The 72,089-nt window shown below is 36.1% G+C and overlaps 4 protein-coding genes and 1 non-coding gene across 5 annotated transcripts; 1 reads left to right on the top strand and 4 right to left on the bottom strand.

The window, feature by feature from the left end:
- The first annotated feature begins 3,722 nt into the window (after window positions 1-3,722).
- Window positions 3,723-3,818, top strand: LOC121251280. The gene has a single exon (XR_005937949.1). It is a non-coding gene; the product is annotated as a small nucleolar RNA snoR97 (small nucleolar RNA).
- Window positions 3,819-6,585: 2,767 nt separating this feature from the next.
- On the bottom strand, window positions 6,586-13,372 carry LOC121248244 (receptor-like protein kinase FERONIA). The gene is given in 4 exon segments (XM_041146646.1): window positions 6,586-6,955; window positions 10,580-11,569; window positions 11,572-11,852; window positions 11,854-13,372. Coding segments are annotated over 4 exon segments (2,883 nt in total). The 5' UTR covers window positions 13,371-13,372; the 3' UTR covers window positions 6,586-6,860.
- A 2,789-nt stretch (window positions 13,373-16,161) lies between these two features.
- LOC121248263 (receptor-like protein kinase FERONIA) lies at window positions 16,162-18,566 on the bottom strand. Its single transcript, XM_041146669.1, has one exon. The coding sequence runs from the start codon at window positions 18,531-18,533 to the stop codon at window positions 16,374-16,376; it is 2,160 nt and encodes a 719-aa protein (XP_041002603.1). The 5' UTR covers window positions 18,534-18,566; the 3' UTR covers window positions 16,162-16,373.
- An 8,303-nt stretch (window positions 18,567-26,869) lies between these two features.
- On the bottom strand, window positions 26,870-30,976 carry LOC121248291 (receptor-like protein kinase FERONIA). Its single transcript, XM_041146710.1, has 2 exons — window positions 29,272-30,976; window positions 26,870-27,194 (listed from the first exon to the last, which is right to left on the bottom strand). Exons 1-2 carry the CDS (start codon window positions 30,913-30,915, stop codon window positions 27,174-27,176), a joined length of 1,665 nt encoding a protein of 554 aa, XP_041002644.1. The 5' UTR covers window positions 30,916-30,976; the 3' UTR covers window positions 26,870-27,173.
- Window positions 30,977-42,746: 11,770 nt separating this feature from the next.
- LOC121248248 (receptor-like protein kinase FERONIA) lies at window positions 42,747-45,907 on the bottom strand. The gene has a single exon (XM_041146651.1). The coding sequence runs from the start codon at window positions 45,789-45,791 to the stop codon at window positions 43,107-43,109; it is 2,685 nt and encodes an 894-aa protein (XP_041002585.1). The 5' UTR covers window positions 45,792-45,907; the 3' UTR covers window positions 42,747-43,106.
- Window positions 45,908-72,089: the final 26,182 nt, after the last annotated feature.

Here is a 72,089-nt window from a genome sequence, read left to right on the forward strand (position 1 = left end):
AAGATAAAAGGAAAACAAACAAAAAAAACCATAAAAGAAGATCAGAAACATGTAAACGGAAACGTTGAAAAGTAGCTAGCGGTAAATCTCGGAATTAAACAACCGGAGAGTTTGGATGTTTGTCGTGTACGTGTCTCTTGAGTTTTTAAATACGGTTAGATTTACGTGATTGCTATTTGAAAATTTCTGCATCACATATTCTTTATGTATAATTTTTTTTTTTATAAAATTCAGATTTTAGAATTTATATTAAAAATTTAATTATGTCATGTGTGATATAAAACACTATAACAAATTTGTCCATTTTTCACAAGTTCTTTTTGCAAGACATGAGCTGGTGGAAAATACGTACCTGATGTTACAAACCGTGTCCGTGGAAAAAGAATCAACTTTTCGTCACAAATCACATTCGAAGACTCAAAAGTTGTCAGTAAAACTAACCTTTGCGGCGACTTCGTGTCGCCGCATATAAGTATGCCGTATAAGTCACTTAAATCACAGCGTCAGTGACAATATACTAGATTTTTGCGGTGACTTCTTGTCGCCACAAATAAGTCACGAGAATGAACTGTTTCTTTTATTTATGACTTTGTTTAGCTTTTGGTTTAATTTTCTTTCCATGATTTATTCCCATCTTAGATTAAAAATCAGAACGATTAATTTCCCAAACCCTAGTTCCCTACCTCTAGGGGTGTTAGCCGGTCGGTCCGGACCAGAGAAACCAACCAGGACCAGTTCGGTCCTGATTCAAGAAATAGAGGACCAAAGTTGGTCCGGTCCGGTCCCGGTTTAGGGGTTTTCCACCCCGGACCGGACCGAATTAAAAAAAATTATTTTATATATATTATTTATATAATAATAATTGTATAATTTATTATGTAATTTTCATCTAACCTATCATCATTAAAAATATAAAATTTTAAATATGTTATTAACAAATTAACATTCTATCAATTAACTAATGTATAATATCAATTAACTAATTATGTAGTAATATAAGTTAATAATGTAATTTTCATCTAATTTATTATCATTGATCATATAAAATATTTTTTTATTAAGTTAGTTACATAATCTATTAATAATTCACTTAATTTTAATTTAGTATTTTAAATAACTTTTACTATTATTTATTTTTAAGAATAAAAGAATAAAAAAAATAATTTGGCTGGATCGACCAGATTGGACCGATAGCTACTGGTCCGGTCCCTAGGCATATTCGGTCTGGTCTAGTCCGGGAAAAATGATAGATCGAAAATTTTGGTCCATCACCCCCCGCATCGGACCGGACTGAATTGCACCCCTAGGTAGCCGTCTCCCACCTGTGACTCTCCAGCGTACTCCTAGCCAGCCCGCCCACCGCCTTTAACAACACCACCTCCACCAGCACGTCGTCTTTGGCTAGCCACCCCTTCCTATCCCTCGGCTTCACCCTCACCCACAAAGCTCTCTCGGTATCTCCCTCTCCTCCACCCGATTTCTCCCCCTTCCTCTCTTCTCTCACGTCGACCACCTCTCTCTGTCACTCCGTCGTCGATGCACAACCTAAGACCTCCACTGCCACGTCTCTCTCTTCCCTCCTCTCGATCCCTCTCTTTCCCCATATCTCACTCCCTCGATTTCTCTCATTCTCTCTATTTGTAGTCACCAACGACACCGTGTGCTGCCTCTAGCCGCCAGCGTAGCAACCCATGACACCACAACCGCCATACACAACCCACAAACATTGAAGCAGTGAGTCATCAGCCACAACAACCCAAATCAAAACCCACCATCATAACTCAGCCCCACCTCCGGTAGCACCTCCCTCACGCCCAGTCCACCACGAGCCACTGTGGTTTTTGTGAGCCAACAAAACCTTCCTTTCGACCCCCCTCACCGTGCCTCAACCAAGACAACAGCACCTCAAGCCACCATGAGCGTCCATGCTCAACCACCCAATTTAATATGTTTTAGCACAGCCTCAAGCAGCAAGCAACAACTCTAGCCCATTAATTTTGGGTATAATCTCTATTCCCTTTATCTTTCCTAGATTACTATGTTTATGTGATTGGATGCGTAGATTGTGTGTGGAAGCTTGAAGGACCATTATATGGTTGTATAGTGGCTGGACAGATTTTGTACATTGAATGTATTGTGTGAATGAAGCTTATAAAGTTAGTGATTGTGTTTGAGTTGTTTTATAATTGATATGGACAGAATCATATATATTGAATATGTTGATTATGATGAATTAAGAAGAAGTTATGTGTTGGGTTGGTATTGAATGAGAGTTGTAGGTGAAGTATAAAGATTTTGGAGTATGGGATTTGTATATATGTTCTATGTGGAGTTTATGTGGACTAGGGATTTAGTAGTTGTGAAGTGATGAGGATTGATGGGTAGTTTGTGATGTGATTTTATTAGTTGAGTTGAGTGATAGTAATATATGGGTTGAGGATGAGTAGGTGGAATATTCTCTATTGTGAAACCAATATGGGAATGCCTATGTAAAAGGTTAGTTAGCGGCACCTTCAAGGTAATTTTTCATGTGTTTACTCCAAATTGATACATGAGTTCCTTTTAGAAGTGAGTTATAGCACAACTTAGATCTACATTGTGACTCATGCTTAGGATGCTTTCTTTTGGTGAATTTTGAATTTTTGAGGGATTTTGTGTGAAGTAACACCCCTTGATAGACTGGATTAAAATCCATTGGTACTTTTGCCGGACAGTGTGGTATGTGTTGTGGTTGCTCTATGTGGTCATGATTGGCAAGGGATTCTATGTTATATAAGCTTGGATTTTGGATATATATATATATATATATATAGTGAATATCATATATATACTATGTTAAAGATCTTGGATCTAGAATGACAATTTATTGGGGTGATTATCTTCTCCTTAGTTTAAACTATTATTTTGTAGTATTTTCTAAACTGAATACAAATTCTGGAGATTAAACATATTATGTTTTTTATTTTATGCAGGTTCCAGGACAACATTCTTCATCTACTGAAAAGGCCAATAGTTCCAGCAAACGGATAGGGGCTACAACTGGAAGGAACTCATAGGTAAGAAGCAGTAAATTTCATGCGTGATGTAAACTTGGTAACTCTCTGTTTGAATTTATGAGGTTAATATTTCTTAGTAACTTTGTCCACGATGCATGATAAGTTGCATGCCTCCTTAGCAATAATATTCCTTCATATATATATATATATATATATATATATATATATATATATATGACTCTGTGGACTGGACACAAATGGGAACATATTGTAATATTGTAGCTATTAGAATGAAAGGAATGATATTCGATCTTTTAATTTTTAGTCATCCAATTAATTCGTATTGTTACCCTTTATTTTTCTTAGTTTGGATATGGTATGGGATAGATGGGGGCACTGGTCGGTCACCATTGAAACTGATTTTTGTGGGTATTAGAGTTGGAGCATCGAATTTTTAATTTGGTAGGGTGCCCATAAAGCTGCCTCTTGTAATATACGTATACATCTATAGATATATATCGGCTTAATAGCCAATATTCTTCATATGCAGCTGATTTAAGGGAAGAATTACTTCCAAGTGAAGCACTGGTACTCTAGTACCATCCCCACGTGATGTCCTTATATTTTAATTAGAATGATCACTCTTGGTCTCCTCACACGAAAATCATGTTTTCAGACCACTTAAATTTTTAGTCGTGTTTTAATTAACAATGATAATTAAGCTTTTAATCATGTTATGTTTTAAACTCAGAAATTCTGGGTGGTCATCAGCTTCTTCTCTTGCACTTTACGAGACTGGAGTTAAATAACGACATGCACTATATTCCTGACTTGTAGTACTAATTACCTAAAAAAAAAAGATGATAGGATTACTACCATTCTACTACTTATTTACTGCTCTTTTTATATTTAATTTCTTTTATTTTTATTTTACTTAATGGTTAAGGAAGTGACAATTAGTAAAATTATATATTTTTTTTAAATTTTCTTCTTAATGATTAAGGATGTTAAAAAAATACTTAAAATGAAAATGATAAAAAAAATAAAAAATAAAAAATTTCAAATATAGTATAGATAGTAAAGGAGTAGTAAACCGGTTGCAAATGTATCGTTACCCATTTTGATCGATTAAATCAAGAAGCACATGATATAAAAAATGACCATTCTATATTAATGAATGAAGTGTGTGTGTCCTATAAGAGATAATCCCACCAATCATGCATCAAATCAAATCCCAGAAGAGTAGCCAAGATTCAAGGAAGTGACTGTCGGACTAATCACAAGAATCAAGCTTAACAGTTACAACTTTTACATCCACCATTTTAGCTAGCCTTCCTATAATACATTTTGTATTCTTTGTATATATAGTACTCAATTCAATTGTACACATACCGAAGATTGTAATCAAATTCTGTGAATATACAGTCATCATTCAAATCTCATCATGTCCTAGTACTGCTGTGAATTTGTGTGTGTGTCCTAGAAGCTGGTTCTTACAAGCTAATTAATGTATGACTTTTGTTTTCCCAGATACCCCTCAACCCCTAATATGTATGGATGAAGAAGCTATATGGTGTCAGACTTTGGGGAGATGAATTGGAACTTGTCTCAGCAGCATGAAATTCTTTAAAACTATGTGTCTAGTATTGCTATGAATTTGTATAAAAGTGGTTACAGGAAATATATGCTGTAGTGGGTTGCAATGTAATTTTCATAACATATATTAATATATGTTATGAAAAATACATGAGTATACATCTAAGCTTCCCTATTGTACTTCCCACTTCGGAACATGTTGTATTTCCTTGTATATGCAGGTTGACTTGGGACATATATGTTGCCACGAATTATTTATAAAATTCATCACAGTAGTTATTGGACGTATTTCCCATGGTCCATTATGTTATATGCATACATATGATTTGCATGATTTGAAGTTATTTAGTACTATACAATGGTTTCATTGGTGCATGGAGGAAAAAATAAGATGGCTCAAATAGTTATGGTAATAGTTCGTGGGGAAAGTTTCAAATCAAAATTTTTTCTTATAAAAAAATTCAATGAAAAAGACTTTTACGACCATGAGATGAACTTATGGAAATATGTTTTTCTATAGAAAAGAACATTAATTTTCCATACAGGCCGCATTCATGGGAAGTCATCAATACCGGCGAGTACCAGTCGTGGCAAAAAGTATAAGCCCAATTGTATTCCTTTCCACCAACAATCTTAATGGATTTCCCTTTTTCGCACAAACAGAGCTCGTGGTAAATAGTATTTTATTCCATAAGATTCATCAAAATTGTCAGACTATTTGCCGCGAGTATTTAAGCTTTACTCTCGAATGTTCTCATGGGGAAAACAAGTTTTTTTCCACGAGTTGAAGCTATTGTGGAAAAAGATAGATTTTCAGACCAATTTTATTCAGCAAACTTTCCACGACACGAGTTGGTGGGAAAAAGATATTTCTCATGAAGACAATGCCTTTTGCCACCAAAACCATTCTCGGGTAAAACTAGTACATGTTTTAGTGAAAGTTTTTATTTAGAATTATTCTTACTTGATTTTATAATGGCGAAGTTAACAGGCATTTTTGTTTCTCTGTTTTCTAATTTGAACCGAAAGTTGGTGACAAGCTACTTGCTAGTAAAAAATCTTGCATGTTACACACTCGAATGACTGAAAAAATTATAATATACAACATTCTTTCACCAAGAAAGGACCAAAAAAATTGTATCGTATTTTCCATCCATTTTAACTGTAAGAATATTTGAACCAATAATTTATTATCAGTTTTCATTAACTTGATGGGAGGCAAATGTAGAGTGCTTAATCTTAGGGAACATATGTAACATAGTTCACGAAATTTGTGTACGTGGTGGTATACATAAGTTTTAAAAATTAAATAACTAAAAATAAAATAATAACAGCAACAATTTAAAAAGAACCCAAGACATACATATGGCCATGACCCAATTTAAATCTTATAAATTAAATATTATTATTTAAGTAATGTCAATTATGTGTTATATACACCGAATTTTTTATTTTTTTTAAAATAGCTTTATACACCAAATTGGGAATACAGTACGTCTACTAAAATCCAACACACCGTACACCCACTGTGTCCATCGGGCCAATGCTCCAGCTGTATTAACTACTCTCTGCCAGCTATCCTGCTCCATTCATCAATTTTACTTATCATTTACTAGGCTACACATTAATTTGTATTGACTTATCTTTTTTTAAAAGAAATATGTGATTTATCATTTTTTTTATTTTAATTTTTATTTAATATATATATTAATGTGTAAATATATATATTTAAATAAAAAGATAAAAATAATAAATCACATATTAATATATATATGGAATGATAAGTAATATTTTTCTTTTTATTTTCCTATAACCACAAAAGAAAAAGAGTAAAAATTGTTTTTTTTTTTTTTTTTTTTCAAAGAAGAGGACAATACCAATTTTATTGAAAAATGGCTCCTTCCGATTGTGCTTAACAGTAATAAAATTATCATGCTCAATGAAGATACCAAATACAGATCGAGAACCCCATAAAACCGATTGAATGCAGGACTGTAGATGTTACTCCGAACTGTAGATTATCTTTCGCATATCCATTTTTTGTTATTTGAAAGAAACCAAAACCTCTGGAATATATGATTAGATACAGAACTTGAGCATCAATACTTTATTCACGCAAACTAAAATCCCGATAATTTAACCCCTTCCAACTAATTTTATCACATACTCGCATTACTACTGTCATCCCGCCTCTAAATAATACATGATTCTAAATATATAAAAAAAAAGCAGTAATAGTATACTGATCAATATAGCAAGTATCTTCTTTTACCGTCCTTGAGGATTCATAATCTCAAAAAACACAGCTCCAGAGGACACCAATCTATCTGAATCCTTATTGGTACTGCTAAAACTTTGCTGATCTCTAAAGAAAACAGCAATACACCAAATGTTTGTAAAAAGGCCATACACAGAATACTTGAAATTAATTCACTGTTTGCTTATCTTTACATATACACGATAGGCCTCTATTTATAGAAGCAGTGAGTAACAACCCAGAATACTCTTTCCATTTAATACATGACATCTGTCCATTCTGTTACACAGTAGAATTCTAGAATATTACACAGCAGAGGGTTGTTACACAGCAGTATTCATTCCACTTAGAGCTCTATTGTTGTGGAATTTGTTATTTGCGTTGGTGATGCCTTAATACCCTCCCGCGAGTCAAGCGGCACTATTTTAATAGTGAGGCTTGATCGAAGAAGATGGAACCGTGCAGCTGAAAGTGGCTTGGTAAGAATGTCCGCAATTTGATCTTTGCTGAAAATGAAGGATACTTGAAGTGTCTTTGCTGCTACTCTATCATGAACAAAGTGATAATCCAAGTCAACGTGTTTGGTGCGAGAATGAAGGACTGGATTTGCTGACAAGTATATGGCACCTAAGTTATCACACCAGAGTGTGGTGGGTTGTTTGAAAACAATACCCAGCTCACGCAGTAAGGATTGAAGCCAAAGAATTTCACACGTAGTATTTGTTACTGACTTGTATTCGGCCTCTGTGGAAGATCGGGCTATAGTTGGCTTTTTTTTTGAACCCCAGGAAATGAGGTGAGTCCCAAAGTACACACAAAAATCACTTGTGGATCTTCGATCATCTGGGCAACCGGCCCAGTCAGCATCAGAGAAAGCGGACAGTGTAGGAGAGGAGGATGGAGAGAAGCACAGACCAAGGTTTTGAGTATTATTTAGGTAACGTAAAATTCTTGTAACAGCTTGCCAATGGGGCAGTCGTGGACAGTGCATGTATTGACACAGGATTAACAGCAAACGAGATGTCTGGACGAGTGAATGCTAAGTACTGAAGACTTGCAACCACACTTCTGTACAATTGAGCATCTTCAAATGTACAGCCATCTAAAGCAGTCAGTTTAGTAGATGTTGACATCGGGGTGGATACTGGTTTATAGGCATGCATTTTGACACTGGTAAGAAGATCACAAATGTATTTGGACTGAGATAAAAAAAGACCAGAGGAGTTACGGGTTACTTCAACTCCTAGGAAATAATGTAAACACCCTAAGTCCTTAACTGGAAAATGTGAACTGAGAGAGGAAATAAAATCAGAGATAAGAGCATTACTGGAACCCGTGACTATTATATCATCTACATAGATGAGAAGGTAAAGACAACCAATAGAAGTGTTTAAGATAAACAGTGAAGAATCGGACCTATAACTATGAAACCTGAGTGAAATTAAAACATCAGATAGTTTAGCAAACCAGGCCCTAGGGGCCTGTTTCAAACCATAGATGGATTTAAGCAACTTACATACATGAGTAGGATGTTCTGGATAGACGGACTCGGGTGGCTGACGCATGAACACTGCCTCTTCAAGATCACGGTGCAAGAAGGCGTTTTGTATGTCCAGTTGATGGAGTGGCCAGTTGGAGGTAACATCAAGGGAAAGAAGGAGACGGATGGTGACTGGTTTCACGACAGGGCTGAAGGTTTCTGAGTAATTCAAGCCAGGTTATTGATGAAATCCCTTGGCCACAAGTCTAGCCTTGCAGCGTTCCAGGGAGCCATCAGCTCTGCATTTGGATTTGAGAATCCATTTGGAGGCCAAGACATTATAGTGAGGAGATGGAGGAACAAGCACCCAAGTTTGGTTGTTCATTAAAGCTTGAAACTCAAGATGCATAGTTGTCCTCTATTCTGGGTATTTGGAGGCTCCAGTAAACAAATCGGGTTCTTCGGGTATGAAGACAAACGAGGAAGGGCTGGAAGACACCGAAGAGGTAAGGGAAAAATGGGTTTGGGTGGTGGCCATGGTACCGTGCCATCGGAACGAACCAGAGGGCGATGGATGTTGGACTTGGCTCTTGTGACTATCATATGTGAAATAGGAGGAGGAGAGGAGTTATCGGAGGGAAGTGATGAAGTAGAGGAGGATGAATGTTGAGAGGCAGGGGAGAAGGGTGCTATCAGGGATGTAAGAGAGTCTGTTTGTGAGGGAGAAGAAGTCGAAGCCCTAGATGAGGAAGAAGGAGAATTGGGTCTGGGCTGAGATGAGCTACATTCAATATGTGGACTAGGAGAAGAAATATAAGATATGGGTGAAGTATCAGGAACCGAAGAGTAAGTAATGAAAGGGGCAGGAGAAGGAATAAGGGGCCCATGGTCAGTTGAAGGCTGAGTTGCAAACGGAAAGATAGTCTCATGGAAGGTTACATCACACGAAACATAGATGCGACCCAAGGCAACATGTAGACACAAGTAACCTTTGTGATCCGGGCTGTAGCCCATGAACACACATGGCTTGGACCTGTAGTCCATTTTATGTTTATTGAATGGTCTCGGGTTGGGCCAGCACAAGGAACCAAAAACTCTTAAAAAAGAATAGTCTGGTGCATGGCCCATTAAGACCTCATATGGAAAGTTGTTATGAAGAATGGGAGTGGGCATTCTATTTATGAGAAATGTGGCAGTTTGAAAAGCCTCAACCCAATATTTATGGGGCATAGAAGAATGAGCCAAAAGAGAAAGGCCTGTTTCAACGATATGTCGATGTCGACGTTCTACACTTCCATTTTGTTGGTGAGAGTAAGGGCACGTGACCCGATGAGAAATTCCAATTTTTTGAAAAATATTGTGAAGAGGTCGAAACTCACCTCCCTAATCGGATTGAACAGAAATAATTTTGGAGTAGAAATAATTAGTAACATAGTTGGAAAATGCAAGAAATAAAGTGGAAACACTGGATTTTGATTGCATAGGAAAAAGCCAAATATACTTAGAATAGTCATCAACTATTGAAAGGTAAAACCGACATCCTTTTGAAGACAAAATTGGAGCTAGGCCCCATACATCAATAAAAAGAAGCCCAAAGGGCTTAGACACACGAGTGGGAGACAAGGGATGAGGCAAGGCATGGGCCTTAGCCTGTGCACACATAGAGCAGAGAAGATGACCATGGTTGGAGGTGGGAAGATGAAACCGATTCAGAGTAAGGGCCGTAATCCTGGAGGAAGGGTGACCGAGCCAAAGATGTCAAAGTTGATTTGTAGTTTTTGTGCTGAGTAGTGCTTGAGGTGGGGAAGAGGAAGCAATAGCAACGGTGGATGATGGTGAGTTTGAGATTAACAAGGTGTGTGGCTGCAGTAATAATAGACGAACTTACAGAGGAGGAAGTGGATTTAGCGGAAGTCGCCATTGTAGAAGGGACGTTAGTCCTTTATGGCTCTGATACCATAAAGAAAACAGCAATACACCAAATGTTTGTAAAAAGGCCATACACAGAGTACTTGAAATTAATTCACTGTTTGCTTATCTTTACATATATACGATAGGCCACTATTTATAGAAGCAGTGAGTAACAACCTAGAATATTCTTTCCATTTAATACATGACATCTGTCCATTCTGTTACACAGCAGAATTCTAGAATATTACACAGCAGAGGGTTGTTAGGTAGTAGTATTCATTCCACTTAGTACTCTGTTGTTGTGGAATTTGTTATTTGCGTTGGTGATGCCTTAATAAACTCCACTACTTGTCATCGTCACCTCGCTATTGCTGTATATACTTGACACTTGCCCACCGCTACTACTGATCATGTTATTACTATCATCACTCTTGGATTGAGGCAACACAGCCTTCTCAGCATCATTGATCTCCAATTCAACCACATGATCAGGCTTGCCTACTTTTTCAATACTCTCTTGCAATTGCAATGCGAACTCAAGGCCCCACACCACATCATTCATCGATGGACGTTCGACTCCACTGTCATGCAAACAACTCACAGCAACCTCACCAAATTTATTCAAACACTCGGTCGCAATTTGACCCTTCAAAGTTGGATCAACAATCTGATCGAACTTTCCATTGCGAGAGCTTTGTCGGGCCCACTCTGCAAGGCTCACTTGCTTCTTCTCAGCAGTTTTCAATATTGGTGGCCTTGCAGACAACACTTCACACAGGACAACTCCGAATGAATACACGTCGGATTTCTCCGTCAATTGTTGTCGCCTGTAATACTCGGGATCTAGATACCCAAAGCTACCCTTGACGACAGTGCTAACATGGGCCTTAGACACGCCGGTGGGTCCCGTTCTGGACAACCCGAAATCAGACACCTTGGCTACCCATTCCTCATCCAGTAAGATATTTGTGGTTTTCACGTCACGATGAATGATCGTTTGTTTCGCACCTGTATGTAGGTAGCTCAAACCTCGTGCTGCACCGATACAAATCTGAAGACGCTGCTTCCATGAGAGAGGAGGATTATTGGACTTGTAGAGATGATCACGTAGGGTTCCGCGGGCCATATAATCGTAGACGAGAATCATCTCCATACCATCGTTACAATATCCAATCAAAGAAACAAGATGCAGATGGCGGAGTTGTGAGAGCAGCTCGATCTCGGTCTCGAACTCGTGTACTCCCTGTTGAGAACCTGGCACCAATCGCTTGACTGCCACTGGGCGGTCCCCACCGTCTATAAAGCCTTTGTAAACGTTACCAAACCCCCAACACCAATAATGAAAGTGTCGTCGAAGTTGTTGGTGGCTGCTTTAATCTCCGCCAATGAAAAGTATCGACTCAGAGCGGATGGTAGAGACGACTTGCGGGTCTTTGTTGACTTGGTCGTAGTGAACGAAAATGGACCCCACCAGGAGGTCCCATCACTGGAGCCCGAGTCCTTGACTCTCTTTCCCCTCCGGAGAATCAAGAAGCCGAGAATTGAGAGAAGAATAAATCCGGCGACTCCACCAGCGGCGGCAGCAAATATTGTTGTTTTATTCCCTTTCGAGCTTTTTGCCTGTACTGGTGGCAATTGTTGGAGGGTTCGGTGGAAGTGGATCGGGGTTGGGTCCTGCAAGATTGCCGTTATAGTCGCTTACTTTAAAGATTTCGACGCCGTTCAAGATTGCATCCTGGTATGAAGTCTTCCACCTTTGCGGTTCGGCTCCTATTGCGACATAGAGATTCACTTTCTTCTCGGTTCCTGCACGCATCGAAACGGCGTAGTCTTTATACACGGGCACACCATTTCCACCACTCCACAAAATCACGTCCGCTGCTTCATCGGTGGTTTGATTTGCTATGAAAATAAGGAATTTTCTGTCTGAGGGTTCATTAATTTCGGGTTGAAACTCGCAGAAATGCAGCCTAATGAGGTAATCAAACCCAGAATCTACGGGGAATTGCCAGGTGAGATTGTAGACCAGGTTGAGAATTGAGAAGTTCCCCAGGGTTCGGGCAGTCCGATAGACATCTTCTGGCGCAGTGTACCGGGCTATGGCGGTAAACTTCAGTTTGATAGTGTCGTTGAAAGGTAAGAATAATATTCTATGTTTTTTTAAGTAACTGAAGTCGTCTTGCCATGCCCGGAACATTCCGGTGTCATCAGCGGATGAGATGGTTTTCCCTCCAACGTTTAATCTGTATACCATCTCGAGAGAAGTGCTGTTCTGGATGCGGATGTACTGGTTCTGCTGGCCGATAAGATGAGGCCCTTGATCGTCAGCAGGATCAGTGTAATAGAGATTAGGAGGCATCGACAAGATTTCGATTCCGTTGATAAAAGCATAGGAATTAGAAACGTTCGGAGATGGAGTGAAGGTTATGTTCAACCTCTGATCTTCTTCGATATTGACACAGTATTCTCTGGATATGGTAGGTCCAGAACCGCCGGCATCTGCGTTAAGTGAAGCGTTGAAGTTGCTAAGAAGGGTAAAACCACCAACTTTGACAGAGAAGAGGGCATTAGAGCGGTCGAAGTTGGAGTAGGAAGCGGGGTAAAAGTATAGTCGAACGAATTTTTGGCCCGCAGTGACGGGGAATACGTAGGTGAACGGGGCTCGAGATAGCCTTGCATCGGTAAAAGGCACTTGGGGGACGTTCGGCGCTTCTTTAACTGTGCTGGTAAGAGATGACTGGCTTTCGTGAGTGAGAAATTTTGAATTCATGTCTCCAATCCAGATCCGAGCATCTGCTGTTGCAGTTGAATTTCCAGAGAAACCACAGTTTAGGAGAATTTGGTAGACCGGTGTGTAAGGATACGGAGAGTTACCGGCGACGGTGATGGTCATGTGGTGCAGCAAGATGATGAAAAGGCAGAGAGGGGCAAAACATGGTAGGAGTGGGGTCCTCATTGTAGCAGTAAGAAGACACAGAGGAGGTATTTTGGTAAAGTTTAGAGTCTGCTCTATACAACACAAATCGAGCGAGGAAGACGGTGAGGTGTTTCCCGGTGGCTGTGGGTCATTGAACAGTGGAAAAGTCTTCCGTAGTTGTGGTTTTTTAATAAAATACAAACAATGAGTCATGATCAGATAGCTAGGCAAAAGAAGACTAGCTACAGAAGTTTCTTTTGACTCCCCGAGTCTCCTTTCATTAAAAATAAAAAAATATAGAAATGAAGAGACTCAATGCTGATGTTAATATGATTCTTTCATTTAATATAACATTTCATACTGTTTTGCTTTACTTTAGAATTCTTCAGTAATTAATAAATCTTTTACAACGAAATCTGCTTATACAATAACAATATTTAATTACTGTTAATCCATAGTTGCAACAGTAATTACTGTAAGCAAATTGCAGGGCTCGACTGCAGCAGTAAAAAACTTCAGCATCCCGATAAAATTAAGTCCGAAAATATTTTTAATTTAAATTCACAATCCATCTCAACTCATTTCATTAATATTCACAATTTATCTCAACTCATCTTTAAATTCAAACGACACTCTCTTTTGATATTTTATTCATTGACTTGAAACTTATCTCTTTATCTTCATATATATGACACTGCATGCAGGCTGTTTTTAATATTTAGCGTTGTCTGGCTACAATCTACAAATTAGTTGAGTCCAGTCGTAAACGTTCCGTTCCGTTCCGTTCACGCCATACTATATAATGAATAAATGTATAATCTAATATGGAGATTTGATGTGAATAACTAAAACTAAATTCATTTTATATTATTTTATTGTTATATAATGAAAAAATAACTATTCTAATATAGAGATTTATATGAATTAAATTGTAAAAAATTAAATTTCTCTTACATTCATAAAAAATGTCATTTAACTTTGATTAATCCAATAAGAGTGCTCTAAAAGAATCAAATCAGTTAGCACATAGAGTTGTGTTATGTGCATGGGTAGGCATGGCAGTATGTAATGATATTGCCACCTCAACACAACCAATAATATATGATCTTTGACCATGCTGAGCTGGCATGCCACATTAGCATGATTTATTTTGTGTTTAATTTGTGCCACATTAGTATTTCATTTTGTACTTAGGTTAAGATAACCTAAGTACAAAATGAAAGTTCTTGGCGACTTCATGGAGTATACATAGTGTTTTGTGCAACTTCTTGGTGACTTTATAGAGTGCACATGCGTCGATTTTTCTACCCAATTTTGTAAGCCTTGTGCCAACGCCAAACCCCAATTATTATGAAATCCAAGAAAATCAAAACCCATATATATACATATAACTCCCAAAAATGTTGTCTTTTCCAAGTGTTTTGTGAATTGTTGTGATGTATATGTTCTCAAAGGTGTAAGCAAGTTGGACACTTAACTTTTCAAAACTATTCCATACACGATATTAGCCCCTTTTACACTACTCTTCAATCACACGTTACCATCTCATGGTAGATTCTACCATTTTTACAAAAACAAAACCACAGAGTTAAATTATTTTAAAAGGAAAAATTCAAAACTCTAAACTCGTAAAAATTCTAATATTAATTATTTTTTTAAAGAGTCTTTTAGTCAAAATTCGAAGTTTGTTTAATTTGGAATCCAATTAACAATCACCATGTTAGTTTGCATTTTTTTTTTTTTTAAGAAAAGAATTATAAATGTTGATTGTGTGTGGGTGAGTATATTATAATTATGATGAAAAACTGATATGACCATTAGTTTCATCATCGATCCTGATCAACGACCAACTTTAATTTTTAACAAAATGAAAAAAAAAGAGATGCTAGATAAATGGATTTCAGGACCCTATGCTATAAATAAAAAAAAAAAAAAATTATGACAGATTATTTACGACGAGAATAAACTCATTTTGACAGAAAATAATCATTTTTACAAGAAATAGTTAGTCCCAATTAAATTTTTTTTTTTTTGTAATGCTAAAATGAAATGAAAATAAAAATACGATAGTTATTGCAAATTCAAGTACTTTTAGATATTATGACTATGATAACAGATTTGGGGTAATGTACGTAAAATGAATAAAATACCCTATAATTTATACTAAATAGATCATTTGATATTTAGTATCCATTTCAAATTAGATGGACTTGTTTATTATTCATGGGTCACACACCTCCAAATGGCTCCAACTTGCTTTTTAACGTTTTGTTTGCGAGGGTAATTTGCTCAAGCATTTTTTTTCTTAATTATTTTTTTTTTCTAATTTTTAAGTTGTAGTGACATGTAAAATTGGACCACACCTTTCCGTCATTGACTAGGGTGGGCGGACCACCCGTCCACTTTCATGGAATGATCGACTAACTGAGGGACAAGCTAGGGATCAATCTGCATGTGTATGTACTGTAGTGGCCTGGAACATCCACCAAGTATAAATGGTGTGGTCCTTACGGTTGAGTGGGCTTAGAAAATGTAGCTTTAATTTATACTGTCTATTAAACTGGTTTTTCTTTTGTTCTTTTTTAAATTACGTGGGCCACTCTGATTCTAACCATCCGATGCACGTAATTAACCTGATCGTGATAAAAGCGTGCTGCTAGTCTTCACCAAGCAAATGCAAGCAAGATAAACACTGTTACATTACGAGATATGTCATATCAATAGCGGAGATTAGAGCGAATATTTATCATGCCCTGGTTTGCATTCAACTGGGCATTAAAATAACGATAATATGATTATTAAGTATACTTAATAAATGTGTTTATTTATTTATTTTTATTTTTTAATGATTAAAAAAGTGATTAGTAATAATTTTTTTTAATAATAAAAAATGTTTAAAAAAAAATTATTTATATTATGATTCATATTTTGGTGGGCACCTCTAATAATCACTTGTAATGATGTGATGTTTCGAAACTCCTTTCTCTCTCTGGGCCCAAGCCCCTGGCACCTTTTCTGCTGGGGATACCTTCCAACCAAATAACACCACACCTTTAATAACAACCCCATCCATCTTTTCTATGACGTTAGGACATCAACATTTCCATTTCCTTTATGAGTCTTCGTCAACCAATTAACATAATTGCTCAAAATATTATAAACTAAACCCACTTGTCTTTTCTCTCTCTCTCTCATTTCTGGGTTGGGAATGAACAATTATTGTCCTTCAATGTTGGTGATCTCAATTAAAATCTTCTCCGGTGTCGTATGTGGCCCGCTGCAACTCAAATCAGGTAATTTCACTTGGACACGTGGCAAGGCAGCATACTCTGGACTCACCAGACGACATCCCTTGACACAACGTGGGTTTGGCCGTCTCACCCATTTAAGCCCCGCCTTGTCACTCAAAAATCTAAGCAGCTCCTTTCGAGATGCACTTTTCTTCCAAAACGTTGGACACGAATGCACCAGATCTCCATTGTTCCCTGTTTCAGCTACCACCAGATTTCCTCCCCCGCACAGTGGAACTTCCTCGTCTATCACGATCCTCTGAGCCACACCCCCACCATCGGTAATCTCCTGCAATTCCCTCGCAACCTCAAGGGCCCTCAACACCTCTGCCATCGTGGGCCGTTGATTTCTTTTTTCACACAAACATCTATACGCTATGTTTGTATACACCTTCAAGCACTCTGGGGCAATCATACCCATCAGACGGCTATCAATGATCTGATCAACCGTACCCTCTTTGAAACAACGCCTGGCCCATTGGGCCAAACTGTGTTGCTCCTCGTCTAGCCCAGTATCCACTGCTGGCCTGGCACACAACACCTCGAATAACACCACCCCAAACCCGTAAACATCGGACTTCACCGTTAGATGACAGGTCAAGTAATAGTTCGGGTCCAAATACCCGAACGTGCCCCTCACCTTCGTGGTGACATGGCTTTTGGACAAGCTTGTTGGGCCCAGCCTGGAAAGCCCAAAGTCCGAAACCTTGGCCACCCAGTCCTTGTCCAAAAGAATATTGCTGGTCTTGACGTCGCGGTGGATTATCGTGGGTTCCACACCTTCGTGGAGGTACGTTAGCCCTCTAGCAGTACCGATGCAAATCTCCAGCCTCTGCTTCCAAGACAATGGAGGATCATCCGTGTTGTAAAGATGATGGCGGAGCGTTTTATGAGCCATGAAGTCGTACACAATGATCATGGACCGTTCGTCGTCGCAGTAACCGATCAAAGAGACCAGGTGGGGGTGACGGAGCTTTGATAGCATTTCGATCTCGGTTCTAAACTCATGGTACCCTTGCGTCGAAGCTGGCCCGAAGATCTTGATGGCAACTGGGGTGCGTCCCCCATCGATGTAGCCTTTGAACACCTGACCACAACCTCCTCTTCCAATGATACGATTCCTTGCAAAGTTGTTTGTGGCAGCACGAATCTCCTCCACTGTGAAGCGACGGCACAATCCTTCAAGAGGTGGTGATGTTTTGATATTGTTGGTCTTTACTTTCTTCCTCTGCAAGAATATTTTTAAGCCCAAGAGAAAGAAAATGGTTGCGACACCCAGGGCAACACCAACAATGGTAAGGAGCAATAATGTCTTTTTGTGCTTGGTGTAGATTGTGGGGTTTGGGGCAGGAGGCCGGTGTAATGAATCTTTGGGCTGGGGTCCGGTACTCTCAAGACCGGTATTCTTTTTGACAAGGAAAACAGATCTACGGCCGGCACCTTTATTTCCAAAACGAGGGTAATCAAGGCCAGTGGGCATCGAGACGATCTCAATCCCATTTATAAACGCATACGCATCATGTGAGGCATCTTTAGACGGAGTAAAAGTTATTTTCAGGCTCCTATGCTTTTCCAAGTTTACGCTGAACTCTTTGACCAAAAACTTTGAGCCTAGAAAATCTGCAGTAAGGGAAGCGCTGAAATTCCTAAGGAGGGTGAAAGGACCAGCAGTAACAGTGAAGTAGTCCTTAGACCTTCCCAAACTTTGGTATTTAGCTGGACGGAAGTGGAGGCGTATGAATTTTGGGCCCGGACTGATACGAAACGTGTAAGTGAATTGAGAAACAAAGATCCGAGTAGTAATGTAAGGGATACGATTGAAAGATGGCTCTTGAGAGATGAAATTTGAGACTACTGAGCTATCCTTAGATTGTTGCGGGGAAAAGAATTGTGAGCCAATATCTCCTATCCACTCCCTGCCATCTGGATCAGTTGATATGGCAGAGGAACCGCAATTAAGCGCCAAATTAGGAATGGGGAAGTAATCTGGAGAGAAGGGATTGCTGGTTATGATTGTTAGATAATTGAGGAAGACGAAAACCGAGAAGCTGAGGTGGACGTAGGAATATTTGCATGAGTGTTGCATGGTGTTGGATGACAAACTGACACAATCTAGCTAGTTGGTGAAGGGAGCAGGCAAAGGTGCGCAAGCTATAAAAACATGGGCAACCGAGTAGTGAACGTGTACGCGTGACCATGGTGGGGGCATGCATGGGGGATCAGTAGACTGAGGAAGGCAAAAGTGACCAAATTAAAAAGATTTGTGTGGAAGGACATGGGGAAACATACGGCCGCCAGGTAGAGAGAGAGAGAGAGAATGAGAGATCAGTCAGGTCTGGTCAGATACCCAGTGAGAGGATAACCTCAGCAAAGAGTCAAAAAGACTACTCTGGAGTCTAGTTTGGCCCCACTCCCCCAAGATGGAAAACTTACCACGTGATAGAAAATAATGACAGGACAATTGTTAATACGAGGATATATAAGAAAATTATATATATAAGTACTGACAATTGTTAATTGGTTGGTGCTGGTTTGCTTTTGATAAAGCAACAATTTTCTTTTTGTAGAAAGCCTGAATTAGGGCAAATGATCATAGGATATTCCTAAAAAAAAAAAAAAAAGAGATTATATCATGTGTTAATCCCCTACTTCTTTTCAGGTCTCTCGGCCGCGTGGTGACATTAATTATCAAATCTAAAGTATTATTTTAATAAAAAGATTATATCATGTGTCGCCTACTCCTTTTCAGGTCTCACTTGTTAATATATTATATTTTAAGTGATCATATTATAATATGCCTAGCTATCATTAAAATAGAGGATAATTTCAAATATTACGCGGTATCAGGATATATAATTGACATGGGAAAATCTAAAATGAATGAACTACATTATTTTTCTTATATATATAGATATTGTATGAAATAATATACCTTATAACTGAAGGCTTATAGTTGTAGAGGTTAAGTAATAAACTTTAAGTAGATATGAGATGTTTAACCAGAACCCAACTATATAGTTTTTTTACGAGTATATTAGATTACTAAATTAAAAAAATGATGATAGGTAATTGGGATCTCAATAAATTAATATTTACAAAAATAGGACATTATTCCATAGACAATAAAAATAAATCCAGAATTTAAAATTAAAGTACATTTTTTTCCAGAATTCTATTAGAATTCGCACGTTTTTGCTTTCCAAGTAAAAAAGAGAGAAAATAAAGGGAAACAGATACCCCTCATGCTTTAATAGGTCATTACTCGGAAAGAATTTGCTTTTACGAGGAGGGGCCCAAGTTTTATCTTTTCATGAAAACAAATTTAATTTAATTCGTTACATCGCGTCAATTAGTTTGTCAATTTACGAGGGGCCCAAAAATAATTGACCTACTTTTCCAAGGCTGAACGCGCTCTCATCCAAACAAATCTGTCCAAAAACAATACTATTATATTCATAAATAATTATAAAATATTTATACACTTACGACCGTAAATATTATTTTTTATATTAAATTATTTTTATCAATTCGGTTGAATAAATAATTGTAAACGAGCTATAAGAAAGTTTTAAATGTATTCATTGTTACTCATATTCAGTTACTTTTATCAATTCAGTTGAATTGAAAATGAAAACTTAGCGTACACATAATTAATACAAGAAAGGAAAAAAAAATTATAAAAAGTAATTACCAAAAGAGTTGTTGCCTCGAGAGGATGTTTAGTATAGTGGTCATGATGACTCATACCGTCAAAGTCACCGTTTGGAAAGTTGAGAGTACTCCGTCCAGAGTAGACCCTTAATTACGACGACGGCCCTTTGAATTTCGGTCTGAGTCTCTCCAGTACCATAAAGATCAGTACTGCCCAGCTCGCTACTCTCCATCAATTAATTAAGAAAAATGATAATAATTGTAGTATATAAGAATCGTAAAGTTATTTTAAAAAAATTAATAAATATAAAATTTATATAAAAAAAATTAATTTTTTAATAATAGATTCAATTTTTTTTTAAAATAACTATATGATATTTATATATTTCATAATTATATGTAGCATTACTGATTAATTAATACTGAATACAAAACTAATTAAACCAGTACTGGTCAAGCATAAAAGTAATAGCGGGTGAGTGTAGTAGACCCACTCTAAATTTAATGCAGAGCCATCATGTGTATATATATATATATCCACTAATAATCGAATAACGTTCAAGAGACATTTGTCTACTTTAGATCTTTTATAAAAGTTATATGATTTTTTATAAAAGAAAAATGATTAATAAATTTTCTAATAAATTTTAGCTGAAATGCGTTTGTCACATTTGTCTATTTGAAAGAAAAAAACAAAATTCTTAAAAATAATGTATTCAAATAACAGATAAAGTGGAACTCCTTGAAGCACAAAATCTTAAATAATTGAATTCAAATCCAGAATATTTTTTCTTTGTCTTGTTTTGACGTTCTAGCTAGCTAGCTAGCATGCACTTGATAATTAAGAGACTGTCCTACCACTTTCAAATAAAATAATATTATTTTAAAATATTTCTTTTAATTGTGTTTTCTTTCCCTCTTTGATTATGAGGAGTTGAGGACCTCCGCGGTCCGACCACTTTCAAGTCACCCATGCTACTTTTACCAAAAGCAAATTGAGTGGGGGAAGCTGGTATTAAATTCCGAAGCACGCGGGTACGGCTGTGAGACATCTTTACGCAATTTGAATATTACATTTGGGGTAATATATCTCACCTACCGGGCCGAGGCCACAAGATTAATAATTGTTATCTAATTTTGCCCATCACTAAATATATATATATATAGATCTACTGTTTTGCATTTTGAGAGGTTAGGTTTAAATTAGTTATTTACATATACAGACAAACTTCTAATCATTCGTATCAATATCCATCTCGATCCTTTTGAAACGATATAAACAGTACTTTCAGATACTAAATTTGATCGATTTTGAGGTAGAGTGCATGAGTTCTATTTCGGAGTGTAAAACAGTCGGTCCGTACTGGAGAAACCGACTGGACCGACCGGTTCGGTTCGGTCCGGACAGAAAAAATGCATGGTCTGATCAGGTCTAATAAGTAGGAGAATTTCGATCTTCGATCCGGTCTCGGAGTAGAGATTTCTCGGACCGGACCGACCGAATAAAAAATAAAAAAATATATTATATATATATTATTTATATAATAATTATACAATTAACAATATAAAATTTTAAATATGTTATTAACACATGTTAATATTCTATGAATTAACTAATATATAATATCAATTAGTTAATTATATAGTAATTATATAAATTAATAATATAATTTTCATCTAATTTATGATCATTGACCATATAAAATATTTTTTTATTGAGTTTGTTACATAATCCACATTAATAAATCACTTAATTTAATTTAGTATTTTAAATAAAATTTTTTTATTAATTGATTTAAAAAAAGAAAAAAAAGAAAAAAAATTAGGCTAGACCGATTGGACAGGACCGGACCGAACCGATAACTACCGGTCCGGTCCAGTCCAATGATGGATCGAAAATATTTGGTCTATTGCCGAACCGGATCGGACCGGACCAGACCGGACTATTTACACCCCTAGTTCTATTAATGTTAAAAAATGCATGGGATTAATTCAATTCAATTTGTTAGTAAAAGAAAATTAACAAACTTTGTAAGGGTATCTAATTTGATGGTCTATAATTGTGGCTGCAGGGAACATGTATGGCGCTTATGTTAATAGCAGCCTGAGCGATAATATATATTTTACTAAAAATTATTATATTAATCCGACATAGTGACAATAACAACTAATCAATTAATATGAAAATCTATTGCAGGCATACTAGCTACGCCAACATCATTAAATGAACATTGATAGGTGAAGTTCAGATGATTGATTATTAGGTGATTCCAAGCATATAATGGTGTATATATAAGAGTCTACAAACAAGTCTATCTAGCTAATATACAATAACAACACGCCTATCTAGCTAATATATCTGCCACCATATTGAGATTATGTCGATGAAGGCAATTACTTGTAATGCAAAAGTGTTGAGAAATGCCCAAATAATACTCAGGCATGTGTACGTGCATAAGAATAACCACTTTGGAGCAATATATCCTCCATCATTATTTGTATGATACGTTGCAGTGTTTGTGATCTGCATAAGCCTTCCAACAAGTTAAAAAGAAAGTTAAAATTAAAATCTTAATGCAGTTTTCTATAACAATTCAGTTGTAATAATCCTTCTTTTTCTCTTTGGTCGAATCTCGATCGATCTAATTTAAATCAAAAGAAAAGATCAAAAAGCTGGACATAAAGAAGGTATACATAAAAGACAATTCAAATGGTATACATGATTAAGTTAAGTAATCTATCAACCATGAAGCAAAAAAGTAAAGCATACCTGGATGAAGCAAAAACAAAATCACATCCAAGTAATTGCTCGAGCCAAAAAAAAGTTGGTCCACAATGACATCGGAAATCCAACAAGCAGATTTACACCCAACAAACAAAAAATGGAAAAGAAAAATCCAACAAGCAGAAAAACTAAAACTAAAATACAACACAGGTTTTGAGTCAAAGAACAACAAGACTGGAAAGAATTTTCAAACTACTCTTCAAATTCACATCCCACAAAGAGAAGAGAGAGGATCCACACTAAAAACTAAAACATACCTAGAAGAATGAACAAGAAACTCACATCCAAGCAATTGACAAATCCCAAAACAAAAAAAAAAAATGAAGAACAAAAACCCAACAAGCATAAAAATGAAATAAAAAAATCCACACGAAACGGGAAAAAAAAATCAAAACATTCTCAGATTCCAAAAAATGGTCCATACTGATGAACAAAATTCAACAAAAATCCACACGAAACTGGAAAAAAAAAAATCCATTCTTCAAATTCACATCCCACAAAGTGAAAAGAAATAGAATCAACAAAAACCATACCCACACAGCACCAACACAAAAATGGGACGCAAGTAAGAAGGACAAAAATGGGAAACAAACAAAACAAAGGGGGTAAAAATGGAAATATGTGAACTGATAGGAAAAGGTAAACGGAAGATGAATCACAGTGGTTTAAGAACCTCAAGCGTTTCCTTTAAACCGCGCGTTGGCACAACGCGCCTCTTCGATTGACTCCTAATCAGTCGACTGCAAGATCGGCAGGTGAGGCTTCTCCCGATGGTATGCGTGTCGGATGATGGTCACCGAATAAGCTCGAAATGGTTACCCCCTTTATTCGGCCAAAAAAAAAAAACCACCGGAGATGAAGGGCCGACGAGGAGAGGAAGAGGAATAAGGAGCCAAAGCGCCATTTCCCCCCTGCTGAATTCAGACAAGTGAGTTTCTAAAGAGAGAGGGTCTAGTTTCTAGAGAGAGGGAATTTTCCACTTTTAAAATTTGAGAATTTTTTACTTATAAAATCGAGAGATAGGCTATCAAATGGAAAGTTAACAGAAAATAATTAAAATTACAATAGCTCCATTAAGACAAAAATTTCCATTTGATAGCCTCTTATATAATTATATAATAGAGATAGATATATATTTCATTAATAGTTGTGACATGAGAGGATTTTGGGTGTGAAACAATTAAGGTATGGTTAGCATTGTGTTTCTCGTACGTCTTTGGTCAAGTTCTAGCAACTTAAATTTTTAGAACTTGAGCCCACGAAATAGAGAAGATCAAGGCAATTTGGAAGAGGGTGGCCTTGAGCTCATAGACTTTATGATACCAAAAGTCAGTAAATTTTCTTTGAAATTTGTAAATAAATATGAGAGTTTAGGAGTCAGAGAGAGTTTCTCGTACCTGAGAGTTGCTATTTATACCGGGGTCTAGGAGGGGGACAGATCATGTCTATCCTTATGGAGTCGTGCCCTTTGTGATGTTCCTTTTGTCAATGTCATTTTATGTAGCGTGACTCTGCTACGACATTATTAATGTGGCGTGTAGTTCGAGTAATAGCGTCATTAATACAGTATGGTTCTCTAATCTTGCTTTACCTTTGGTTGTCCATCGATATTCTCATGTCAGAGGATCAATGGTTCTCCATATTTCCCTCTCTGCCTTATATAAGTTCCCATGATCGGAGTATGGCCAAGCGATGTCAGGCAAGTTTGTCCCATCAGCCACTTGGTTGTTTTTCCTTGTAGGCGTCTTACTTCATGGGCGACCTTGGACTTTAGGGTCAAGTATTGGGTTGAGGCCTAATGGGCTTGTGAAGTGGGGAACATCTCCTTACAATTACCCTGCCAATTCCACTCGGACGAGTTCAAGGAGAATTCTTCCTTTGTTCCCCTGATTAACCAGATTTTCCAGTTGGGACTATTTAGCCTTCCCTTTTCTGGGGTGGGGTTTGTGGACCTCTTGGCGGTTGCTTGTTTCCTTCCTCTTCTCCAGCTATGTTCGAGTGGCCTTTTGTCTTTACTTTATACATTGCAACGGTTCGTCTCCAGCTTTCATGGCTTCCTTTCAGTTACCCTGCCAATTCCACTCGGACGGATCCAAGGTGAATTTTTCCTTTGTTCTCCTGATTAACCAGATTTTCCACTCGGGACTATTTAGCCTTCCCTTTCCTATGGTGGGGTTTGCAGACCTCTTGGCGGTTGCTTGTTGCCTTCATGTTCTCCAGCTATGTCTGAGTGGCCTTTTGTCTTTACTCTGTACTTTGCAACGGTTCGTCTCTAGCTCTCATGACTATATTTTGACTGTTTCGTTCCGCATTAAATGGCCCCCTTTCAGTCCCTTCATCATTACTTCGCATCAGGCGTTTATTTATTTCCCACGTCACATCATTGGATACGCTCTGTTGGAATCACGGCGATTGTGAGATTCTAGTGTCCAGTGGGGCGCGTGAGTTCCTATCGCCTCGGGAGATCAACCGTCGATCTTGCCTATATAAAGCATTTTTCCCTATTAGCGATGGGTTACTTTGCTCATTTCCTTTTCTACTCAGTGTTTTGTGTTCCTTTTCTGCCTTCAAACACTTCTCCCTGTATTGTTCCCCTCTGATTACCAATGGCTCCCAAGAAATCCTTGCATCCTTTTGGAGTGACTGAAACTCACGACGCTACTCATGTCACCGATGGTCAGGGCGGCACCGTTCCGAAGGAGTTTGCCGACTTCTCATGGTGTTCGATGTTGACTTCTGCTAAACTAGAATCATCGAAGGAGACCTATAGGGTTCCTCAGATGGTGGAATTCTTAGTGCCTCCTCGAACCAAGGTTGCAATGTACTCTACCATGTTCTCCTGGCCTCAGGTTGCCCTTTTGTTGACAGTGCAGGAAGTGCTAGGTTTCATTGAGTTGGTGCTTGCTCAACTCCCTCCTAGCATGTGGAGGATTCTTGTGTCGTTATGGATTTCTAAAGTAAATTGAAAAGAATTGAACATTGCAGACTTAGTTGTAGTAGTTATTACACTAATAATAATAGCAATAGGCTTTATGAAAAGGCATGGCTTTTTCTAGTACTCATCAGATGATCAATTTTCTCCAAGTTCATATTTGGTAGAATGCAATGCCAACTACTGGGAGAATTGCTTAATTAACGAAGTCAGTTGGTCAGCATTTGAAAATGTACGTAAAATTATGCTTTTTACACTATTGATGCCGGACTAAATTAAGATTATATTGGTGGCTAGTTAATCAACATGAAATTAAAAATTGCGATTATGAAAATATACAAAAATAAAGATAAAACTTTGAGAGTAAATTTTATTAATAAACTTCGAAAACGAGTTCTAAAACTCAAAAGCCTAGTGGACGCTCAACTTATTAATAAAATAAGCTTTGACTCTGGGTTCAAACACTTTATCACCACGGTCATAATGCCGTTGTCAACGAAACCCTTATATTGTAACGCCTTAGTCTCGGAGGTCTGGAGAGTTAAATCTTGTAATTTAAAACCATCTCCCATAACATATTTATAGACTCCCATAACAAATTCATTTATTCAAACCATATATATATATATATATATATATATATATCTCCCCACCAAGACACCAAATAAATACCTCAACGAAATAAATTAAAAAAAACTCTACAAAAGCTCAGAAATATCCATGACTCAAAATATCAAAATAACATAAAATCATAAATCTACTAAATGAGACTCTCCAATAAATACTTGTACCATTTTGGCACTTATTCCTCTACGCTCATTAAACCTTGCCAACACTTCCTACTTTTGAGGTCCAGTTGAGGCATAGAAAATATCTGAAAAATATTGTGAAAATAAGGGGTGAGTTATCAATAACTCAGTAAGTCAAGAACATATACTAGTATATAAGCATGAGCATTTATGGAGTTTAGAATGCAGAACAAAACATTTTCTTTCAGATTGCAGAATCATAATATTTACTTTCAAAATGCGTGATCAAAACATGTTATCAAAAATATCAGAGCAAATGTTTCATAAACCTTCTTATTCAAAAATAAAATCTTTGGCATATCGTAAATTGAGACATCATCTTCAAATCATGTCAGAGCGTCACATCAAGACATAGACCATATTTAAACCCTCATGGTATTTATTAATCACTATCATACCCGTGGAAGGGTCGTATACCACTAGTATCACTGGTGAAATGGTTGTATACCACTATTATAACCTGTGACAGGACCATACGCCACTATTATCAACCTTGGCAGGGTAGTATACCACTACTATCATCTGTGGCAGGGCCATATACAACTATTATCACTCATGGTGGGGCCTTAACTAAAGAGAACCGAAAATAGAATCAGAAAGTCATGCTAAAGGTTTTAAGATACCACATCATATCACAACAGAGTGCGGAATTATATTCAAAAATAGATTCAGAACATCTTTGTATCATTTGCACAAATTTTCATAAATTTCATATTAGCTCTTTTTGCAAAGTTCAGAAATAGAATGCCAAAAATAAGCTCATGTTTACACCAGCCATAACGAAAATACTTGTCTCTTTCATACAGATTTCATAAGTAATGTCAAACAAATAACTGAGGTTGTTTCAAAATTCTTTTCATAACAAGACTTGCATATTTTTCATAAAATCAACCCTAGTTCATTTCTTTTATGCAAAGTCCAGTATAGGATTCCCGTTTACTTGGACTTTTTAACTTTTATGAATTTCTTCACAACCATGCCAAACGAAAATCAATAGTCACCTATAAAATAAACACTTAACTTACTTAAATCTCTAATCAAATACGTATTTTGATATTTAAGCCTAAAATATAATGATAACCTATTTGGCTAACAATCTAAAATTCTCATAACACTAAGCTAACATCATTTCTTAAATAAATAATAACCATTTTTCTCGACTAATACATTTAAAAAATCTAACTTATTTCTATAAGTACTCAATTAAAACCGAGTCCATGTAAAATACATCTTCACTTAATATTCACTTCAAATAAGTCCAATTTAAAAGTCACGCCCAACCCTTATTCTACCAAGGCCTTCCTATTAAGGGCAAAAATGTAAAATCATTACCTAATAAGAGTTCTTTATGAAACTCTTGTGATAAGAGGGCTCATCTCTCTTTTGTTTTGACCTATCCTAATGAAACTGTGCGATGGAGTCTTCGACTCAACAAGTGCAGCTTGCAACGACGGACCTAGGTGGCCAGGTTTAGATTAACACCGGCAGTGTGACGGACAAGCATCAAGAGGAAGATAGAAAAATTAAAGTGAGAGAAGGAACGTGGAGGGAGAAAGAATGGAGAGAGAGCATAGCGTGAGGGAGGAGTGAGATGTTACCTCGAGAGAGAGAGCAGTGGTTGGTTTGTGGTGATGATGTGAAGAGGGGCTAGCGACATGGGGTGGCTGGGCACAGAGTTGTAAGGTGACGATGTGGAGGAGTTTCAATTTTTGCACTAAAGCTAAGCACGGGGGTGTAGAGCGGAGGCTTGAGTGCACATCGAGGTGGCTTGTCAGTTGTTTCTTGAATGTGGAGGGCAATGGTGCAATTTTGTGGTTTGTTGCCATTGTGCGTAGGTGGCTGCGGCTTATGGGGGAGAGTCAAGGTGGTTGCCAATTTTCATGTGGGTTGGGCAGTGGGCTAGTGGCTTCTGTTGACAGCTATGTGGAGGTGTTGCTTCACTACAACTCAAGCGGCGACAACCCTAGCTTACGTTGAAAATGATTTACGTGAAGGGTGTTTTTGTGAAGTGTGTAGCGTGCGTGTGTATGTGTGTGTGTGTCTATATATATATATATATATGAAAATTGATAAAACCCTAGAGAAGGAAGGAAGGAGACATGCATCAGGCACGCTGTGGAAAATAGACGTGATGAAGCCATGCATTAAGAGTCTATGGGAGCTATGCGTGAACTTGTGTAACATGTGAATATAAAGTGTTGCCGTTTACCCTAGCGAAAACAAACTTGCATGCAGAAGAAACGGACTTGCATGCCCTGAGGGCTGATACCAGATCTCACGGGCTTCGAATTTTGGCCCATTTCAAATATTTAGGCCATGTTTTGTAATGAACAAAAAGAAATTAATAAATGAGCTATTTCCTAAGTTGTGGGCCTCAATTCATCCTTAAAAAAAAAAAAAAATACTTGATCCATAAATTTTCTTAGCCCACAAAAAGATTTCTATCTGACACAAAAATATTTAAGGAAATTACTAAAATAGCAAGTCCATTAAAAAACATATTTGATATTTGGCAAAATACAATTTGGATCCGCAATAAAAAAAAAAATAATACTACAAAATTAACTGGATTTTTTTCATACGTATAAATCCCTTATAAAAATTTAAGAAAGCGGCTTGATACCGGAACTTGGTGTTACATATATACCTTCCCAAAGCCACCTACTCCGATAACTAATCCTTCATCGAAGTTGTGGGTTGCTGTTTTGATTTCTTGATGTGATAATTGGCAGCATAGCTCTTCGGGCAGTGAAGAGGTTTTTGTCCTTGTTAACTTTCCTTTGTTTTGGTCAGACCAGAACCAACACTTTGATACTGGATAGTAAGAACAATAACGCAACTTAGATGTCCGTAGTTTCCAAACAACCAAGCAACACACTAGAGTGATCAAGGCCAAGAATAAGCCTACACCAATTCCAATGGCAATGAATCTTGTTTTCCTTGAATTGGATGTCGAAGCAGGTTGTTGAGTTGGAGGTGGAGAGGGCAGCAAAGTATTGGCAGGATTCGGTCCGGCTAGGTTGTTATTGTTGTCGCTCAGTTTGAACACTTCTACCCCATTTAAAATGGCATCGTAGATTGCATTGGTAGCTTTTCCAGGGTGCAAAGCAATAAAGAGTATACTCTTATGATCCTCATCTCCCATCTTTTGGATCAGAACTACATAATCCTGAAACACAGGCGTATCCCTTCCTCCGCTCCACATAATTACATCTGCAGTAGCTTCGGCTGTCTTGTTATCTATATAGATAATGAATGGCCTTTCGCCGGCCATCGTTATACTTGGCTCGATTTCACAGAAATGAAGCCTGACCAGATAATAAAACCCTGGATCTACGGGTAAACCCCATGTCAAATTAGAAAGCAAGTTCCAAGTTATGTTTGGACCCATCGTGATTGCAGACCGATAAACGTCATCGGGGGCAGTGTAATTTGGTATTACTGAGTATTTGAGCGTCAAATCTGGTTGGCGGGGGATCACTCCTCCACTTAACAAGTAAGGGATATCTGGGGACCATTCTCTAAACATGCCTGTGTCTCCCTTCGACGATATCGAGCTCCCACCCATATTGAGCCGAAGAATCATCTCGAGTGCCCTGTTGTTGTCTATAGAGAACTGAACATTTTGGCCAACGTAAGGTGGGCTTGGATTTTCTGGACTGCTATAGTAGAGGTACTTTGGCATGGAGACGATCTCAATTCCATTAACAAAGGCAAATAATCTGCTAGAAGCAGTACTTGGCGTTGGAATGAATGTTAAATTCAAATTTTGATCCTCTTCAACGTTGATGCAGAACTCTTTAGAAAGACGTTTTGAGCCCCCCAAGTAATTAGCAAGAATGGAAGCACTGAAGTTTCTAAGTAAGGTGAACTTACTGTTTGCTTTGACTGTAAAAAAGGCCAGAGATCCATCAAAACCAGAGTATGAATCTGCGTAAAAGTACAAACGAACAAATTTGGGACCGGAGGTGACAGGAAATACGTAGGTGAATTGGGAATAGGATAAACGGGCAGTCATGTAGGGGATAGTTTCGACAGATGAGTCTTGGCTTTGGGCTTCAGAGGTATTAGATTTTTGGTTATGTTCTTCTATGGGAGCGAATTTGGAGGGCTCCATGTCTCCAATCCACATGCGTTTATCTATATCCGTTGAGTTGCCAGCAGAGCCGCAGTTGAGGACAATATTATCAACGGCAATGTAACGAGGAGTAGAGTTAACAATTGAAATATGATGGAGAAGGAAGAGTAAGAAGAGGAGCAGAATAGATTTGAGTATTGAGATGTTCCCCATGGGAGCAAGAGATGATCACACACGAACGGGAAAACAAGAGGGCAAGCTCCTTTATATTCTAACTGCACGAAGATGTATCACAGCTAACATTATTGAATTATTGATGTAGTGCCAAGCTGCCGTACGCGCGTGCCTCTAAATTTCTTGCCAGCTTCCCCACCTTCGCTTTTGGTAAAAGTAGCATGTGTAACTTGACTTTATTTGTAACATGATGGGCTTTTTGTCAAAAAGCAAACAAAAAACATATAAATTTAAAAAATAATATTATTTTATTCAAAAGTTAGTATCAAAGTACGTAATTTTGAAATGATTTTGTGCTAATTATATTATTTTATTTAATTAGTTAAGTACGTATTTCTTCCCACAGCCTATAATATCAGATACAAATTAATATCGTGATAATTAAATACCTTTTGAAGCAATATCATAATTAAGTAATATTATAAACAGGAGACAAAATATATAAGTATATATGAATGGGAAAAATATTACCTCTAATGAGTCTAGCTTTAGAAAAAAGCTGCACATTTGTAAGCCTTTGGGAAATTTTGAAGATTTAATATATATAAACAATGACATATTTGCCATTCCTCAAAATTAATATAAAGTGATGAATCCTAAAAAGATTAGCAAATTAAAAAGAAAAGATAAGAAGCCAGCGAAGGGGAAACATATATACGGACAATGGGTACTAGAGCTTGGAATAGATCAAAAGAGATAGAAAATCGTGTTTCGTGACCCATACGAATTAACATAAAGATTGAGAGGACAAGCTCTTTTTGTTTTGAATTGAATTAATTAAATCTCGTTAATCTGAGAGCATTATTTCGTGTATTTCTTCATGGATACAAATTATCAACTTTAAAATAAAAAGAAAATTATATATATAAGTACTACTGACAACTGTTAATTGGTTGGTACTGGTTTGCTTTTGATAAGGCAACAATTTTCTTTTCGTAGAAATCCTGAATTAGGACAAATGATCATATGATATTCCTTAAAAAAAAAAAAAAAAAAAAAAAGAAGATTATATCATGTGTTAATCCCCTACTCCTTTTCAGGTCTCTCTGCCGCGTGGTGACATTAATTATCAAACCTAAAGTATTATTTCAATAAAAAGATTATATCATGTGTCTAATCAGGCGGTTTTTATTTTATTAGGATTCACGCGTTTTTGCTTTAAAAAAAGAGAGAAAATAGAGGGAAACAGGTACCCCTCATGCTTTAATGGATCATTACTCGGAAAGAATCTGCTTTTACGAGGAGGGGCCCAAGTTTTATCTTTTCATGAAAACAAATTTAATTTAATTTAATTCGTTACATCGCCCCAATTAGATTCTGAAATTCAATTATTGAGCTACTTTCCCAAGGCTGAACGCACTTATCAAGCAAACAGTCTAAATGAAAATTTTTAATTTTAGATGTAAATTTAAAATATTATTTTTTTTAAAAAAATTATAGTTATAATTATAAGTATGTAAATATTGTATAATTATTTAAATAAATATAAAATTTATATAAAAAAATAATAATTTTTTAATAATAAATCATATTCTTTTTTAAAGTAACTGCAGGTCACTTATGCATTTCACGACTGTATGTAATATTATTTATTTTTAATATTAATATTATTTTAAAATTTAAAAGAATTGAATTGAGATTTAAAAAAATTAAATTATTTATTATAAATTATATAGAAATTTTAAAAAATTATAATAATAAAATTAAATTAAATAATAATTTTATTTCACATTCCACTTGCCAAACCTACTTTAGAGAGCAGAATAGGTTTGAGTCTTTTAGAAGTTCCCCATGGGAGCACGCTAGAGATGATCACTGACTGTAACAACGTGGAACCAACGAACGGGAAAAACAAGGGCTCCTTTTTATTGTATCTGCATAAAGTTGTCAAACATTGTGGGAATTATTGTCTCAAGCAGCTAGCTGAGCTCGGAATCTGATCCGATCGAGCTGCCGATTTACTTTTGGTAAAAGTAGGATGGGCGAATTGAAAGCGGTTCTCCATAACTTTATTTGTAGCATGAGCTCTTTGTCAAAAAGCAAACATATAAATTTTTTTAAAAAAATGACATTATTTTATTCAAAAGTTGAATTAAAGTTTTGAAATGATTTGTGCTTTTATTATTTTATTTTATTAGTTAAGTATTTCTTCCTCTACGTATAATATGAGAGGCAAATTAGTAACTCGTTTGGATAAAAAAATGAAATAAAATAATTTTAAATGAATTAAATAAAATATTATTAAAATATTATTTTTTAATATTATTATTATTTTAGAATTTAAAAAAATTAAATTATTTATTATATTTTATGTAAAAATTTAAAAAAATTATAATAATAAGATAAGATAATTTTCAGATCTAAACAAGTCTATATGGCCAAAATCAAATTAATAGAAAAATAATATTTTCAGTCAAGTGCGCAAATATCAAAAGAGATGGTAGTAGAGGAACAGATCAAAAAGAGATGGAAAATCATGCATCGGGACCCATTGGAACATAAGAATGAGAGCAGCTGTTTCTGTTTTGAATTGATCAAGTCTCGTTAATCTGATCAGAGCATCATCGTCGTGTATTTCTTCATGGAAACAAAGCAGAGATCATTTCCCCGTGTAATAATTTACAGCACAAAGAATGTAAATAATACAATTAGAAGCATATATTAATATATATAGCCTTCGGAAAATTGGAAGTGATTTAAATAAGAAAGTATGACATGATCGATATTTGGAGTTCACTTTTTTTTTTTTTAAGAAGAAAGTATTCTTGTAGAGTAAAGAAGAGTGTGATGACCAAAAGAACGAGCGCGATCCACAAGAGTATATACATACGTTTAATGGAACAATATTCATTCTGATCATATATAATTCAGATTTTCAGGTTTTTGAAATTACACTGCAATATTATGATCTATTTGTTGATTAAGGCTCGTTTGTTTTCAGAGATGAGATAAGATGAGATGAGATTAAAGTTAAAAAGTTGAATAAAATATTGTTAGAATATATTTTTTAATATTATTTTTGTTTTAAAATTTGAAAAAGTTGAATTGTTTATTTTATTTTGTACAGAAATTTAAAAAAGTTATAATGATGAAGTGAGATGAGATGAGATGTTTCTTAAAAACAAAGGAGGCCAAATTTGGAAATTTGTATTGATTCAATCAATTTATAGCAAACCAACCACTAAAATCAATGTACGTTGTTGCTATTTTATTGATCAACGTACATTGATTTATTAGCAAAGAAACAAAGGAAAAGACTTTCTTTCTAGTTTTAATTATTATTATTTTTTTACCCGTGTTCCATGCCAGTACTCCCACTCCATGCACTAGTTGTGCTTTGCTTGACCATTTAGGTCTTCCATTATTGACGTTACATCAACTTTAATCTTTAAAAGCGCGTGGGTCATTAAAGCTACGGTGGTACGAATAATTTAGTGCAGGCCGTATGTTTAATCTCTTTGGATATGAGAAACACAGACAAAACGTGTGATGCCATTATAAACAAACAGATTCCTTAATAGCTTTCATTTATTGTGACAGACGAAACCGTAAAATAAGCAAACCGTCGTAGAAATTTTTTTATGACAGTTTGAAATCGTCTTCACCACCATCATCAAAAAAAGAATTACAATAAGTATTTTATGACGGTTAACCATTACTAAAAGCTTCTCCTACTCCCTTTTTTTTTTTTTTTTTTTTTTTTTTTTTTTTTTTTTTTTTTACAGTTAGAAGTCTATCGTAAGTTGTAAATTCGAACGTGAAGAGATTTTATGACAGTCAAATTTTATCACAGAGTATGTTCAAACATTAACAACAACATTTGAACGTTAACCTGATCAATTAGCATTCAAACCATAAATATTTAACGTTCGATATTTTTCAATCTCACATTTGACTTTTACGTTCAAATATTTATGATGTGACGTTTGAATTTTACATTCGCAAGTTATTGGGCAATTCTTTAAACATCAAAGATTAAACGTTCAAATAGTTAATAAATACAATCAAACTCATTTTCAGTAATCATTCAAACAATAAGAAATATTCGTTTGAACGTTTGTGGAGTATTTACGTTCGAATGTAATACCTTATGTTTGAATGTTTGTATTGAACGTCAATGTGGTTATGTTCCAATGTTGTTTCAATGTAAAGGCAGGCTCAAACGTTTTTTGATTACATTTGAACGTATTGATCAGAATTAATAATTTCATAAAATTTAAAAACATAAAAATGGTATCATATTACACCACAAATAATATCATCTCATGAAAATGTTTTAGAGAGTTGCAAAATTAGACGTCAAAAGTTTTGAACAATGATAGGGTCCATTTCTTATTCTTTCATCGCCCACTGTGATCCTGTTGTAGTGCATAACACGTTCCATCTGAACCAGCATATCCCTTTGTACTTGTTCTTGAAATTCAATGCGCAGTCTTTCCTCCTGGTTTCTTTGTCATTCCTTCAAACGAGTCTCTAAATCGGACTGGCGAGATAAGAGAGCCTCTAACTCTTACTATCTCAACTTAATTTGCTCAATTTTTTGGCGTGCAACATCCAAATCCTTAGTAAAATTATTAACTTTTGAAGTTGAGGCGATGGAGGATGAATTGACACACTTGAAAGAACGTCCCAAACCTTTGACCAAACCAGACTTGGTCTAGAGGACCTACAGAAATAAGTCGATGTCACTGGGAGAAGATTCCTCAGGGGTAGACTGCATCTCAATCATTTTTTCCTACAAGAATTATGAAGAAAACCACACAATAAATAACATATCAAAAGAAATAATAAGAAAATATAATATCCATTCACATGTTGGCATAATTTATTCACACAAAATGAATGCTATTTACATAATTATTTTTGACGACAAGATCAATTCATTTGCTGTGTGCATCGGTGTGTGTAGCAGCATAGACATGAATGAGAAATAAATTTTCAGGATCATCGCATTTCTAACAAAGCCACAGTAGTAAATTTAAAAATACTTAAATAAAGAATATGATAAAATGGCTGAATTTTAATAAGTAATTATCATTTTATTAGCAAGGCGTTGGAATGACATTGAACAGGCGCGATGGTACTGGATTGTCAAAGACGTTCTAGTCTATACATGTATAGAACTTAAATGCTCTAGGAGAAATTAACAGTGCTAAATATAATCTATGAAACTAATATATAGTATATAAGTTGTTATAGGGAAAAAATATAGAACACCTGATAATCTGGACTTGCAAAAAGATCACAACACTTCTTCCAATCGTCTAACTTAATTTTTTTAAAAAGGAATTGAGCAGCCTCTTCTAACGTCTCCGATTTCTTGGAGTGGTCATGACCTTGTCCCTTGTGATGCCAAAATAATGTAGCCTTCAACTCATTCACAATTTGTACTTCTTCTCTATTGGCAAAATTTAGGTCGAATTCATCCTAAGAAGTGAATTGCATAAATAAATATGATCTCCTCATAACTTGTCTCCTCAACGATATAATAGCGCAACCGATCGTCGTATATTTCAAACCTACTTCATACAAATAGTTGAATCCAAAACTTCACTCAAAGAACACTTCTATGTTGTCTAGAATTATTCTAAAAAATATTTACGTACACATTTTTTTTTTCTCTCTCTCTTGTACGTACAGAAATAGACAACTACCACACTATACTATGTTTTGTTCAGAAATTTTTTGAGAGTTTTAAGAATGATATAAAAAAAAAAAAAAAAAAAAAAAATCACTCAAAAAACCATCCGGCAGAAAATTTAAACGATAGAATCATCAATAGAGGAGCGACTTCCATGCACTAATGATATTAAAGGCTTCACAAGAAAGCGAAGGACGTACGTTAAAAAAAATAAAATGAAAATTAAAACACTCCGTCACATAAAATCATCGAGTAACTGAAACTTAAAAGCACCCATGCAATATAAATAGATCAGCGTTGACTTATTAATGAAAAAATAATTAATGATAGCTCTAAACACTCCGTCACATAACATTGCTAGCTTAATAGTTCTAAACACGTACGTACAGTATTAACTCCGGACGCAACAAAGCTATTAACGGTTTGCGAATTAGAAACACGTTAATGACTACTCTCAAATTCAAATGTCATGCATGCACCATAATTGCAGTACTTAAAAAAAAAAACGTTACAAACAATATTTATTAAAACATACCAACAGAATGCGATGCCAATTAATGTTGCTGGAGAATTGCTTAATTATTTAACGAAGTTCAGTTGGTACTCAGCATTAGAAAATGTACGTAAATTAAGCTTTTTACGTTATTGACGCCTGACTAAACTAAGATTTTATATATTAGTGGCTAGTACTTAATCACCATGAAATTAAGATTGAGAAAATATACAAAAATAAAGATAAAATCTTGAGAGTAAAGTTAATTAACAAAATTTTGAAATCAAATTCTAAATTTCACAAGTTAGTTGGTGACTAACGACGTCCACACCAAAAGTAGTTTTCCGAATTGTGGTCTTACACTCCATTCTTAATGTAAAATCTTAGTATGCATCTTGTGGCCTTGTCTAGAATTGTGGTCGTACACTCCATTCTAATATTAGTATGCATCTTTTCTCCAGAAATACCCATAGTCATTAGATGATCTCACGAATATCTCATATATACATTATATAATAAAATAGACACGCTAATAAATAAGAGAATCTATAAGTACTTCACCTTAATTTTCTTTTACTCTTGTAAAATAACATATTATAAGCCTACACCAGTTCCAATGGCAATGAATCTTGTTTTCCTTGAGCTGGAGGTGGATAGGGCAGCAAAGTACTGGCAGGATTGGGTCCAGCTAGGTTGTTATTGTTGTCGCTCAGTTTGAACACTTCTACCCCATTTAAAATGGCATCATAGATTGCATTAGTAGCTTTTCCAGGATGTAGAGATATAAAGAGTGTACTCTTATGATCCTCAACTCCCATCTTTTGGATCAGCACTACATAATCCTGAAACACAGGCGTATCCCTTCCTCCGCTCCACATAATTACATCAGCAGTAGCTTCGGCTGTCTTGTTGTCTATATAGATAATGAATGGCCTTTCGCCGGCCATCGTTATATTTGGCTTGATTTTGCAAAAATGAAGCCTGACCAGATAATAAAACCCCGGATCTACAGGTAAACCCCATGTCAAATTAGAAAGCAAGTTCCAAGTTATGTTTGGACCCATCGTGATTGCAAACCGATAAACGTCATCGGGGGCAGTGTAGTTTGGTATTGCTAAGTATTTTAGCGTCAAATCTTGTTGGCGGGGGATCACGCCTCCACTTAACAAGTATGGGATATCTGGGGACCATTCTCTAAACATGCCAGTGTCTCCCTTCGACGATATCGAGCTCCCGCCCATATTAAGTCGAAGGATCATCTCAAGTGCCCGGTAGTTGTCGATAGAGAACTGAACATTTTGGCCAACGTAAGGGGGGCTTGGATTTTCTAGACTGCTATAGTAGAGGTACGTTGGCATGGAGACGATCTCAATTCCATTAACGTACATTGATTTATTCGCAAAGAAACAAAGGAAAAAGACTTTCTTTCTAAAAAAAGTCTAAAACTCCTTCTCTCAAAGAGTACTCTCTCTAAAACTCTCTCCCTTCTCTCAAAAACTTCCTTCACAGATTCGGCTAGAGGGGTGGGAGCTTCGGCTTCCTTCCCCTCCCTCCCTCCCTCCCTTCTCTTCTATGTAGTATTTTTTTTTTGTGTATTTTCAGACAAAATAAGAGAGAATTGTAGATCTGGGTCATCTCGCTGCCCACAGGCCAGCATGCGCCCCGCCATGGTGTTGCCCAACCGTCGATCTTCAAACCACCGAATGCGGCACCAAATGGAGCGGCGAGTAGCCCGCACGCGTGGGTCGAAGTTCCGACGTCGTTCGGCTCGTGGCTTTCACGCACCACCGGGGAGCCCTCTGCCAACGCCACGCGCAGCGTTTCTGGAGTCTGTGAGTCTGGGATCTCCAAGGTCGACTGTCGGTTCTCTTCCCAGAGTGGCGCGTGTTCTGCACGCGCCACAGCAGCCTCTGTGCACTGCTTTTTCTTTTTTGTGTAGTGTTTTCTTTGTAGTTTCTTTTGTGTAATGTAGTTTCTAGGTAAATAAAAATCTAAAAAAAGTAGTGCCTTCGGACTTTGGTCCTAATGGAGTTGTAGTCTCCCTTCCGCGTTGACAGGTTTTGATGGGGTTTGGTATACCCTACCCTGCTTAGTCAGGGTATGGGGCTTTGTAACCTTTGTCGTGGACAGAGGTGATATTTTCTCTAAGATCTAGGTCTTTAGAGATTTACCTTCTGGACTAGACCATGTCAATCACGAAAGTGTACTGGGAAGTTACTAACGATTGTAATTGACTTGTTTTTCAAGTCAACTTTGTAAGTCATCTCTTAATGAAGGGTAATATCCATTTTATAAAAAAAAAAAAGTCTTTCTTTCTAGTTTTAATTATTATTTTTTTACCCGTGATCCATGCCGGTAGTACTCCCCACTCCATGCAGTTGTGCTTTGCTTGACCATTTAGGTCTTCCATTATTGATGTTAGATTTTAATCTTTATATGTGCGTGGGTCATTAAAGCTACGGTGGTACGAATAATTTAATGCAGATCGTATGTTTAACTTATTTGGATTTGAGAAACACAGACAAAACGTGTGATGCCATACGCCATTATAAACAAACAGATACTACAATAACTTTCATTTATTATGACGGATGAAATGGTCACAAAAAAAAAGCAAACTGTCATAGAAATTTTTTTTTGTGACGGTTTGAAATTGTCTCTCCCACAGTCACCAAAAAAAATATCACAGAAGGTATTTTGTGACGGTTTACTGTACAACCGTCACTAAAATTTTTTTTTTTGTGTGTGACGGTTGGAAGTCTATCGTGAGTTGCAACTTCGAACATGAAAAGATTTTGTGACAGTTGAATTTTGTCATAGAAAGTACGTTCAAAGGTTAACAACAATATTCGAACGGTTACCTGACCGATTAGCATTCGAATGATAAATATCTAATAGTCGATATTTTTCATTCTCACGTTCGACTTCTACGTTCGAACGTGCACACGTTTGAACATTTATAATGTGACGTTTGAATTTTACATTTGCAAGTTATTAGGCAATTGTTCGAACGTCAAAGATTAAACATTCAGATGTAACATAAATATGCTCAAACTCATTTTCTTGAATCATTTGAACATCAAGAAATATTCGTTCGAACGTTTGTGGAGTATTTACGTTCGAATGTATGTATCGCACGTCTATGTAGTTACGTTCAAACGTTGTTTCAACGTAAAGGCAGGTTCAAACTTTTTTTGATTACATTTGAACGTACTGATCAAAATTAATAATTTCATAAAATTAAAAAACATAAAAATGGTATCATATTACACCACAAATAATATCATCTCATGAAAATATTTTAGAGAGTTGTAAAATTAGATAACAAAAGTTTTGAACAATGATAGGGTTTATTTTCTCTTCATTCATCGCCCACCGCGATGCTGCTGCAGTGGCATAACACATTCCATCTAAACCAGTATATTCCTTTGTACTTGTTCTTGAACTTCAATGCGTATTCTTTCCTCTTGGCCTCTTTATCGCTCATTCAAATGCGTCTCTAAATCGAACTGTTGCGATAAGAGAGTTTCTAACTCCTACTATCTCAACTTTATCTGCTCAATTTCTTGGCAAGCAGCATGCAAATCCTTGGTAAGATTATTAACTTATGAAATTAAGGCGATGGAGAATGAACCGACGACATGCTTGAGAGAACGTCTCAAACCTCTAATCAAACCAGACTTGATCTCGTGGACCTGTATAAATATGTCGATGTCACTGGGAGAAGATTCCTCAAAGGTAGACTACATCTCAATCATTTTTTCCTACAAGAATTAGAAAGAAAACCACAAAATAAGTAACATATTAAAATGAATAATAAAAAACATAATATCTATTCACATGTTGGCATAATTTATTCACATAAAATGAATTCTACTTACCTAATTATCTTTGGTGAGAGGATCAATCCACTCGTTGTGCGCATCGGTGTGAGTAGAGCAGCATAGATATGAATGAGGAAGAGATTTTCAAAATCATCGCATTTCTAACAAAGACACAGTAGTAAATTTAAAAAATCATGTTAGTACTTAAATAAAGAATATGATACAAATGACTGAATTTTAATAACTAGTTACCATTTTATCAGTAAGGCGTTGGAATGACCTTGAACCGGTGCGAAGGTATTGGATTGTCAAAGACGTTCTATTATGTGCATTGATAGAACTTAAATGCTGCAGGAGAAATTAACAGTGTTAAATATAATTTATGAAACCAATATATAGTATATAAGTTGTTATAGGGGAAAAATCTAAAATACCTGATATTCTATACAAGTGAAAAGATCATAACACTTTCTCCAATCGTCTAACTTAATTTTTTGAAAAAGGGACTGAGCATGCAGCCTCTTCCAACGTCTTAGATTCCTTGAAGTGGTCATGAGATTGTCCCTTATAATGTTAAAATAATGTAGACATTAACTCATTCACAGTTCATACTTTCTCACTATGGCCAAAATTTAGGTTGAATTTATCTTAAGAAGTGAATTGCATAAAAAATATAACCACTTCATAACTTGTCTCCTCAACGATACAATAGTCCCACTGATCGTCGTATAGCTTAAACATATTCTGTACAAGTGGTTGAACCTAAAACTTCACTCAAAGAACACCTTTCTATTGTCTGTAAATACACTAAAAAGTATTTACGCACACATGTTTTTTTTCTCTCTCTTGTACGTATAGAAATAGACAACTACCACACTACTATGTTTTGTTCATAAAAATTTTGAAGACTTTTAAGAATGATAAAAAAAAATTCACTCAAAAAACCAACAGAATGCGATGCCAATTGCTGGGAGATCGAATTGCTTAATTAGTTAACGAAGTTCAGTACGTTGGTCATCAGCATTTGAAAATGTACGTAAATTAATTAAGCTTAATTTTTATGTTATTGACGCCGGACTAAATTAATATTATATTATTGCCCCAACTATATATATATTTTTTTGGCATGTTTGTGCTGATCAACTTTCTTAAGGTAGTCCAACGATATTAATGTAAAATCTATCAAATCTGTATCATCAAATTAACTGTGTCAAATATTTCTCGTCAGTGAAACGAAGAAATTTTGTTTCAAACGATGATAAAAAGGAGAAGAAAATAGAAGTAAATGACAAAATGCCTTTTTCATATCATTTCATTAATCCCGTTTTATTATTCTTAATTATACATCACAGTTACACATAGTACTCGTTCCCAATTTTTTTTTTTCAATACATATCTAATTTCTAATATTAGTACGCATGTTTTCTCCAGAAATACCCATAGTGATTAAATGATCTCATGAATATCTCATATATACATTATTATATAATAAAATAGACACGCTTGTAAATAATAGAATCTATAAGTACTTCACCTTAATTTTCTTTTACTCCTATAAAATAACGCATCAGTGGTTTAGTTGCATGCAGCACGATCGATCGATAAAAGGTTAACATCTTAACTAATTAGTACCTGCATGCAGGCTTGTGATCCAATTAAGCTTATGTTGAACAATCTAATTAATTCAAATACAAATGGGAGTTCAATTTTCTTTTCTCTATAGTAAACGATTGTCATTAAAATACGGCCACGCACTTGATACATCGATACTATTCGGGATGATCATCCACTTAATTAAAACTAAATAATAAATGAGAATAAAATTAACGAGAAGGAAAAAGATGAAGACATGTTTTTGTCTCAAACGACCCAATATATAAGTTATAACTAGGGTTACCCTACCAATTACTATACTACATAGAAGTTTCAGGCAGTACCATTGTACGTACATTTACTCCATTAACATGATTATATGACAACAAGATTAATAATTGCACACACTAAAGTTCCATACATAATTGAACATGGACCCAGAAAGCAAAACTATTCATGATATATAGCAAACGACTTGATTCAGACGCGCATTCATATCCTTTCTTCCTTCTCTATCTTTCTTTATTATTCACTTTTCCAACCTTATCGGCTTGTCTCATCTTTATATAACAAGTACTACCCCACACGTACGCTAGGAAAACATAGAAAAAGACCACTTTTAAGCTTTGGAGACGTTGCTGTTGTCCGTAAACATACCTTCACACTTAACAGTATCAGAATCAAGACTTGGGTAGGTCATCCCTGTATTATTTGTGGTCAACCAGGTTCCACTATCCGATTCCGACACGTGCCCGCTGAAAATGTTACTGCATTGGCGAGTTTCAGTGGTATCGGAAACATGGAATGATAATACCTCCGTATAGGTTTCCTTGCCGTCGGGATTGACTTTCTCCTTTGCGGCGTCTGCTTCCTTCTGCCGTTGCAATGCAAAGCTAAGTTTATCCATAACATCGTTCATGGTGGGCCGTTGGCTCCCCTGATCACGCACGCAACTCTCTGCGATATCCACGTACACCTTGAAACACTCCGGAGCTATCTTACCCATCAGATTCGGATCTATGATCTCACCCATGGTCCCCTTGTCAATGCATTTCCGAGCCCAGTTGGCCAAATTCCATTGCTCCTCCTCCAGTTTTGGATTCAGTGCTTTTCGGGCACATAATACCTCAAAGAGCACTACGCCAAACGAGTACACGTCTGATTTTTCCGTCAGTTGTCGACGCCTGGCGTAATCCGGATCCAAATACCCGAACGTGCCCTTTACCATGGTACTAACCGCCATGTCATCTTGACCTTCTTTGGACAACCCGAAATCAGAAACCTTGGCCACACAATTCTCGTCCAATAAAATGTTGGTCGACTTCACGTCACGGTGGATGATGGGGTGCTTCACTCCCGTATGCAGGTAGTTCAGACCACATGCCGCTCCGATGCAAATTTCGAGCCTTTGTATCCATGGGAGGGAATCCTTGTCCGTGTCGTAGAGGTGTTCCCGTAGTGTTCCATTGGACATGTAGTCGTAGACAAGGATCATCTCCCTCTCGTCGTTGCAGTATCCAATGAGAGAGACGAGGTGGACATGGCGAAGCTGGGAGAGCATCTCAATCTCCCTCCAAAACTCTTGGGCCCCTTGCTTTGACTCTGGGTTCAAACGCTTGATCGCCACAGTCATGGGACCAACGTCAACGAAACCCTTGTATACCTTCCCAAAGCCACCGACGCCAATAACTAATCCTTCATCAAAGTCGTGGGTTGCTGTTTTGATTTCTTCAAGTGAGAATTGGCGGCATAGCTCTTCGGGCAGTGATGAGGCTTTTGTCCTCGTTGACTTTCGTTTGTTTCGGTCAGACCAGAACCAGCACTTCGATGCTGGATAGTAAGAACCATAACGCTTAGATGTCCTCAGTTTCCAAACAACCACGCAACACGCTAGAGTGAGCAAGGCCAAGAATAAGCCTACACCGGTTCCAATGGCAATGAATCTTGTTTTCCTTGAGTTGGATGTCGAAGCAGGTTGTTGAGCCGAAGGTGGAGAGGGCAGCAAAGTACCGGCATGATTGGGTCCGGCTAGGTTGTTATTGTTGTCGCTCAGTTTGAACACTTCTACCCCATTTAAAATGGCATCGTAGATTGCATTGGTAGCTTTTCCAGGGTGTAGAGCAATAAAGAGTGTACTGTTATCCTGATCAACTCCCGTCTTTTGGATCATCACTACATAGTCCTGATACACAGGCGTATCCCTTCCTCCACTCCACATAATTACATCAGCGGTACCTTCGGCTATCTTGTTGTCTATATAGATAATGAATGGCCTTTCGCCGGGCATCGTTATATTTGGCTCAATTTCACAGAAATGAAGCCTGACCAGATAATTGAACCCCGGATCTACGGGTAAACCCCATGTCAAATTAGAAAGCAAGTTCCAAGTTATGTTTGGACCCATCGTGATTGCAGACCAATAAACTTCATCGGGGGCAGTGTAATTTGGTATTACTGAGTATTTGAGCATCAAATTTGGCTGACGGGGGTTCACGCCTCCACTCAACAAGTAAATATTGTCTTGGGACCATTCTCTAAACATGCCAGTGTCGTTCTTCGGCTGTATCGTGGTCCCGCCCAAATTGAGTCGAAAAATCATCTCGAGTGCCCTGCTATTGTCTATAAAGAACGGAACATTTTGGCCAACATAAGGTGGGCTTGGATTTTCTGGACTGCTATAGTAGAGGTACGTTGGCATGGAGACGATCTCAATTCCATTAACAAAAGCAAAGAATCTGCTAGAAGCAGTACTTGGCGTTGGAATGAATGTTAAATTCAATTTTTGATCATCTTCAACGTTGATGCAGAACTCTTTAGAAAAACGTGTTGAGCCCCCCAAGTAATTAGCAAGAATGGAAGCACTGAAGTTTCTAAGTAAGGTGAACTTACTGTTTGCTTTGACTGTAAAAAAGGCCAGAGATCCATCAAAACCAGAGTATGAATCTGCGTAAAAGTACAAACGAACAAATTTGGGACCGGAGGTGACAGGAAATACGTAGGTGAATTGGGAATAGGATAAACGGGCAGTCATGTAGAGGGTATTTTCGACATATGAGTCTTGGTTTTGGGCTTCAGAGGTATTAGATTTTTGGTTATGTTCTTCTATGGGAGCGAATTTGGAGGGCTCCATGTCTCCAATCCACATGCGTTTATCTTCATCCGTTGAGTTGCCAGCAGAGCCGCAGTTGAGGACAATATTATCAACAGCAATGTAACGAGGAGTAGAGTTAACAATTGAAATATGATGGAGAAGGAAGAGTAAGAAGAGGAGCAGAATAGATTTGAGTGTTGAGATGTTTTCCATGGGAGCAAAAGATGAGCACACACAAACGGGAAGAGATGAACAAAAGGGTTAGCTCCTTTATATTCTAACTGCATAAAGATGCCACACAGCTAACATTGTTGAATTATTGATCAGCCCTTCATAACTTTATTTGTAATATGAGCTTTTTGTGAAAAAGCAAACAACAAACATATAAATTTAAAAAATAATATTATTTGATTTAATAGTAAAATAAAGAATGAGAGGAGCTCTTTGTGTTTTGAATTGGATAAGGCTACGTTTGGGTTTGAATTGAATGAATCTGAGAGCATTATTTCGTGTATTTCTTCATGGAAACAAATTATCAGCTTTAAAATAAAAAGAAAATTATATATATAAGTACTGACAACTGTCAATTGGTCATAGGATATGGTCATAGGACAACTGTCAATTTGTTTTGATAAAGCAACAATTTTCTTTTTGTAGAAAGCCTGAATTAAGACAAATGAATATGGTCATAGGATATTCCTAAAAAAAAAAAAAAAAAAAAAAAAAAAAGAGAGAGATTATATCATTTGTTAATCCCCTACTCCTTTTCAGGTCTCTCGGCCGCGTGGTGACATTAATTATCAAATCTAAAGTATTATTTCAATAAAAAGATTATATCATGTGTCCCATACTCCTTTTCAGGTCTCACTTGGATTAAATTCTAATCAAACGGTTTTTATTTGATTAGGATTCACACGTTTTTGCTTTTCAAAAAGAGAGAAAATAGAGGAAAACAAGTACCCCTCATGCTTTAAGGGATAATGTCCCGATCATTACTCGGAAAGAATCTGCTTTTACGTGGAGGGGCCCAAGTTTTATCTCTTCAGGAAAATAAATTTAATTTAATTTAATTAGTTTCTCAAATTCAATTATTGACCTACTTTCCCGAGGCTGAACGCACTCATCATCCAAACAAACCAGGGCAGGTGCTACAATACTACAATAAATCTGTCCATCATATAAGAACAATAAAAGAAAGAAAAAAAAAATAAAAATTATAAAATGTAATTACGAAAAGAGTACGTTGTGGCTCGAGAGGATGTTTAGTATAGTGGCCATGATGACTCATACCGTCAAAGTCACCGTTTGGAAAGTTGAGAGTACTCCGGCCGGTGGCATCGATCGATAGTGCGCTAATTCAGAGTTGACCCATAATTACGACGATGAATGACCCTTTGAACTTCACGGCTCTGAGTCTCTCCAGTACTATAAAGATCAGTACACTGCCCAGCTTGCTACTCTCCATCAATTAATTAATGCTGAATACAAAACTAATTAAACCAGTACTGGTCAAGCATAACGCGGAACCATGGCCCATCTTCTTCTTCCATGTACGGCGTCTGAATGCGCACCATTCGTGAGAAAAAAAAAAAAAAAAAAGAAGCTTGAGGCTTCGAGAATGCATGAAATTGCCTTCGGAGTTGCTGATCAACCGTCAACGTCTTCCCTCGGCCCACCTAATAGCTAGATTCATGTTACGTACAGTTGATCATGTGATACTTTTGTCAATGTTCGTTGGGACAGTTCATGACTGCATTAATGTATTTTCTTGATCCTATTTCTCGGATAAAATGGCTGAAGTTGTTGGCTTCTCAGAGAAAATAAATGTCCCAATATTTACCGGTTAAAAGGGCACCGACTGTGAAGAGACAGAGGTGGGAGACCATCACATCGAGACATGCAATTAAAGCACAGCCATTATCATGTATATTATACATACATATATATATATATATATATATTTCATTAATAGATGTGACACGAGAGGATTTGGGGTGAGAAACAATTAACGTATGGTTCTCGCAGTGTTTCGAACGTCTTTGAATTAACTCAGATTTTTAAAACTTCAACATTTCTCATACCTGTAAATTACTATTTATATTAGAATTTGAGAGAGAGACAAATCGTATTTGTCTCTACAGAGTCTGAACCCTTCATATTGTTCCTTTTGTCAAAGTTCTTAAATGCGACGTCAATTCATCTTGGCGCTTGCCTATTGCCTTCCTGTTCTCTAGGTATGTCCACAACGGTTCATCTCCAGCTTTTAGGATTGTATTTTGAGGGTTTTGTTATGCATTAAATGGCGCCCCTTCAATCCTTCATCATTACTTCGCATTAGGCAGTTATTTATTTCTCACGTCGCATCATTCGATACGCTCTGTTGGAAGCGCAGTGATTGTGGGATTCTGGTGTCCAATGGGCCACATGAGTTCCTAACGCCTCGAGAGATTAACCATCGATCTTGCATATATAAAGCCCTTTTTCCCTATTAGCAATGGGTTACTTTGCTCATTCTCTCTTTTACTTGATGTTCTGTGTTCCTTTTTTACTTTCAAATACTTCTCCTTGCATCGTTCCCCTCTGATCTTTCTTCTTTCCCTCCAATTACCAATGGCTTCCAAGAAGTCCTCGCATCCTTCTGGAGTGGCTGGAACTCACGACATAGCTCGTGTTTCGAAGGAGTTTGCCGGCTTCTCATGGCGTTCGAGGTTTACATCCGATGAACTGGAGTCATTGAAAGAGACCTATAGGATTCCTCGGATAGTGGAATTCTTAGTGCCTCCTCCCACCAAGGTTGCGATGTATCCCGTCATGTTCTCTTGTGGCCTCAAGCTGCCCTTTTGTCGACTAGTGCAAAAAGTGTTGGATTTCTTCAAGTTTGCGCTTACTCAACTGCCTCCTAGCATATGGAGGATTCTTGTGTGATTTCTAGAGTAAATTGAAAAGAATTGAACATTGTTGACTTAGTAGTTGTAGTAGTTATAACACTGATAATAATAGCAATAGGCTTTACAAAAAGGCATGGCTTTTCCTAGTACTCGTCTGATGATTAATTTTCTCCAAATTCATGTTTGGTAGAATGCGAAGCCAATTGCAGGGAGAATTTCTTAGTTAACGAAGTTCAGTTGGTCAGCATTTGAAAATACACGCAAAATTATGCCTTTTACGTTATTGACGCCGGACTAAATTAAGATTATATTGGTGGTTAGTTAATCAACATGAAATTAAAAATTGCGATTGAGAAAATATACAAAAATAAAGATAAAACTTTGAGAGTAAAGATTATTAATAAAATTCGAAATCGAGTTCTAAAACTCAAAAGCCTAGTGGACGCTCAACTATCTAAAATCTAATTATTGCAAAAAAATAAAACATATAACAAGTGACCACCATGTATAGCTAATACGCTGAAATGAGCTTTCCGTATTAAAGCCTTACACTCGATTCTGATACTGACACAAGCACAATATTGCCCCAAGTATCTTTTTTATTTCTTGGCATATTTGTGCTTATCAACCTTTTCAAGGTAGTCCAACGATATTAATGAAAAATCTATCAAATCTTTATCATCAAACCCGGATCTCACACTTACACATACTCGTTCCCAATTCTTTTTTTTCAATACATATTTTTCTAATATTAGTCCGCATGTTTTCTCCAGCAATACCCATATAGTGATTAAATGATCTCATGAATATCTCGTACATTATATAAGAAAATAGACACGCTTGTAAATAATAGAATCCACAAGCACTTAACCTTAATTTTCTCTTACTCTTTTTTTTTTTAAAAAGATGACAGTACCTTAATTTTATTGATAATCATCACTTACGGTAGAAGACTACAGTAGTTACAACCGGACACCTGATAGTTACAAATAATCAAAAAATCCAACCCTAGGTATCAAAAAATTGCAAGACCCAAAGGAAAATCACAAAACATTATACAAACTATTAAATGCAAAGTTCTAATAAATACAAAACCAAAATAACATAACATACTTGCACGAAAAATCAAGATAAGAAAAACCTGTACATACCTATTATCGACATCGAATTAGATGGAAACATGCTTGATCCATAAGAATAGCTCCCAGAATGTCCTTGGGAAGATTATTTTTATAATTAAAGAAGAAATCAATACCTTTAGTGCCCATTTTAGCTAATTTGTTAGCAACGTGATTTGTGTTCCTAAAAGTATGATGTTGCCTCACCACTCTCGATCAAGCCGTCAATCTTGCCTCGTTCTAGTATCTCTGACTTTGCCAAGGAACTTTACCATCTTTCTCCCACCAATTAACCACAAGTTTCGAATTAGATTCAACCTCTATAGGGGTTATATTCATTTCAGCACATAATCTAAGGCCATCTAAGAGGGCTTTGATCTCAACAACATTGTTGGAGTTTATACTATAGAACCCGACAGAAGCAAAGATCATTTTGGCATCCATCTTGAAGAACATCACCACCTCCGCTTCTGCCTGGATTACCAAGACTGCTTCCATCTGCATTAAGTTTCACAAAACCATGTGCTGGGCGCATCCACTTCAAAATTTGAATATTCTTTCTCTATACATGCATCTTCATCAAACCTAGCTGTTGTAAAATCACATCATCTAAGCATTTGATGAATGGCTTATTCGTTTTCGTGTGGATAATTTGAGCCAACAAATTCTTGACTTTATAAGCCACCTGCTCCCTTGTTTCAACAATCCCCTCCATTTGAGCTTTACATCTATATCTATAGGAACCAACTATGTAAAGATGGAATAATACCAATATATACATTGATCTGTGGGACCGCCTGAGCCTTAGATATCCATTGATGAATTTTACCACCCCATGTGTAGTTGGTCCAAATTGTAGGCCCAGTGCTGCCTCAAAATAATTCCAAACAAAAGTTGGAATCTCTCCCAGAAGTAGCAAGTGATTTAAAGATTCAAAACCAACTATTTTACAACATTCACATTTAGAGGCCATAGAAATAAGCAACTTCATTATATTCTGGTCAAAAGGCAAACCATTGTACATACCATTCCACATAAACGTAGATATTTTAGTCGTAAGTAATCTATACCAATCCATTTGGCCCACAGTAGATTGTCCATAGGTTCATGATTATATTGCCAAGCTAAAGAGGTAGAAAATCTTCCATTTTGCTCCGCTCTTCATATAGGAATATATAGGCCTGAGGAAAGTTGATGTGCTGTAACTTCAGCTCTTCACAAATGTGATTTCCACTAGTTGCTGAATTTTCTCCCAATTACCTCCTGTACTAGAAAAAACTCCAGCTACGGTCAGAGATGGATCCATAACATTTGATAATTCGCCAAGAATCCATAGAGATGGCCAATTTTCATACTAGAATGAGATATTTCCTTCATTTATGATCCATCCAAACCATCTAATCACCAATTTGATCAATGGTTTTAAAGTCTTCCAAAAGTGTGATTCATAAGAAACATGATTCAAAGAGAATGGGTGATGTTGAGCTTTATATTTGGCTTTGAAGAAAGTAGCCAAAATAGATTTGCATCCCACAACTTGAGCCATGAGAGATTCGGATAGGGATGATATGAGGGCAGACATTACGAGTTGGTCTTGTTGAAGCCAAGTGTCGTAATCGGGATTAAGAGTGCCTTTGGCTAGTTCAGGTTTGGGAGGAGGAAATGAGCCATTGACAAACTTGTACAGCCTCTGGCCACGAAGATAGGGGACGAGCTGTAATTTCCACATCAGGTAGTTGTCTGGGGTTAATTTGACAGAAATAGTATGAGAGAAACTAGGATTAGAGAGGGTAGGAGGCAGTGGGTTTGAAGGAGAAGCCATGGACGTTAGTCCTTAAGAGGCTTTGTATACCATGTTAAAATTGGAAATTCCCCTGGTTTTCTCTATTCATTTTCTTAACGTTTTTACATAAATGTTTTGTACATTTATAGCTAAAGGAAATGCTTTACAAAGAATGTTCTAGACTTAGGTTTGTTACAAAAGGAATGAGGTACACTGTTGCATGCTGCAAATGGTTGTTACGTGCCTTTGGTATATTCCTTTGGTTGTGCAGCAATGGTTTGTTACGCGATCCTGCTATAGTCATTTGGTTGTGTGGCTTGTGAGCTGGATTTTATTATTGAGACGATATTATCCTTGACAGGGTCCGACTAGGTTGTTATTGTTGTCGCTTAGTTTGAACACTTCTACCCCATTTAAAATAGCAATGCTACACAACCTCCCAGGGTGTAGCACAATAAAGAGTGTACTCTTATCCTGATCAACTCCCATCTTTTGGATCATCACTACCTAATCCTGATACAGAGGCATATCCCTTCCTCCGCTCCACATAATTACATGAGCAATATTTTCAACTGTCTTGTTGTCTATATAGATAATGAATGGCATTTCGCTGGCCATCGTTATAGTTGGCTCAATTTCGCAGAAATGAAGCCTGACCAGATAATTGAATCCCGGCCCAGATCTATGGGTAGGACCCCATGTCAAATTAGAATGCAAGTTCCTAGTTTTGTTTGGACCCATCGCGATTGCAGACTGATAAACGTCATCGGGGCAATGTAATTTGGTATTTTTGAGTATTTCAACGTCAAACCTGGCTGACGAGGGTTCGCGCCTCCACTCAACAAGTAATTAGAAATGTCTGACCTGGACCATTCTCTAAACATGCCAGTGTCTCTCGTCGGCGTTATCGAGCTCCCGCCTAATATTGAGTCGAAGAATCATCTCGAGTGCCCTGCTGTTGTCTATAGAGAATAGAGCATTTTGGCCAACGTAAGGTGGGCTTTGATTTTCTAGATTGCTATAGTAGAGATACGTTGGCATGGAGACGATCTCAATTCCATTAACAAAAACAAAGAATCCGCTAGAAGTAGTACTTGGCATTGGAATGAATGTCAAATTCAATTTCTGATCCTCTTCAACGTTGATGTAGAACTCTTTAGAAAGAAGTTTTGAGTCCCAGTCCAAGTAATTAGCAAGAATGGAAGCACTGAAGTTTCTAAGTAAGGTGAACTTACTGTTTGCTTTGACTGTAAAAAAGGCCAAAGATCCATCAAAACCAGAGTATGCATCTGCGTAAAAGTGCAAACGAACAAATTTAGGACCGGAGGTGCATGACAGGAAATACGCAGGTGAATTGGGAATAGGATAAACAAGCAGTCATGTAGGGGATAGTTTTGACATATGAGTCTTGGCTTTGGGCTTTAGAGGTAATAGACTTCTGGTTACATTCTTATATGGGAGCAAATTTGGAGGGCTCCATGTCTCCAATCATGCGCTTATCCATATATCTGTTGAGTTGCCAGTAGAGCTGCAGTTGAGGGCAATATTATCAACGGTAATGTAACGCGGAGTAGAATTAGCGATTGAAATATGAGGAAGAATGAAGAGTAAAGAAGACGAGCAGAATAGGTTTGAGTATTGAGATATTCCCCATGGGAGCAGGAGATGATCACCCACATATCGGGAAACAAATTATCAACTTTAAAATAAAATGCAATGCATGTCCTTTTTGTGGAAAGTCTGAAGGACAGATGACCGACAAGATATATGTATCCCCTACTCCTTTTCAGGTCACACTTGTTAATATATAATATAAAAAAAATTGAGAGGAAAGTTTGATCGACAAGTTCGTAAAAATAACTAGTTCATTTTGAAAAAAAGTTCAATTGTCAATTTTATTGGGATTACAGTGGATAATATACCTTAAGCCATATGGTTGTAGAGGTTAAGTAATAGAAAAATTCTATATATAAATCTCCCACTCCTGAACACCACTTAAAAATATGTAAATTTATTTTTTTATCATCATATTTCATAAAATATAAAATATAAAATATGAAAATAAAATAGTAAAATCACATATTTTTTAAGTAGTATGCAGAGTGTAGAGTTTATATGCAGTAAAATTCTAAGTTATAACTCTATTATTATAGTTGTAGATGTTCAACCAGAACCCAACTATATAGTTTTTTTACGAGTAAATTAGATTAGTAAGTTAAAAAAGTGATGATAGATAATTGGGATCTCGATAAATTAATATTTACAAAAATAGGACATTATTCCATAGAAACTAGAGGGAAAGAAGTACCTCATGGTTTAATGGATGTCACGATCATGACTCGGAAAGAATCTGCTTTTACGAGGAGGGGCCTAAGTTTTATCTTTTCATGAATTATTGACGTACTTTTCCAAGACTGAACGCACTTATAATCCAAACAAACATGTATACATAAATCTGTCCACCATATGAAAAAAATACTTTATTCAATAAAAAAAAAAATACTATTATATTCAATAAAAAACTACGTCTCTCTCGAGTCTTACACAATTTTACAACTCTATATTAAATAAATAGTAGCTTTATAAAATTAAATTTTACTTTTAATCGATCAGTGGTATAATTACATTAATTAAATAATTGTGAACGAACTATAAGAAAGTTATAAATGTATTCATTATTACTCATATTCAGTTATTTTTATCAATTCGGTTGAATTGAAGATGAAAACTTAGCGTACACATAAACAATACAAGCAAGAAAAAAATAATTATAAAAGGTAATTACCAAAAGAGTTGTTGCCTCGAGAGGATGTTTAGTATAATGGTCATGATGACTCATACCGTCTATCACCGTTTGGAAAGTTGAGAGTACTCCGTCCAGTAGCATCGATCGATAGTGCGCTAATTCAGAGTTGATCCTTATAAGTTACGACGACGACCCTTTGAACTTCACAGGTCTGAGTCTCTCCAGTACCATAAAGATCAGTACTACTCTCCATCAATTAATTAATGCTGAATACAAAACTAATTAAACCAGTACTGGTCAAGCATAACGCGGAACCATGGCCCATCTTCGATCCCTTCCATGTACAGCGTCTGAATGCGCTCATTTGTGAAAAAAAATAAAAAATTAATAAGCATAAGGCTTCGAGAATGCATGAAATTGCCTTCGGAGTTGCTGATCAACGTCTTCCCCCGGCCCACCTAAAAGCAGATTCATGTTACGTACAAATGACCATGTGATACTTTTGTCAGTATTCGTTGTGACAGTTCATGCAGACTGCATTAATGAATTTTTTTTTTTTTTTTTTTAAAATGCAAACAGGGCTTCCTTCGTAACATAAATTACAAGCTGTCTCATCTAGTACAGTTAAAAATTGAGAAATTTTATTTACAATTTTAAGAAAAAGAGTTCGCGTGGTCTCATTGATGAATGAAATAAAATAAAAAAAAAATATCATTTTAAAAAAAATATTATAGTAATTTTAAAATTTTTTTTAAATGTAATTGTATGGGCTTACTTGAGCAGTCCCTACTTGAAGACTGTATGTACAGGTGGGTCTCCAAATAGAGACTGCTCAAGCAAGTCCATACAATTAAAAGGCAATGCGGAATTGAGATAAGGGGTATGCTTCCATAGATATTATTAGAAGTTGCCCATTGCGCAATTGAATACGCGCATCGATTTAGATGTCGATGAATTTTCCTCCTTTACCAACTTTGAAAATTATCAATAAGTTCTTGATATCATTTATAATAGGCTAAATAGTCTAGACTGAAATAGAACTTTTCAAAACATGGGTTATAAAACCACTTGTATAGGTCGGGGTTGAGAAGTGGGGGCCGACGAGGCTAGGGCCCCATTTTCCATCAATGACTGGTCAAGGTCAATCAAAGTGGCGATTCACAAATGATTCTTAGCATAGAAAAAATCTTAACAAGTCTGATCACTGTTTCTTTTAGTTCCAATACATGTTTCATGGTGCTGGGTATAGGTATTTTTAATAAATGTATTATCGAGGCAAAGTCGATAAAGGCCATCTGAAAGAAACCCAGAACCAATAGATAAATTATTTCTAAACAAATTGAAACTATCATTATGGAACGAAAAAGAATAACCATTAGTATCTAGTCTAGATAAGGAAATCAAATTACGCCTCACAAAAGGCACATATACTGTGTTATGAAGGTCTAAATAATGACCGATACTCAAAACTAAACGAAAAGTTCATATGGCTAAAACTTCGGCCTTATTCTCATTTCCCATAAAGATAAATCGCTCACTGAGGTTTGGTGTTTGGCTTGTAAGATATTCATGCATGGTTATGAAAACATGAACATTAGCACCAGAATCTAGCCACTAAGAGTTAGTAGGAATATTTACAAGATTTGATTCAAAACATACAAAGGTAAGTGGCTTACCCTTCTTTTTAAACCAAACCTTATGTTTCAGACACTCTACTTTCTTGTATCTATGCTTCCCACAAAAGTAGCATTTACTATTGTTATGCTGAACCTGATTAACATTCCCAGGCTGTTTTCCTTTCGGTGGTCCAGTTTATTTCATTTTTTCATAATGATGCTTTTTCTTTCCAACTTCATTAGTCACAAAATTAGCAGAGTAATATCCTTGTTGTTTCAGTCTCACTTCTTCCTGAGCTACCATACTTGCCAACTCATACACATTCCATTTATCTTTAATAGAATTATAATGCATCTGGAATGGACCATACTGAGGTGGCAATGAGTTCAAAATAAATTGAACAATGAAGGACTCATCTACTTTCATTACCAGGGTTTGTAATATAGCAACAATATTTGTCATTTTAAGGATATGCTCTTGCATTCCTTTAAAACCATCATATTTCATGGTGGTAAGTCTAGCCATAAATGTTCCTGTTGAAGATTTATTTGCGAACCGAAATCTCTCCTTAGCATTTTTCAAAAGAATTTGGGCATCCTCATTACTATAGAGTCAATTTTTTATATTTTCGGCTATGATCATTTTCATGAACATTAGACTCAACCTATTTTATCTCTCCCACAGTCTATATGACTCTCTCTCATCTCTGTTACTACTCTTAGTGATGAGTGGTGGGGACTTGTAAGTGAGGAGTCCAAGTCAAGGACTCCTTATAAGGTAAACCTGCTCAACCGACTCAGAAAAATTAAAGCTATTCAAAATAGGAACAGATGAAGTCTGTGAGTGTAATGATGTAGGAACGCTTACTACAAAATTTTTTTATCACATAATGCTTTGAGTTAAATACTTACAAACAATAATTAGAATTTAAACAATTATGAATGAACTAGTAGTATCATCAAGACCTTCATTTGGGAGTAGATCTTAATACACAAAGTGTTATCACCAATATTAAATTCTGTGGATGAACAAGTTGTATCATTATAATTCTCCTTTGAGAGTAAACTTTGACATACAAAGTGTTCGCTCTAACCTTACTTTTGATTGATGGACTAGTAGTGTCATCAAGACCCTCATTTGGGACTAGATCTTGACACACAAAGTGTTCACTCCATCATATCCACTTTACTATGGGGTTTAATAATTTGTCACCAAAATTAAAAAAATCTTATACTTTTAGGCTACTAATCTTTTCTTAAATTTTGATGTAAATCATTTGCCCTATATTGGATAATCCAATATATATGGCATAATAATAAGAGCCAAAATAAACAATTCATACATGTATTTGATAATAATAAGATGGACATAAAATTTTAATATATGTATATACCAATAATAACATATATAAAATTTAATACATGTATTTAACAATAATAACATGCATAAAATCTAATCTAGTACATGTATATACCAATAATAACATGTATAGAAAATTTAATAAAATTTAACACATGTCTTTTAATAACATGCATAAAATTTAATTTTATATACCAATAATAACATGTATAGAAAATTTAATAAAATTTAATACATGCCTTTAACAATAATAACATGCATAAAAGTTAATTTAATATATGTATGTACCAATAATAACATGTATAGAGAATACAATTTAATACATGTATTTAACAATAATAACATGCATATAAAAGAAAATAAAATTTCATTTTTTTTAATTCTTTTCGGGCTAGGCCACAACAGTGGCCCGTTACCTTTCTCTCGGGCTGGACCAAGGCCCAAGCCCAGACCCTTCGTCTTTTAGAAGAAACCCTAGAGGTTTTCTTCTCTTCTTCCCTCAACACGCCACACTTTTCTTCTTCCCACAACAGTTAACACGCAACGCCGCACCTAAGAAACCACCTTTGGTCTGGCGCAATGGTGGACGTCACCGACAACGAAGAGACAGTATGGCATCCCCGGCCTCCTCTCACCCCTGATATCCACCTCCACTCAAGGTTCCCCTTCTTTTTTCTTTTTTTCTTTTTACAATATCTGTCGCGAACGGTGGACTTGATAGCCCACTGCCACCATTACAGGGACGCCGGCGAGGAGGCTCTCAACCTCCTTGAGGTGCCGATTTCCCCTTCAGCCGATGGTCTATTTATAGACTTCTGACCATAAAGAAATCTAAGGACTTTGTATTCCACTGTGGTTAGAAATAGGGTTAGTTATCTTCATGACTATATTTGTCAGCAACTGTTTCCTTTTTTGCCCTTTGGTGCTCTGCTAGGGCAAGATTTACGTAGGGCTACATGGCAGCTGCTAAAAACACAGGTCAACGCTTGTTTGTGGATCTCATCTCGGCGGTGCGGAACCTTGCTTATTTGCTAGAGATTTCAATATTATCCAATCTGACTTGGAAATGAGGGGTGGTAGACCAAGGCCACAAGCTGCTATGGATGCGTTCAATCGATGGATTCACCAGGGTGGGTTGATTGATATGAAATCACAGGGAAGCAAGTTCTCTTAGTGCAATGGTCAGCTTGGTTTATCTAGAAGTTGGGCTAAATTGGACAGAGTGCACCTATATGCTAATTTACTTTCCACTTTTCCTAATGTGACTTGTTCGTATTTGCCGAGGATGACTTTGGATCACTGTCCCATGTTCATAAAGTTCCTTAAGGATCCTTATTCCTATGGCCCATCTCCGTTTCGGTTTTAGCAAATGTGGGTTGATCACCCTGATTTTATGAATTTTGCCTAGTATGTTTGGTCTAAACCAGCAGTAGGCACGGGGCTTGAAAAACTTGCTAGTAAACTTAAGAAGGTTAAGGTGGCTCTTCGTGAATGGAACAAGCGGGTGATTGGGCGTAGGGGTGTTCATCCCGAATCGAAACCCAGGCCAGAACCCGGACTGGGTTGGTCCGGATCAAACCCGAGCCGAAACCTGGGTGGATCTGGATTTTTGAAATTCAAAAATTTGGCGTTAAGGGTTGTACCCGGGTTTTTTTTTTTTTTTTATAACAAAAACCTATATCATTCAGTTTCTTTCAAGATGCATTTCTTCATATTATTCTAATAGCCTATATTCTATTGTAAATTTTTCAAGAAATATTGTTCATATTCTTTTATTTATAAAACTAATTACCTTTATAACTAAATGCATCTAAAAAAACATAATGCAATCACTACATATTTCATTATTTAGTATTTATACATTACATTACAAAACACAAATTACAATATATAAAATTACATATAAAAAGTGGACTACATAGAGCCACCAATACATAATATGTCTGCTTCATGCAATCAATGCATTCCTCCATAATTGAGTTTAGTTTCTGATGAATTTTCTGTCTCAGAATAGCCATTGTTGGTCCAAGCTTATCGGCAAGATGTATTCAACAAAACGGTGAAAACTGCAACTTTATGGCATTAGTTGAATCTGTGACTACATGACCATTCCTTTATTAAAGAAATAATTAAAACATCTACCCAAAGGAACGGAAAGTGGGAAACCAACCACAGGTAAATAATTAAAACATGCTTAAAGAGACCAGAGAAAGAGGGAGACAGAGACCCGCAACATTTTGCTGACATTGCTAGCACCAAAAACCTTGTGAACAATGACAAACTTGTGAGGGTCATCAGAAGGGACAATGCGGACTCCATTTGGGTCTTACACTTGTATAGTTATGTGTGTCCATTACACAACAAACATCATATTTGGTAACCAAAAAATATGTCCATTACACAACAAATGGACATAATGGCAAAATAAAAAAATAAAAAACCCATGTTTACACCCATATTTAAGAGCATATACTTTATACCCATGTTTTAACAAAATAACATAAAAAAAATCAGATTTATTAAAAATTCTTCCATTCAAACATTTTCATCAAAACAAACCCAAATCAACAAAGTAATAAAATGAGAAAACCCTAAAAAAATTGTTGCTTCGAGGGTGATTTTTTCCCCATTTTCATTTTCTGTACCACACTCCATTATGGGTCGTTATTCATTTTCTAAACAAATGTTACAGAGAAATATTGCCTTGGTTCTTCGTTTTCTACACAAATGTTAATCAAATCACAGAGAAAAAATCTTGGGGTCGAAAGGATAATGGTGAGTTGACGACGACGACGAGGTCACGAGAATGACGAGGTATCTTCGATCGGTAGGGTTTCTTCAATCAGCACTGAGAGAAGACCTTCGAGCCCTGAAAGGAACAGAAAGAAGAAGACGGAATCACTGAAAGAGACCTTCGATTCACTCTCTTCAATGAGCAATGGAGCTTTGGTCAGTAGAGACACTAAGGTTTCAGCGTGAGCAACAAGAGAGTGAGAGGGGGGGATGGAGATGGATGTGAGATAGCGAAAGAGATGGATGGGAGTCTGGGAGAGTCAGAGATGAAGGCTGAAGTGGCTAGGCACTAGGGTTTCATCTCTTCAAATTTATATAAACCCGGGGTGGTACTAGGTGTTTATCATGGAACCTGGGTTCCAGTTATGGGACCCAGTTATCCAGGTTCCGAACCGGGCCAGGAAAAAATTCAGCCCAGATGAATAGTCTTATTTGGGCAGACCAATGATTGCTGCTCTTGAAGAGAAGGTCGAGGCACTTGAGTTTCTTCTGCAAAGTGAATGGGATGAAGATGCCGAAAGGGAGCTTGTGTTGTCCTCTGCTGAGTTGTCTTCTTGGAGGCCAAGGGAACATACCAAGTTGGCTTAAATGGCTAAAATCAAGTGGAAGATGGAAGGTGATCGTAACACTAAATTCTTTCATGTCTGTTTAGCTAATAAAAGGCGTAAAAAAATTCAAGAGATGAGAACCCCAGACGGGATTGAGTTTAAATCACCGAAATCCATTCATCAAGGTGCCATCGATTATTTTTCTAGTTTTCTTCAAAATACAAATCAGTTAAGAGAACTTCCAGATTTATCTTATTTAATTTCGCTGGTTATTGAAGAAAAGGATTGTGTCCATCTCTGCTGCACTCCTTCCATGGATGAAGTTAGTAAGGCTATCTCTTCTATTCCAATAAACAGTTCTCTGGGACCAGATGGTTTTAGTGCGGGTTTCTTTGTGAGCTACTGGGAGGTGGTGAAGATGGATGCCTTGAAAGCTCTCTCAGAATTTTTTTCTCTCTAAAAATCTTCCAAGGTTTTATTCGGCTTCATTCATTGTGCTTATTCCGAATATGGATGTGCCTTCGGGATTTGATAAATTTAGGATGATAAGTCTTTATTCGGTTTTCTATAAAATTTGTTCTAAAATTATTGTTAACCGTCTGACAGGTTTTCTTCCCAAACTGATATCCCTTGAGCAAGGTGCCTTTATTCTTAGGCGGAGCATTTTTCGAAAATATTAGTCTCACTCAGGAAATAGTTCAATCCATTAATAAGACGTCCCATGGTGGCATGGCCAAAGCGTATGATCGAGTGGATTGGAATTTTATGTTGGAGGTCCTCCATTGTTTTGGATTCCCTGCTCGTTCCTATGAATTAATTCATGCTTGCATTTCAAATATTTGGTATTCAGTGATGCTAAATGGAACGACAGAAGGTTTTTTTCAAGGTGGTCGTGGGTTACATCAGGGAGATCCCCTCTCGCCTTATCTTTTTATTATTATTCTTCAAGAGGTACTCTCTAAACTTTTAAAGCGTAGTGTGGCGGAGAACAAAGTTGGGCAATTTTCCCAAGCTCAAGGTACTCCTTAGATTTCTCATCTTATGTACGCCGATGACATCGTGATTTTTCTGAATTGTACCAAGAAGTCTGTTAGGGAACTCTTATTGGTGTTCAATAAGTATGAATCTTGGTCAGGCCGGATGATTAATAAAGAAAAACTTTCCATGTTTTTTTCTAAAAATATTTCTTTGGTCCGCAAGAAAGCTCTCAAAAGGTTGACGGGGTTCTTGGAAGGCTCTTTCCTCTTTAAATATCTAGGGGTTCCGATTGTTTTGGGGCATCTTAAGCATGTGCATTTAGAGGAGGTGGTTAATAAAGTCTAGAATAAAAGAAGTGGTTGGAAATGAAGATCCTCTTCTTGGGTGGCCGTCTGATCCTTCTCTGGCATGTGCTTTTTAACATGGCTTTATATTTGTTTGTTATTTTGCAAGTTCCCCAATCTATTATCAAAGTTTTAAATCGAATGATGAGCACGTTTTTTTGGGGTGAGGTGAATGGTAAAGGTAAAAAAATGTGGGTGGCACGAGACAACATTTGTAAGCCAATTGAGGAAGGTGGCTTGGGATTGCGTGACTTGGATGATATGCAAAAATCCTGGCACATGCAGTTTGCATGGAACTTAATTTAAGGTAAGTCCTTATGGGCTAGTTTCTTTAAGAAAAAATATGTGGGTTCTTCCCCTTGATCCCTCATTGACAGGAAAAAAGGAACGAGATTTTAGAAAATGATTGTCAAAAGTCTCCCGGGTGTCCTTAATAATTCAAAGTGGCATGTTAGAGATAAGAACATTTTATTTTGGTATGATAAATGGAGGAATAGGGGTTCATTAATTGATGATTTCCAATTTGTGGGAAGCTCGTTGCTTAAAGTTAAAGATTGCAAGATGTCTAATATTTGGGATGTGGAGTTGTTGACAACTTTAGTGGGCCAGAATAATGTGGATGACATTATTGAGGCTTTGGCCAGTTGTAAAGGGGGTCCGATGGGTTGATCTGGACAAAGCACGAGAGTGGTAGTTTTACTATTAAATTAGCTTAGGATTGCATTCGCATATGAGGTTCAAGTACAAAATGGCATCCTTGGATGTAGCACAAGGATGTGGCACAAGTTGTTTCCTCTGAAAATTTTAGTTTCTATGTGGAAAGCATGGCATATGGCTTTGACCGTTGATGATCGTCTTTGACGTATTGAGATTTCGATAGTTTCTCAATACGATTGTTGTGATGAAGGTAATTACGAAGACTAGAATCATGTGTTGTTTGAAGGGCTTTTGCTGCTAAGGTATGGCATTATTATGGCACTATATTTAGTCTTCATCTTGGTCGTAATTGGATGGAGACGATGATTGCTTGGTTTTGACATGAGTCCTTCTCGTCTCAAGTGGGGCTCATTGTGGGGTTTCTTCCTTCTATCATTACTTGGCATCTTTGGGGCAGAGATGCACTGACCGTATAGAGGGTCGTCTAGAATCTTTCAGTTCAGTTTGGCATGCCATTAAGCTTTGGATGGGTTCAGTGTGTCAAGACATGAATAAGGTTACAAAATGTTCCAGGCAAGATTCGCAGATTTTGCAGGCCTTGCAAATTCCGGCTTTGGTTCCCTCAAGGTAGCATTTACAGCTAGTGGCTTGCAAAAGCCAGCTCAAGGGTGGTTTAAGTTGAATATAGATGGAAGTAATCTTGGTAACCCAAGCTCTTCAGGGGTGGGTGGTATTATTAGAGACAATTGATGATATTTGGTTCATGCCTTTAATTCTCATATAGGTTTCGGTTTGAACAATAGAGCTGAGTTGTTAGCTCTTATGCGGCGTCTCAAAGCCTATAAAAACCTGGGGATTAATTTTGTAGAAATTGAATTAGATTCTCATGTGGTGGTCTTGTGGTGGAATAGGAGGAGATGTGGCGTGTGGTACTTGGAGGATTTTTGGGAGGATATTCTTTTCCTTAGTGATTCTATGGTTTGCATGGTGCGGCATGTTTATAGGAAGGGAAATAAAGTTGCTGACTGGTTGGCTCGGAGTAATGCAGCTGGTCTTAACACGAAATGGAATATTATCAGGGATGTGCTTAGGATTCTTTGAGGATTAATTCGCTTGGATAAATTGGGTTTTCCATCTTTGCGTTGTTGTTAGCATCTTCCCTCAAATGGTGTTTGCTTGACGTACTAGTTTGGGTTTTATTTCCTTTTTTTTTTTTCTTGTGCTAATGTCTTTTTTGCAGGTGTAGTTTTTTTTTTCTCCTCCCTTTTGTTCTTTTTTTTTTTTTCCGCTCTCGTTGGTTTCTTTGTTTTTTGGTTAGAGGCTTCTAGGTTCTTTTAACACCTGGTTTCGGATCTTTCTCGCTTATCTTGTAACCTCAGGTGTCGATCTGTAACTATGATTTTCCTCCACCATAAATAAGGGTATATCAATAAAATTGGGACGTGATCACTATTAGACAGGTGATCTTCGACTCTTCTTAAAAAAAATGTGATTAGAAATACGGTTGTTCTTATCCCACTATGACTCATCACAGAGAAAACAATTGAGCTATCTCAAACCCATTAGGATATAGGTGTGTGGGAACATAGAGTTTAAATAAAACTCTTACAATTAACGCACAACCATGATGTATATTATATATATATATATATATATCATTAATAGCTCTAACACGAGAGCAAGTGTCGTGATTTGAGGTGAGAAACAAATACTAAGGGTACTCTATTTATTTGCATAAATCACGAATTTGAGGTTCATGCAATAATATTAGAAAAACATTTGTTGCAAGCGTCTGGTGCAAACGGCATGCAAACGTGGCTGACTTAGAGACACTTGATGAGAGAGAGACCGAGCTGATGAGAGAGAGATGAGAAGAGCTACAGAGAGAGAGAGAGAAACCGAGCTAATGGAGCTAATGAGAGAGAATGACCAAGCTTATGAGAGAGAAACAGAGCTTATGAGAGAAGAAAAATTCATTTTAAATATGATATGGCATGGACGACTGCACGCCGGTTGTATCTACCGATTGTATATAAAAGAACTGATAATATTATTGCTTATCTAGAACAGAACCGCGGTCGATTATATATTGTAAATGATGCATGCATGCTGCAGTTTGATGTGTTACATTCAAATGACTAGCTATACAGTTCTAGCTATTTATTTTTCAAAGATTAGTGTGTTTTGGATTATGAAAGCTTCACATGAAGCAGATCGAGTCGAAGGATATGGGTTTCTATAGTAAATTGAAAAGAATTGAACATTGCTGATAGTTGTAGTAGTTATAACACTAATAATAATAGCAATAGGCTTTACGAAAAGGCATGGCTTTTTCCAATACTCGTCAGATGATCAATTTTTTCCAAGTTCATGTATGGTAGAATGCGATGCCAACTGCTGGGAGAATTGCTTGGTTAACGAAGTTCAGTTGGTCAGCATTTAAAATGTACGCTCTACAATAAATTCTGCTTTTCGCGGCCAAACTTTTGCGGGAAAGCAATTTTAGTCACAATTAACATCTTATTAAAGCGAAAATCAACTTGCCCCAAGATTTAGTGGGTAAAAGATGCCGACCGTACTATGAACAGTATTTAAATATAAATACTGACCCATTTTTTTTAATCGTGACAAGGTAGATCGCCGTATATATTTTTATGATGTCTTTCGACAAGTCATAATCCTCGTAAATATTTAAGTTGGCGGTTTTGGGGTGAGAAGATTAATTGCGACCATTAAGCAACATCGATATTAAGACAAAAAAATTTATTATGGACTTTCCACTTTAGTTCGGTCCCGATTACATTTTCTCCCCCCCCCCCCCCCCCCCCGAGTGTCCATCATCCACCTCTCTTAAATGTAAAATCGAAGCTTATTAGAGTATTGACAATAGTCTAGTTATTGATAAGTCTAAAATTTGATTAGAATCTTAATTTTTGGATCAATTTTTAATTAGGTGAGTTCACATCAGATTAACTATTTTAAAATCAAAATAATAATATTATATTATATATTTCAATAATATTTGACAACTTTTTTTTTTCAAATACACTTCATATATTTTTTTCCTAAACCTAATTATTCAACAAATATATTTTATCAACCCTTCACACTTAACAATCACATATACAAAGATGCCAACCATTCTTCTACTAAACCTTTCAAAGAGTTGATACCTTTAGTGCTGTAAACGAGCCGAGTTCGAGCAGTATGGGATGTGTGAGCTCGACTCGTTCACTACTCAAGTCGAGCTTGGGCTCGGCTCGTTTATCAGCAGGGCCTATTAAAACATCTGAGCTCGTGTACAAGGAAAATGAGCTTGAGCTCGGTTCTGTTAATGAGTCGAGCTCAGCTCAGGCTCACTAATGCAAAATTTTAATAAAATAAAAAGAAACAAAAAAGATCAACCGAAAAGGTTAAGAAATACAAAATTAAACACACTGTTATCTGAACACGATCTCAGGAAGAAAACAAAAACTGAAAAAAGTTTTAAAAAAAATGTACATTAACGCAGATTTGTAGGAAAGAAATGAAATTTTCCTGCAAATCCACGATGGAAGAAAAATCAAACAAAAGAGAAAAAATAGAGAAAAGGAAATTGAAAAAAAAAATAAAAAATAATGATAAACTGAAAAAAAAAGTTAACAACGCTAACATCTAATACGATCTCTCAACATATATGAAGATCTATTCGGATCTAGAGGAAAAAGAAAAGGCTGACATTGTCACCAGCTGTGCAGGTGAACTGCTGCACGATTTTCTCTCGGTAACCTCTCTCTCTTCTCCCTCAAGGCCCAGCTCTCTGTTACAGTAGACGGTTTGAGAAGTGAGAAAGGCTGAGGTTTCGTTTGGAAACACAACTCATCTCAACTCATCATTACAACTTTTTTAAATCCCAACACAAAATATAAAAATAATTTAACTTTTTCAAATCTCAAAACAATAATAATAATAAATAATATTTTATCAACTCAACTCAACTCACTTCAATATTCAAACGCACTCTGAGTCTTGATGATTCGGGAAGGAACAAGTAGAATGGGATGAAGAATCTGGTCTAAAGCCTTTTGGTAAAAAAGGTTAAGTGAAGTGCAGTAGGATAGTAGCTGTTGGATCATGCACTGGGAAAGGAGCTGGAAATCACACGTGAAAGCAGTAGCACTAGTCTTACCTATGTAGTGGCATGTGGAAACAGTGGCGTGGCAGAGGCTAGACTTTAGAGTACTTGGCCTTTTAAAAAAATGTGGAACGGGACAAAAGTACTTAGGTGTCGTTTGGATTCGAAAATGAGTTGAGATGAATTGAGATGGGTTGTGAATAGTAATGAGATGAGTTGTGAATAGTAGTGAGATTTGTGTAAAGTTGATGAATAATAATAAATAGTAGTGAGATGAGTTGCGAATACAAACCGGGCGTTAGTTTTGTAATAGGGTGGACAAATTAGGCGGTCAAATTAGGTGCCCAAAGAAGTTTTCCCTCCCTTTATAATATGACTTCGGTGGCATCACATTGATTGACGGGTACAAAAAAAAGTAGTAACCTATTTATTATTTAAGTTCGTTTCAAGTTTTTTTATTTTTTTAAATATTTTTTTAACGTCTTTAATCACTAAAAAAAATTAAAAAAATATATATAATTTTATTAATATTCACTTTCTTAATCATTAAGTAAAATAAAAAATTAAAAAAAATCAAATACAAAAAGAGTAATAAATAGGTAGTAGTAGAATAGGAATCCTATCATTATTAAAAGAAATGTGTTTTTTCATGTGTTTTTTTTAAGTTATTTTTTACATAGATTTTTTAACACTTTTAAATATTTTAAAAAAAATAAAATAAATTTAAAACATCGTTAAAAAATATTTCTTTAATCATAAAGTAAAAAAAAAATATTAAAAAAATACTGCTTTAATCACGAAGTAAAATAAAAAATAAAAAAAATCTCAACATGAAGACTAATATTTTTTTATGATTTTTTTATTTTACTTTGTGATGAAGGAAGTATTTTTTAATGATATTGTAAATTTTTTATATTTTTTTAAAACATTTAAAATTGTTAAAAAAATCTATATAAAAAAAAAACATATAAAAAACACATACTAGACCCAGCGGAAGGCCCCAACGGCACTCTAGCATTATTCTTAAAGTTATCAATATCCTTGGAGCAACAAAAAGTCTCTTAATAGATAATTAATTCACTGTGCAGTAAGTATTTTTCAATTATTTCCCTCAATGTATTAATTTGAAACCAAATTGCTATGGTCGCGAATGCACTTATAAAACGGAACTTTTGTCGTGCCTAATTACCAAGTAGTACTAGGGGGACCACTCCAAATCAAGCATCTAATGTTCTTGGTCAATTGATTCGTATATATAATAAAGTATATAATATTCATATCCTATATATTGGAATATTAAATAATAATGTATAAACTGATCGGAATAAATAATACATTAAAGCAACACTTGTATATGCAAAAAGCAGGAAAAAGTTTACTACTTTATCAGCATTTATATTTGTAACAGTTTTTCTATATACAGTCGATAGATATAACCGGTCTGTAATCGTCTATGTCACGTCAGATTTAAAATGAATTGCTTACTTTCTCTCTAAACACACACGTTCTCTCTCATCAACTCTCTCTATCTCTCGCTCCTCAGGTCGTCTTTCTCTCTCATCAGCTCGGTCTTTCTCTCATCAAGTGTTTCTATGTCAGGCCCATTTACACGCCGTTTGCCACATACGCTTGCAACAAGCGTTTTTCTATTTTTAATGTCCGTTATATCCTTTTAATAGTTGTCATCATCCCATTGGTTGATAATTATATTTGTATATATTTGTAATACATTTAATACATAGTTATAGACTATAGTGATTTAGTTATAGTGATTAGTATAACCATATAATAGTATTAATATTAGACTATAAGTATTAGTTATAGTGATTTAGTATAACTATATTAGTATAACTATAACTATAGTTTATATTAGACTATTAGTAATAGCTATATGTTAGTATTAGTTATAGTTATAGTGATTTAATATAACTATATTTGTATGAGTATAACTATAGTCTATACTAGACTATTAGTATTAGTTATATATTAGTATTAGTTATAGTGATTTAGTATAACTATATTAGTATAACTATAACTATAGTCTATATTAGTATAACTACTAATGTCTTATGTACTTATCAAAATTTAGTAATAATATTTGAGTGATTTTCTTTCTTTTTATATATTATATATAAAACTTATACATATAAAATATTTTGTATAATATTATTTTTTGTATAAAACTTATGTATTCATCATAACTTCTGAACTTATAATGTTATATATTTATTGGACTCATGTATTCATCATAACTTCTAGTTCTATAAGACTAGAAGTTAATATTATAAATTTATATATAGTATATCTAGTGGACTATAAGTAAGACTAAGTCTATATACATAATTATGAATATTATAAATTATATATATCTAACTTTTAGCTATTATATATATTGTATTATATATTTATAAATATATACGAGTCGAGCTCACATTGAGTTTCATATGAGTTTGTTCACGAACATTAATCGAACCGGTTGAGCTTTATACGAGTTTGTATCGTTTAATAATGAGTCTAATTCTATGTTTATGAATGGCTCAATTAATATTCGATTTGAGTTGATTTTAAGTTTAATCGAGTTGAATTCGAGTTGTTTGTCGAGTAGCCTGTTCATTTTACAGCCCTAGATACTATCACAGGAAAAGATGAATCCATCATATCCAGAATTATGATAAAAGGCTCAGAATCTGTAGGGGTCCTCTAAAACCACCTTATTATCACCAAGAAGTTCACGAGCTGCCTTCTCAAGAAATTCCTTGGTAGCTGTTTGTACCGATTGTTTTTCAGATGATTAATAATTCCGCTTCTTTTGGAGACTCCTCTCTAAATACTTCATCTTTGGCCCCTCTCCTCTATTAATATTTCTCGTACTTTGCTCCTGGTCTGCAAAAAATGAGCAATCCCTCAATGCAAAGAGCTAAAAATGGTTAAAAGATTCATGAACATAACAATTAGAAAAGAACAATTTACCTGGGGTTAGGTCAGGCAAAGAATGCTCAATAAAACGTGTTGCAGCCAGATAATTCAAGGTAGTAGAAGGTCGAAGTGGTGCATGCTTGATGAACAAATTCAAAATCATGCAATCAGTTAAGAGAAAAATGAACTACAGCCAACACAAGAATATTGTCATTAGAAAATGAGATTCTAAAAAAATTCAAATTTGAGCATATGATAGTATGCTCTGATATTAAAGAGGAAAGTAAAATCTTCATAGTAAGATTAGGAGTACTGCCCTTGCACTTGCAGCACCATTCACGATGACATTCGTGAAATCTTACAAAAATCTAGAGCTAAAGCTAGTAATACAATCACATTGAACCATTCCTAAATACCCAAATCCTTGTCTTATTTTAAACCCTCCTTCAAAATCTCCAAATTCACGTCTAAGCCCAGAATTTGGAGTCAAGCTTTTAAATCAAGGAGAGGCTTTCAAATCAAGGTTGATAACACAAAGAGACCCTTTGAACATGAGTTTCATTTCTTGCTTGTTCTCACGGGTCGTCGGCATCAACTCGATGGAGAGCCATGTAGGCATAACCCAAGGTGATCGTTGAACTTACCCTGTTCTGAGGGTTCTTGTTGCCTTCCTCTAGGTTTGTCTCATGGGTCATTTTTGCTTTTTCTTTTTCTTTAAATGTTCTCTCTCTTTTCGTTTACATATGTTTTATATGACTTTAGGGCTGACAATCAAATGATCCATGATTTAACCATTTTAGCCATTATAGCACTTGCTTCATCAATGTTGGAGTCTGAACTATCTTTTGTTTTGTCAGAAAGTTAACTGATGATTATGTTTCAAACACTTATGTCTTGGGCAGGCTTAGTATCTGAATGATAATTTTTTTTGGCTTCTCACACCTGTGTAATACTTGCCATATTTGGCTAGATATGGGAACAACTGGCTTCTAATCTCACTTTACACATACTTGGGAATACTTGTGAGTTGGGGTCTTTATATCTTTATTTGTTCATTTGCAACTTTATGTTTGTACTTTTTTTTTTTTTTTTTTTTTTTTCTGTTTTGTGTTGCCTACTATTTTCTTGCTAATTTGCTTATTCCACATAATACTCCTATTGTGTATTGACTGCTATGATGCAATAGAAGATTCTATTTTGCAGAGAAATGTCATGGAAATTGTCCTCAGATGAGTGGGCAGAGTTATTGGTAAATCCATTATTGTCTAAAAGACCATTATTGTTGAAGAGTACAAGTCTTTTTACTATTACATTGATCTTATACTACATGGTTTGAATAGCTTGATTCTAGTACTGAGGGTTCTTCCAAAGAGAAGATTTTAGATATCAATAAGCATTTCTTTGTTCAAACAATACATATTACCCTTGCAAGTTGCAACTGTTATGACCTTTACGCAAAAATATGTTTTGTTACAGTACTCTTCTTCAAGTGGCCATGTATCTGTGGAGTCTATGATACATCATTTGTTTTGTCAACTATGCACGAAAGTACCTGGGTATCAAGACAATCCATGGAGTAGTAAATTTCTTTGTTTTTTCATGTTTTTCCCATTTGATATTATGCTAATTAAATGTAAAATAAAGGTTTTCTCTAGATAAGTGTGCCTGATATAACTAATGGTGTTTCGTTAAACAAATAAACATATTTGGTTTCAAGATTTTAGAAATATATTCCGGAAATTATCATATTCATGTCCAATATATATTGAAAGTCAATTAATCTACAATTCTGGGGGCCAGCAAGTGCTAAAAAACTTGTTGTACGTTGAGAATATAAGTTGGCAAGCCCATCTTCAATAATTTGTATCTAATGTTATTTTTTCAATTTAACTATAAAGGCCATCCCCACATCATTCACACGGATATTAAATCATCAAACATTCTTCTTGATAGCAATTTTGAAGCTAAAGTATGCTTGATTATCCAGCATCAATTTACATTTCTTTCTTCTATTACCGTTTTCCCTATAATGGTGTTTACTTTTGATGAATCAGAAAAATTATAGCCACATTATCTCTGCATATGCTATATGCTTTCCATATCCTATCAGCCATTCCACATCATTCGTAAAGCATGGATATTCTTTTAACAGGTTTGGTCTTGTTATTTATAAATTCTATATGTGATAAAGGTACATTTTTTCTTTCTTCTAGTCATGGCACATCCAACTATATGCTTATGGGATGGTGATGAATGTTTATTTTTTCCCGACTAAATGTTGCATATGTTTTTTGATTCATTTATATCATGTAGTCACTACAAGAAACAGGACCTTTTGCGGCGCTAAAATTCGTCACAAATAATCCCTAAAATCGCTGCAAATGCTCTTTTGCAGCTATTTATGTTGCGTCGCAGGTTCATCGCAATTGTTGACTTACTTAAAACTTCAGCCAGCGAAACCCAAAAATCGTCACCAATAGTTTATTTGCAGCGATTTTTTTCACTGCTAATATTATAAAATATGTCGCAAATGTAATTGGAACTTCAGTAATATAGCACTGTGAAAAAATATTTGCAGCATTTTATTTCGTAGCTAAAACTAAAAAAATTGCTGTAAATATCTTATTATTATTTCCAGCGTTGTCCAAAA

The sequence above is a fragment of the Juglans microcarpa x Juglans regia genome, chromosome 2D, assembly GCF_004785595.1.
Source record: "Juglans microcarpa x Juglans regia isolate MS1-56 chromosome 2D, Jm3101_v1.0, whole genome shotgun sequence".
Taxonomy (NCBI): Eukaryota; Viridiplantae; Streptophyta; class Magnoliopsida; order Fagales; family Juglandaceae; genus Juglans; species Juglans microcarpa x Juglans regia.

What these genes read in the sequence shown, in the direction of transcription:
- LOC121248291 (XM_041146710.1), bottom strand. Translation starts at nt 30,915, where the DNA reads ATGGGGAACATCTCAATACTCAAATCTATTCTGCTCCTCTTCTTACTC. An exon ending in GAGTAGGTGGCTTTGGGAAG is followed by an intron (nt 27,195 to 29,271) that starts GTATATATGTAA and finishes GGTTCTCTTTAG; the next exon opens with TTAAGGCCCCACCATGAGTG.
- LOC121248248 (XM_041146651.1), bottom strand. Translation starts at nt 45,791, where the DNA reads ATGGAAAACATCTCAACACTCAAATCTATTCTGCTCCTCTTCTTACTC.
- LOC121248263 (XM_041146669.1), bottom strand. Translation starts at nt 18,533, where the DNA reads ATGCAACACTCATGCAAATATTCCTACGTCCACCTCAGCTTCTCGGTT.